The following is a 72,089-nucleotide window of genomic DNA, read 5'->3' as shown; positions in this document are numbered from 1 at the left end:
AGCTGAAGTCTCAAATAGAGAACTTAAAAGAATCCTGGAACGGACTGTAATTAACCGTAGAAGGGATTGGGCAAGAAGCTTGGATGATGCTCTATGGGCATATAGAACAGCATTCAAGACCCCCATAGGGACCTCTCCATACCAGCTTGTGTATGGAAAGGCGTGTCACTTGCCAGTGGAACTGGAACACAAGGCCTACTGGGCAACCAGATTCCTGAACCTTGATGCCAAGTTAGCTGGAGAAAGACGATTGCTCCAGCTAAATGAGCTAGAGGAATTTAGACTCAATGCTTTCGAGAATGCAAAAATATACAAAGAGAAAGCGAAAAGATGGCATGATAAGAAATTGTCATCCAGAGTCTTTGAGCCAAGGCAGAAAGTTCTGCTATTTAATTCTAGGCTCAAATTATTCCCTGGGAAATTAAAATCCCGGTGGAGTGGTCCATATGTAATTACAAGTATATCACCATATGGATATGTAGAGCTTCAAGATAATGAATCTAACAAAAAGTTCATTGTTAATGGACAGAGAGTTAAGCATTATCTTGAAGGCAATTTTGAGCAAGAATGCTCAAAACTGAGACTTGATTAAAAGCTCAGTAATAGTCCAGCTAATGACATTAAAGAAGCGCTTGCTGGGAGGCAACCCAGCCAATCACAAAATTTAATTTTATTCGTTTTGATTAGTTAATTGATTTTTACAGGTATATGTCAAAGTATCTTCAAGGTAAAATAGCAGTTGATTGGATTCACAGAGTTCCACGGGAATTTGGAAGCTCACTGGCATGAAAAAGCCAGTAAGAAACATTTTGGGCGTTGAACGCCCAAAAGAAGCACCCACTGGGCGTTCAACGCCAGTAAGGGTAGCCATCTGGGCATTAAACGCCAGAAAGAAGCACCTTCTGGGCGTTTAACGCCAGATTGTTAGCATCCTGGGCGTTCAGAAAAACGCCCAGTGACAAAGGACTTCCTGGCGTTCAACGCCAGAAAGAAGCATCAGCTGGGCGTTGAACGCCCAGGAGAAGCAACAATTGGGCGTTAAACGCCCACAACATGCACCAGTTGGGCGTTTAACGCCAGGATGGTGGGGAGAAGGTAAAATTCGTTTTTCTTCACAAATTTTCTAATTTTTATGTTTCAATTCATGATTTCTTGCATAAACATGTTTCAAAATATCATCCTTCAATTCCAAAAATTTTAATCCTAATTTTTAAAAACCCTAATTTCTAAAATCCTTTTTTCAAAAATATCAAATGTATCTTAATTCATAAACCCAAATCTTTTTCAAATCTTTTTCAACTCATCATATCTTTTGGATTTCGAAATTGCCTCTCCCTCTATTCCTCTCCTGTCCTTTCTTTTGCTTGAGGACAAGCAAACCTCTAAGTTTGGTGTGATTTGCCATGATAATTGAGCTAAAACTCATCAAGATCATGGCACCTAAGGGAACAGGAAGAGCAAGGATGTGAACTTAAGGGAGCTGAAGCGTCAGAAATTAATTCTTGAAGGCACCCCACAGACTAGAGGAACATCCACTTCCCAAAATACAGGTTGTTAAGTTCTAATTCTAGCTTTAACTCTGTGATAGTATTATTATAGGATTTTACCTTAGAAGTTATATAGGAGTAGTAGTAATTAGCATATCTATTTTGATTTTATTTTCAATTAAGTTATAAATTATTTTTCTCATCATCATCAAACATGAATAAAATAGTAGATTTTTAGAATAAAGAGGCAATAATTTTTTTCGAGTTCTTAATAAGAAAAATTCTAATTATTTATATGTGGTGGCAATACTTTTTGTCTTCTGAATGAATGCTTGAACAGTGCATATTTTTTATATTGAATTTTATGAATGTTAAAATTGTTGGCTCCTGAAAGAATGATGAACAAGAGAAATGTTATTGATGATCTGAAAAATCATGAAATTGATTCTTGAAGCAAGAAAAAGCAGTGAAAAAAAAAATTTTGCGAAAAAAAAAAAGAAAGAAAGAAAAAAGCAAGAAGAAAAAGCCAATAGCCCTTAAAATCAAAAGGCAAGGGTAAAAAGGATCCAAGGCTTTGAGCATCAATGGATAGGAGGGCCCAAGGAAGTAATTCCAGGCCTAAGCGGCTAAATCAAGCTGTCCCTAACCATGTGCTTGTGGCATGCAGGTCCAAGTGAAAAGCTTGAGACTGAGTGGTTAAAGTCGTGATCCAAAACAAAAAGAGTGTGCTTAAGAGCTCTGGACACCTCTAACTGGGGACTTTAGCAAAGCTGAGTCACAATCTGAAAAGGTTCACCCAGTCATGTGTCTGTGGCATTTATGTATCCGGTGGTAATACTGGAAAACAAAGTGCTTAGGGCCACGGCCAAGACTCATATAGTAGCTGTGTTCAAGAATCAACATACTAAACTAGGAGAATCAATAATACTATCTGAATTTTGAGTTCCTATGGATGCCAACCATTCTGAATTTCAAAGGATAAAGTGAGATGCCAAAACTGTTCATAAGCAAAAAGCTACTAGTCCGGCTCATCTAATTAGAATCTGAGCTTCACTTGAAACTCTGAGATATTATTGTTTCTTAATTTCTTTTCATCCTATTTTATTTATCTAGTTGCTTGAGGACAAGCAACAGTTTAAGTTTGGTGTTGTGATGAGCGGATATTTTATACGCTTTTTGGGGGTAATTTCATGTAGATTTTAGCATGTTTTAATTGGTTTTTAGTTAAATATTATTAGTTTTTAGGCAAAAATCATATTTATGGACTTTACTATGAGTTGTGTGATTTTTTCTGTGATTTCAGGTAATTTCTGGCTGAAATTGAGGGAGCTGAGCAAAAATCTGAGTTAGGCTGAAAAAGGACTGCTGATGCTGTTGGATCCTGACCTCCCTGCACTCGGAATGAATTTTTTGGAGCTACAGGAGTCCAATTGGCGCGCTCTCAACGGCGTTGGAAAGTAGACATCCAGGGCTTTCCAGCAATATATAACAGTCCATACTTTGCGCGAAGATAGACGACGTAACATGGCGTTGAACGCCAAGTACATGCTGCTATCTGGAGTTAAACGCCAGAAAAACGTCATGATCCGGAGTTGAACGCCCAAAACACGTCATAACTTGGAGTTCAACTCCAAGAAAGGCCTCTACTCGTGGATAGCTTTAGTCTCAGCCCCAGCACACACCAAGTGGGCCCCAGAAGTGGATTTCTGCACCAATTATCTTAGTTTACTCATTTTCTGTAAACCTAGGCTACTAGTTTACTATTTAAAACAACTTTTAGAGACTTATCTTGTACCTCATGACATTTTCAGATCTGAATTACATACTTTTTGACGGCATGAGTCTCTAAACTCCATTGTTGGGGGTAAGGAGCTCTGCAGCGTCTCGATGAATTAATACAATTCCGTTATTTTCCATTCAAACACGTTTGTTCTTATCTAAGATGTTCATTCGCGCTTAATTATGGAGAAGGTGATGATCCGTGACACTCATCACCTTCCCCAACCATGAACGTGTGCCTGACAATCACCTCCGTTCTACATCAGACTGAATGAGTATCTCTTAGATTCATTACGCAGAATCTTCGTGGTATAAGCCGGATTGATGGCGGCATTTATGAGAATCCGGAAGGTCTAAGCCTTGTCTGTGGTATTCCGAGTAGGATTCTGGGATTGAATGACCATGACGAGCTTCAAACTCCTGAAGGCTGGGCGTTAGTGACAGACGCAAAAGAATCAATGGATTCTATTCCAACCCGATTGAGAACCGACAGATGATTAGCCGTGCTGTGACAGAGCATAGGAACGTTTTCACTGAGAGGATGGGAGGTAGCCATTGACAACGGTGACACCCTACATAGAGCTTGCCATGGAAGGGACTTTTCGTGTGTTGAAGGATTTTAAGGAAGAGTTGAAGTTCGAGGGACAAAGCATCTCCAAAACTCCAACATATTTCTCATTACTGCACAACAAGTAACGCTGTTATTCTCTTTTATTTTTATAATCAAATCTGGTAATTTCACTTTTAATCCTATTGGCCTCCTGACTAAGAGTAATAAAATAAACATTGATTGCTTCAAGCCAATAATCTCCGTGGGATCGACCCTTACTCACGTAAGGTATTACTTGGACGACCCAGTGCACTTGCTGGTTAGTTGTGCGAATCACAAATTCGTGCACCAGTGAATATCCGGAGATCCGACAAGAGATTATAAGGAGAGGATGGGAAGTTCTCTCCAATCCCATTTAACAAGTCGAAATCTTAACGGTTCAAGAGTTCTATGAAAACGCATGGATCACTAGGAACCATGATCAAAGCATGAACCCAAACCCAAAGAATTGGCTTACAATGGTTCGGGGGAAATGCTTAGATTTCAGTCCGGAGAACGTAAGGTTGGCGTTCAACTTGCCTATGATGCAAGAAGACGCACGCCCCTACACTAGAAGGGTCAACTTTGATCAAAGGTTGGACCAAGTCCTCATGGACATATGTGTGGAAGGAGCTCAATAGAAAAGAGACTCAAAAGACAAGCCGGTTCAATTGAGAAGGCTGAACCTTAAGCCTGTGGCTAGAGGATGGTTGGAGTTCATCCAACGCTCTATCGTCCCTACTAGCAACCGATATGAAGTGACTGTGGATCGGGCCATCATGATCCATAGTATCATGATTGGGGAAGAAGTGGAAGTTCATGAGATCATACCTCTAGAACTCTACAAGGTGGCTAACAAGCCCTCCACCTTGGTAAGGCTAGCTTTTCCTCATCTCAGTTGCCATCTATGCAACTTAGCTGGAGTTGTCATAGAAAGAGACATCCTCATTGAAGAGGACAAGCCCATCACTAAGAAGAGGATGGAGCAAACAAGAGAGCCCATTCATGGATCTCAAGAGACGCATGAGGATGCTCATCATCAAAAAATCCCTGAGATGCCTCAAGGGATGCATTTTCCTCCAAATAACTATTGGGAACAACTCAACACTTCTCTAGAAGGATTGAGTCATAACATGAACCAATTAAGGGTGGAACACCAAGAGCACTCCATCATTCTCAATGAGATTAGAGAAGATCAAAGAGCTATGAGGGAGGAGCAACAAAGGCAAAGAAGAGACATAGAGGAGCTCAAGAACACCATTGGTCCTTCAAGAAGAAGGCACCACCCTCACTAAGGTGGACTCATTCCTTAACTTCCATGTTCTTATCTCTCTGTTTTTCAGTTTTATGCTATATGTTTGTCTATGTTTTGAGTCTCTACTACATGATCATTAGTATTTAGTAACTATGTCTTAAGGCTATGAATAATTCCATGAATCCTTCACCTTTCTTAAATGAAAAATTTTTATAATACAAAAGAACAAGAAGTACATGAGTTTCGAATTCATCCTTGAAATTCGTTTAATTATATTGATGTGGTGACAATACCTGTTGTTTTCTGAATGAATGCTTAAACAGTGCATATTTTTTATCTTGTTGTTTATGAATGTTAAAATTGTTGGCTCTTGAAAGAATGATGAACAAAGAGAAATGTTATTGATAATCTGAAAAATCATGAAATTGATTCTTGAAGCAAGAAAAAGCAATGAAGAACAAAGCTTGCGAAAAAAAATTTAAAGAAAGAAAAAGAAAAAGCAAGCAGAAAAAGCCAATAGCCCTTAAAACCAAAAGGAAAAGGTAAAAAGGATCCAAGGCTTTGAGCATCAATGGATATGAGGGCCCAAGGAAATAAAATCCAGGCCTAAGTGGCTAAATCAAGCTGTCCCTAACCATGTGCTTGTGTCATGAAGGTCCAAGTGAAAAACTTGAGACTGAGTGGTTAAAGTCGTGATCCAAAGCAAAAAGACTGTGCTTAAGAGCTCTGGACACCTCTAACTAGGGACTTTAGCAAAGCTGAGTCACAATCTGAAAAGGTTCACCCAGTCATGTGTCTGTGGCATTTATGTATCCGGTGGTAATACTAGAAAACAAAGTGCTTAGGGCCACGACCAAGACTCATAAAAGTAGCTGTGTTCAAGAATCAACATACTTAACTAGGAGAATCAATAACACTATCTGAACTCTAAGTTCCTATAGATGCCAATCATTCTAAACTTCTAAGGATAAAGTGAGATGCCAAAACTGTTCAGAAGCAAAAAGCTACAAGTCCCGCTCATCTAATTAGAACTAATATTCATTGATATTTTGGGATTTATAGCATATTATCTTCTTTTTATCCTATTTGATTTTCAGTTACTTGGGGACAAGCAACAATTTAAGTTTGGTGTTGTGATGAGTGGATAATTTATACGCTTTTCGGCATTGTTTTTAGGTAGTTTTTAGTAGGATCTAGCTACTTTTAGGGATGTTTTTATTAGTTTTTATGAAAAATTCACATTTCTGGACTTTACTATGAGTTTGTGTGTTTTTCTGTGATTTTAGGTATTTTCTGGCTAAAATTGAGGGACTTGAGCAAAAATCTGATAGGAGGCTGAAAAAGGACTACAGATGCTATTGGATTCTGACCTCCCTTCACTCGAAATGGATTTTCTGGAGCTACAAAACTCCAAATGGTGCTCTCTCAATTGCGTTGTTAAGTAGACATCCAAGGCTTTCCAGAAATATATAATAGTTTATACTTTATTTGAGTTTAGAAGACGCAAACTGGCGTTCAACGCCAGCTCCATGCTGCATTCTGGAGTAAAACACCAGAAACACGTCACAAACTAGAGTTAAACGCCAAAAATACATTACAACTTGGCGTTTAACCCCAAGAGAAGCCTCTACACGTGTAAAGCTCAAGCTCAGCCCAAGCACACACCAAAGTGGGCCCCGGAAGTGGATTTCTACACTTAGACTTATTTTTGTAAACCCTAGTAACTAGTTTAGTATAAATAGAACTTTTTACTATTGTGTTTTCATCGGGGAATTATCTTCTAATTAATCTCTTGATCACGTTTGGGGGCTGGCCATTCGGCCATGCCTGGACCTTTATCACTTATGTATTTTCAACGGTGGAAGTTTCTACACACCATAGATTAAGGGTGTGGAGCTCTGCTGTTCCTTAATTATTAATGCAATTACTACTGTTCTTCTATTCAATTCATGCTTATTCTTATTCTAAGATATCCATTCGTACCCAAGAACCTGATGAATGTGATGATTATGTGACGCTCATCACCATTCTCACTTATGAACGTGTGCCTGACAACCACTTTCGTTCTACATGCAACAAATCTTGAATGAATATCTCTTGGATTTCTTAATTAGAATCTTCGTGGTATAAGCTAGAATCCATTGGCAGCATTCTTGAGAATCCGGAAAGTCTAAACCTTGTCTGTGGTATTCCGAGTAGGATTCAGGGATTGAAAGACTGTGACGAGCTTCAAACTCGTGACTGTAAGGCATGGTGACAACACAAAAGGATAGTAAATCCTATTCCTGCATGATTGGTGCACGAAATTGTGATCAATACTTTTCACAACTCAAATAATCCCCGGTAATGAATCCAAAAACTTGGTGTTCAATACCATGGCATAAACACAACTTCGCACAACTAACCAGCAAGTGCACTGGGTCGTCCAAGTAATAAACCTTACGCGAGTAAGGGTCGATCCCACGGAGATTGTTGGTATGAAGCAAGCTATGGTCACCTTGTAAATCTTAGTCAGGCAGACTCAAATGGGTATAGTGATATACGAATAAAACATAAGGATAAAGATAGAGATACTTATGTAATTCATTGGTAGGAATTTCAGATAAGCGTATGAAGATGCTTGGTCCCTTCCGTCTCTCTGCTTTCCTACTGTCTTCATCCAATCCTTCTTACTCCTTTCCATGGCAAGCTTATGCAAGGGTTTCACCGTTGTCAGTGGCTACCTCCCATCCTCTCAGTGGAAATGTTCAACGCACCCTGTCACGGCACGGCTATCCATCTGTCGGTTCTCGATCAGGCCGGAATAGAATCCAGTGATTCTTTTGCGTCTGTCACTAACGCCCCGCCTTCAGGAGTTTGAAGCACATCACAGTCATTCAATCATTGAATCCTACTCAGAATAGCACAGACAAGGTTAGACCTTCCGGATTCTCTTGAATGCCGCCATCAGTTCTTGCCTATACCACGAAGACTCTGATCTCACGGAATGGCTGGCTCGTTTGTCAGGCGAGCACTAGGTTGTCAGGCGATCAACCATGCATCGTGTATCAGGAATCCAAGAGATATTCACCCAATCTAAGGTAGAACGGAGGTGGTTGTCAGTCACACATTCATAGGTGAGAATGATGATGAGTGTCACGGATCATCACATTCATCAAGTTGAAGAACAAGTGATATCTTGGACAAAGAACAAGCGGAATTGAATAGAAGAACAATAGTAATTGCATTAATACTCGAGGTACAGCAGAGCTCCACACCTTAATCTATGGTGTGTAGAAACTCCACCGTTGAAAATACATAAGAACAAGAGTGATCATTGATGGTGTTTTTGTGGAAAAATGAATTTCCAACACACAAATCCAACCGGCAAGTGTACCGGGTCGCATCAAGTAGTAATATCTCACTTAGAGTGAGGTCGATCCCACAGGGATTGATGGATCAAGCAACTTTAGTGGGTGATTAGTTTAGTCAAGCTAACATTGAAGTGAATTTGGATGAAGTGTAGCCAACAGAAAGTAAATGACAGGGAATTAAAAGTGCAGAATAATTAAATTGCTGAAACTTAAAGAACAAGAAAGTAAAATAGCTGAAACTTAAATTGCAAGAAATATAAATTGCATGAAATATAAAGGGGAGTGGGTGCTGGAAATTAAAATTCAACAGGAAAGTGTAAATAGCAATCAAACAGAGAAGTAAAAGGTGCAAAATCATGCAACAGATCTAAACAGAAAATGGAAATTGCTTGAAGAATTCTAAACAGAAAAGCAGTGCTTAATTTGCAGCAATTTAAAAGAATGTTGAAGATCTCAGGGAATCAATGAGACTAGAGAACAAGTCTAGATCTCACTCCCTTCCTTGATCCAACAAGAGAGAAGTTGCAGAAAATTTAAAAGAACAGATTGCAGAAGAAGAAGATTTAAAACAGCAAATGAAAATTGAGTTATGCAGTAAGAGAACAAGATGAATCTCAAATCAGGAATGAAACAGAATTCCTTCCTTCCCAATCCAAAATTCCAAAACAGCAATAAAAACTAAGAGAGAGCTCTCAAATCCTAATATTCCCTAGTGGGTCTCGCCTCCTTTCTATCTCCAATCAAGCTCTAATTGATGCCTTTATATAGGCTTTACAAAGTGAAAATGAAAATGAAATTAAAACAAAATAAAAATCCTAATATAATTGATCCATGTGCCTTTGAGTCATGTTGAGTGGGCTTTGCTTGCTTTGGATTTGAGGGAAATGGGTCTTGGATGGCCTTGGTTCAATTGGTGAAGATTTGAGTTCAAAGGGAATTTGAATTGAATTTTGATTGAATTTGGCCCATGACACTCCCAGGAGGCTGCCCTGCCCATGTGGAGGGCAGGGCAGGATTTGGTGCATGTTGGTGTGGCTTGGTGCGCAAAACGCTGCCCTGCCCGCGCCGAGGGCAGGGCAGGAAAAATTTGGTGCGCCAGAATGTGCCACGGTGCGTGCTTGGTGATGTGCGGAAAACGATCCGACACAAAACTCACCGGCAAGTGTACCGGGTCGCATCAAGTAATAATAACTCACATGAGTGAGGTCGATCCCACAGGGATTGAAGGATTGAGCAATTTTAGTTTAGTGGTTGATTTAGTCAAGCGAATCAAGTTTTGGTTGAGTGGGTTGTATTTAACAGAAGCTAAATGACAGTAAATGTAAAGGGGGAAGGGAAAATTGCAGTAAATTAAAGAGCAGGAAAGTAAACTTGCAGAATCTTAAAGAACAAGAAAGTAAATGACTGAAACTTAAAGTGCAAGAAATGTAAATTGCAGTAACTTAAATGGCAAGAAATATAAATTGCTTGAATGTAAAAGGGATTTGAGGACTGGGATTGCAGAATCTAAACAAAGAGAAAGTAAATTGCAACAATTGATAGAGCAGAAATTGAATTGGAAGCAATGAGAATTCAAACAGAAAATGAAATTAAAATGCAGCAGGGTTCACAGAAGAACCAAAAGTAAAATTGGGTCTCAGGTCTCAAGAGACTAGGTAGCAGAGCCTAGATCTCTATTTGCCTTCCCAGATCCAAGTTCACAAAGCAATTGACAAGGAATTGAAGAAGAAGCAGTAAAGAGAATGTAAATTGATTTAATTATGCAGAAAAGTTACTAAAGAGTTCTTGAGTGGAGATTGAGACAGAATTTCCTCAATTCTTAACACCCAAGAATCAAAACAAGGAAATTAAAAAGACCCAAGCAAGAATGAGGAAGAAGAGAGATCAATTCTCCTCCCCAATTCTCTGAAATCTTGGTGTAGTCTCTCAAGGAAAGTTACAAAAGCTCAAAGAAAGTGCAAAATTCAAGGCAAAGCAAAAGGTAAGTCAAAAGGTGAAGTAAAAGTTCAAAAGTCCTAATTACATCAAACTAGCTCCTATTTATACACTTTCTCTTTTTGGATTTTGGGATTTGAATGGGCTTTTGATTTGGTGAAGAAATGAATTAAAATGGGGTTTTAATTTGAATTTTCGGCCCATGAGAGGTTGCTCCCAGGAGGCTGTCCTGCCCTTGTGGAGGGCAGGGCAGGATTTGGTGCATGTTGGCGCGGCTTTGGTGCGGCTTTGGTGCGGCCTGGTGCATGTTGGTGCGCAAAACGCTGCCCTGCCCGCGCCAAGGGCAGGGCAGGAAAAGTTGGTGCGCCAGAATTTGCTTTGGTGCGCTGTTGGTGCTGCCAGAATCAAGAATTGGTGCGCCAGAATTTGCCTTGGTGCATAGGATGCTGCCCTGCCCTCGCGGAGGGCAGGGCAGAAAAAATTGGTGCTGCCAGGATTGAGTGTGGTGCGCGCTGGTGCTGCCAGGAGAGTGATTTGGTGCGCCAGAAGTGTCTCTTGGTGCGCCAAATCCATGCACCAACAAAATGCTGCCCTGCCCTCGCGGAGGGCAGGGCAGTGTTTCCACTTTGATGTCCCGTGTTCGAAACACGGCTGGAACACACGCTCAATTAATTTCCTTGGTTTCTTGGCGCGGCACTCAACCTTAGTTCCTTGCTTCTTCCTTGTTCCGTGTTCGATTCTTGTGGCATGCATGGGTGACATTTTTCCTTTGATTTTCTTCCTTGGTGAGCCCGATACTGCCCTTGTGGAGGGCAGGGCAAGGTTCTCTTCTTCTTGGTTCCAAGGCACAATTTTGTGCTCTGCCCTTGTAGTGGGCAGGGCAGAGTTGCCTTCCTTGCTTGGTTCCCTTATGTTGCCCTCCTAGAGGGCAGTGTGCCCTTGTGGAGGGCAATGTTTGCCTCCCCCTTTGCATGCGGCACACTTCCTCTTGCTTTGACCACACTTTCCTTTCCTTGGGCTACACTTCTTAGGCCACGCTTTTCCTTTTCTTTTCTTTTCTTCACCTATAATAAACCAAAACAACCACTCCAAGTATCACTAAATTCAAGAGGCTTATAAATCAATTAAAATTCAATTAAAATTAGCTTAAACCTCATGATTTAACATTAATTTCATGGTGGTTGCTTGATTTAGAGAAGTTATGCATTTTCACTCCAAATCACTTACTTAGGATGCAAGAAAGTGCATAAATGCTAACAAAACAAGTGAAATTAGCTTGAAAAATGGGTATATGATGACTTGTCATCACAACACCAAACTTAAATCTTGCTTGTCCCCAAGCAAGCATCAAAACTAAGAGAAATTGAAATGAATAAGAAAAGAACACATATCCTTATTAGGCATATAGCAGAACTTCAATCTGTGGGGTCTTTATGCAGACAATGATAACTCAAGTTATTGTTTGCTGTTACATAATACACATTTTTCATCAAAGGTTTGCTAAACTTGCTGTTATAAGACTTACTTTTTACTCACTCCCTTGCTAACTTTTCTTTCTTATAATGCTTAACAAGCTTATTCTTTTGGAGGTTTGGTGTCAAATGTTGCATGGCTTTATTTGTTTCTTTCTTTTACTCAACATCTGTCCACCACAGACACTTGGCTCACTAATTCTTCCTAGGATCATTGATGCCCAGCAACTCTTTGGATAACTAAATGTTTTGTATCTAAGTTGCTCTTTATTGTGGACTTTCAATTGGCCATCCCAAATCAGTTGATCTAAGTGACCGGGTTTTAAAATACCCCTTAGAATTTACTCATCCAAGCAGATCTTAGTACAAGAACACCACAGGCATATGTCCTAGGGTCCAAGCTATTGGTGTCCAACCTTTATTCTTTGTTTTTCTTGCCATTTTGGCTTTTTCTTCTTCCTTTTCTTTCTGTTTTTGTTACCAAGGGCTGTTTCATTATTGATAAGAGTCTTTACAACAGCAAGCTAACTCTCACTTGAATGAAAATGATATTATGCAACAATTATTTCATGAGTTATGCATTTAATCAAACACATATACCACCACCAACTTCCATTCATACTTATGCAACATTGGATATTTCACTTTCAATTCAGACCAAACTCTTTTATTTAAGCATATGGGAAACAAGACAATTTTTAAATCTAAGTGATGGATAACAAGCATTATGCAGATTTAGCATTTTTAACAAACAATTTCACTTGCAGCTAGATAAACACTTTAGCAAGACATACAATGGTTTCCAGATTCAAAACATTTCACAGCAGCAAGGATTAAGTTTTAGATACAACCTTTGAAGTTGCAGCCCTTTGATTTTTCCTTCTGTTGTGTTCTCTTTAAGTTAAAATGCATAATGTCTTCAATTGTTGACTCATGTCCTGCATAATCCTCAAAGTTGCTTGCTTCTCAAGCCCTTAATTGTATGGTTAGTATGCATAAACTGAGTGTGGTTCCAGGATTGATTTTTGGTGTAGGGACACCAAACTTAATTGTTTGCCACTACCTCAGATGCAACAAGTCAACCATATTTGAAACCATGTATCCTTGCTAAAGGTTAATGAAATTAAAGCTAGAAAACAATTCAACAGTTGAATAATGTGTTTGATTGCTTGGAGCTAGAATCATGCAAGAGGTGAGAATGTGTTTTTAAATGATATTTTTGGTGGAACACCAAACTTAGAAGTTTTCATTCTCCCTCAAATTGTTTTGGTGTGCAACACCAAACTTAGCTCCTTGCAATGCATACCAATTATTCAACATTTTTATTGAAAAAGCTATGAAAAAGAAAACTACCTCAGGTTGGGTTGCCTCCCAACAAGCGCTCTTTTATTGTCATTAGCTTGACATTGAACTCCCTTTAGGGTGGTTGATGTTGGTGATGTCTCAACTTGTCACCTCTCACTGTCAGCTTTCTCTGTGTGCCTTGATGCTCAATTTCCATATGCTCAAGAGAAAGTATTTGGTTGACAGTGTAATAATCTTCTGCTCCCTGCTGTTGATATACTAGTTGCACCTTATCACCTTTAGAAAATCCTTCAGTTGGGATTTTCTTGTTCTTCCACCCTTTGTGAGCCTTTTTCTTGCTCTTCATCTTTTTCTTTCTTGTTGATCTTTCTTTCTTGACAGTGACTTGAGTTGTGATACCTTCCTTCTTGTTTATCACCCCTGCTTCCTTTTGAATCCCTTTTTCTTCTTGCATCTGTTTGTTTTTCTGTTCTACTTCCTTGTCAGTTGATTGCTTTGGAAGGAGATCATCACTCATTTTGCTTGTTTCTTCATCCCTTTGTAATTCTGGAAAGACTTTCAGGATGATGCTCTCCTCATGCATCCTGAGGGTTAACTCTCCTTGCTCTATATCCACAATGGCTCTAGCAATGGCCAGAAATGGTCGACCAAGTATTATGGAGTCACTTCCATTTTCTGAAGAATCCAGGATCACAAAATCTGCCGGATAGATGAACTTGCCAACCTTAACTAAAAGGTTCTCAATCAGCCCTTTAGGATATACTACTGATTGGTCCACCAATTCCAAGGACATCTGTGTTGGTTTCACCTCCTCTATGCCAAGCCTTTTCACTAGAGAATATGGGATTAGATTTATGCTTGCTCCTAGATCGCACATTCCCTTGTTAATGAATAGGTTTCCAATAGTGCATGGTAAGAAGAAACCTCCAGGGTCTTCAAGCTTGGGAGGGAGTCCCTTTTTAATGAGTGCACTGCATTCTTCACTGAGCATTACAGTCTCCTTTTCATTCCACTGTCTCTTCTTGTTAATGAGCTCCTTTAAGAACTTGGCATATAAAGGCATTTGCTCCAATGCTTCAGCTAAAGGTATGTTGATCTCCAACTTCTTGAAAGTCTCAAGAAATTTGTGGAAATGCTGCTCCTTTGTTTCCTTGTGAAATCTCTGTGGATAAGGCAGTGGTGGTGTTGAGCTCTTCTCCACTTGATGCTGTTTTGGAATTGGTTCTTCCCTGATTTGCTCTCCTTTCTTCAAATTCTGTGGCTTGTTGTCTTCCTCTGTGAGTTTTTCTGGGACATTCTTGGTCATCATGTCCTTGTTGATGGCTTCATCATTCTTTGTTGGCTTAGTGTCATTATGCTTGGTTGCCCCTTGGTTACCATCTGTTAACACTTTTCCACTTCTTAGTTGCACAACCTTGCATTCTTCCTTTGGGCTGGGAATGGTGTCACTAGGTAGTGAACTTGATGGCTTCTCAACAGAAATCTGTTTGGAGATTTGTCCAATCTGCCTCTCTAGGTTCTTCATGGAGGCTTCTTGGTTCTTTGTTGTCAATTCTTGGTTCTTCATCAGTTTCTCCATGAGCAACTCTAGATTAGTGATCCTCTGTGAGTCTTGTGAGATGGGTTGATTTTGGGGTGTTGATGGATGATGATAAGTGTTTTGGTTAGTTGGGTGGTTATTGGTTAGGTGATGGTTAGAATTGGGGTAGTTGTTTTGTGGTTTTCTGTATGAGTTTTGGTTAGTGTTTGGCTGGGAGTTGTGGTTTGTGTTTTTCCAATTGTTCTGACTTGTGTTTCTTTGCCATGGTTGTTGGTTTTGATTATGGTTATCTCCCCATCTGAGGTTGGGATGGTTCTTCCAAGATGGATTGTAAGTGTCCCCATAGACTTCATTTGTTCCAGGATTTTGGTTGTGCATGTATTGGACTTGCTCTTGCTGTTGCTCCTCTTGAGTTTCTTCACCTTGCACCCATGTGGTTGGAGGTTGGCTTGTGGTGCTCACTGCTGCCACTTGCAAGCCATCAATTCTTTTAGCCATTTGCTCAAACTGTTGTTGAATCTGCTGCTGCATCATCTTATTCTGAGCTAGGATAGAATCCACTCCTTCTAACTCCATTACTCCTCTTCTCTGTGATGGTTGGTGTTGTCTTTGATGAGCAAAGAAATATTGGTTATTGGCTACCATATCAATGAGGTTTTGAGCTTCCTCTGTGGTTTTCATGAGTTGTAATGAGCCTCCTGCTGAGTGATCAAGTGCTTCTTGAGCTTTAAGAGTGAGTCCTTCATAGAAGTTCTGCAACTTGTCCCACTCAGTGAACATCTCTGGTGGACATTTCCTCAATAGAGCCTTATATCTTTCCCATGCTTCATATAAGTTCTCAGCCTCCAATTGAGTGAACGTTTGAACCTCAGTCTTCAACCTTAGAATTCTTTGAGGGGGATAAAATTTGGCAAGAAACTTGCTCACCAAGTCATCCCAAGTGTTGATGCTTTCTTTTGGAAAGGTCTCTAGCCATTGAGTGGCTTTATCTCTGAGAGAGAATGGAAAGAGCAGCAACTTGTAGCTATCAGGAGGTACACCATTGGTTTTCACTGTGTCACAAATTCTCAAGAAGGTAGACAAATGTTGATTTGGATCCTCCAAAGGCCCTCCTCCAAAAGAACAATTGTTTTGAACCAGAGTGATGAGTTGTGGCTTTAGTTCAAAATTGTTTGCATTGACATTAGGAGGAAGAATACTACTTCCACAGTGTCTAGCATTTGCAAATGTGTATGAAGCCAAGACTCTTCGTTGCTGTTGGTTATTGTTGGCTCCTTCTCCTGGTTGATTGGGATCTCCTTCCATTTCTTGGAATTCCTCCTCAGATTCTTCTTCTCCAATAACGTTCTTCCCTCTTTCAGCTCTTCTTATTCTCCGAAGAGTTCTTTGATCAATTTCAGAGAGGATAGGGGAAGATCTTCCTGTACCTGACATACAAACACACAACAATAAACACACAAACCCAGAAAATTAATAAAACTTCAATCTATTGCTAGAATGAGGTTTTAGTTAGTTTAAGCAAAAATTCAAACAGTTAGTGTGTTAGTAGGAATTAGAATGACAGAAAAGAAAAAGTGCTTAATCTAGACCTCCACTTCACTTAATCATTATCAATCTATTTCAATCCCCGGCAACGGCGCCAAAAACTTGATGTGCGGAAAACGATCCGACACAAAACTCACCGGCAAGTGTACCGGGTCGCATCAAGTAATAATAACTCACATGAGTGAGGTCGATCCCACAGGGATTGAAGGATTGAGCAATTTTAGTTTAGTGGTTGATTTAGTCAAGCGAATCAAGTTTTGGTTGAGTGGGTTGTATTTAACAGAAGCTAAATGACAGTAAATGTAAAGGGGGAAGGGAAAATTGCAGTAAATTAAAGAGCAGGAAAGTAAACTTGCAGAATCTTAAAGAACAAGAAAGTAAATGACTGAAACTTAAAGTGCAAGAAATGTAAATTGCAGTAACTTAAATGGCAAGAAATATAAATTGCTTGAATGTAAAAGGGATTTGAGGACTGGGATTGCAGAATCTAAACAAAGAGAAAGTAAATTGCAACAATTGATAGAGCAGAAATTGAATTGGAAGCAATGAGAATTCAAACAGAAAATGAAATTAAAATACAGCAGGGTTCACAGAAGAACAAAAAGTAAAATTGGGTCTCAGGTCCCAAGAGACTAGGTAGCAGAGCCTAGATCTCTATTTGCCTTCCCAGATCCAAGTTCACAAAGCAATTGACAAGGAATTGAAGAAGAAGCAGTAAAGAGAATGTAAATTGATTTAATTATGCAGAAAAGTTACTAAAGAGTTCTTGAGTGGAGATTGAGACAGAATTTCCTCAATTCTTAACACCCAAGAATCAAAACAAGGAAATTAAAAAGACCCAAGCAAGAATGAGGAAGAAGAGAGATCAATTCTCCTCCCCAATTCTCTGAAATCTTGGTGTAGTCTCTCAAGGAAAGTTACAAAAGCTCAAAGAAAGTGCAAAATTCAAGGCAAAGCAAAAGGTAAGTCAAAAGGTGAAGTAAAAGTTCAAAAGTCCTAATTACATCAAACTAGCTCCTATTTATACACTTTCTCTTTTGGATTTTGGGATTTGGATGGGCTTTTGATTTGGTGAAGAAATGAATTAAAATGGGGTTTTAATTTGAATTTTCGGCCCATGAGAGGTTGCTCCCAGGAGGCTGCCCTGCCCTTGTGGAGGGCAGGGCAGGATTTGGTGCATGTTGGCGCGGCTTTGGTGCGGCTTTGGTGCGGCCTGGTGCATGTTGGTGCGCAAAACGCTGCCCTGCCCGCGCCAAGGGCAGGGCAGGAAAAGTTGGTGCGCCAGAATTTGCTTTGGTGCGCTGTTGGTGCTGCCAGAATCAAGAATTGGTGCGCCAGAATTTGCCTTGGTGCATAGGATGCTGCCCTGCCCTCGCGGAGGGCAGGACAGAAAAAATTGGTGCTGCCAGGATTGAGTGTGGTGCGCGCTGGTGCTGCCAGGAGAGTGATTTGGTGCGCCAGAAGTGTCTCTTGGTGCGCCAAATCCATGCACCAACAAAATGCTGCCCTGCCCTCGCGGAGGGCAGGGCAGTGTTTCCACTTTGATGTCCCGTGTTCGAAACACGGCTGGAACACACGCTCAATTAATTTCCTTGGTTTCTTGGCGCGGCACTCAACCTTAGTTCCTTGCTTCTTCCTTGTTCCGTGTTCGATTCTTGTGGCATGCATGGGTGACATTTTTCCTTTGATTTTCTTCCTTGGTGAGCCCGATACTGCCCTTGTGGAGGGCAGGGCAAGGTTCTCTTCTTCTTGGTTCCAAGGCACAATTTTGTGCTCTGTCCTTGTAGTGGGCAGGGCAGAGTTGCCTTCCTTGCTTGGTTCCCTTATGTTGCCCTCCTAGAGGGCAGTGTGCCCTTGTGGAGGGCAATGTTTGCCTCCCCCTTTGCATGCGGCACACTTCCTCTTGCTTTGACCACACTTTCCTTTCCTTGGGCTACACTTCTTAGGCCACGCTTTTCCTTTTCTTTTCTTTTCTTCACCTATAATAAACCAAAACAACCACTCCAAGTATCACTAAATTCAAGAGGCTTATAAATCAATTAAAATTCAATTAAAATTAGCTTAAACCTCATGATTTAACATTAATTTCATGGTGGTTGCTTGATTTAGAGAAGTTATGCATTTTCACTCCAAATCACTTACTTAGGATGCAAGAAAGTGCATAAATGCTAACAAAACAAGTGAAATTAGCTTGAAAAATGGGTATATGATGACTTGTCATCACATGGTGCTGCCAGGATTGTGTGTGGTGCGCCAGATTCACTTTTTGGTGCGCCAGAGTTGTGCACCAACCAAATGCTGCCCTGCCCTTGCGGAGGGCAGGGCAATGTTTCCAAAAAATGAAGCTCCGCGTTCGATACTTGGTGGATGCACACGCTACTTCTTTTCCTTGGTTTATTTTTGCTTATTTTTGGCCCTTAAAGATGCCTCTCGTTCCTGCCGCAATTGTTCGCCAAATATGGATTGCTATATATCGTTGGAAAGCTCTGAATGTCAGCTTTCCAACGCAACTGGAAGCACATCAATTGGACGTCTGTAGCTCAAGTTATAGCCCTTTGAAGGAGGCATGGTCATGCTGTGAGCGCCCAGATTTTACCTTAGCGAAATTCTTGCTTCCAATCCTCAATGTGCATCACGATTCTGCCCTGCCCTTGGCAAGGGCAGGGCAGTGTGCGTGCTGGCTGCTTCCTTCCTTGATTTGGTCATGGGCCACGCTTTTAAAAGCGTGGCCTAAGGCTCCAAAGTGTACCCCAACTTCAAAGTGTACCCCAAAGCTCTTTTTTTCTCCTTTTTTTGTGCTTCTTTGCTTCTTTTTCTTCTTATTTCCTACAAGATTTATAAAATTAAAATATCAAGAAAATATATCATTTAAGTACAAAAAGCATTCAATATTTAAGCACAAATCATCAATTTCTTGTATGAAAAAGCATAGAAAATGGGTATATAATGACATGTCATCACAACACCAAACTTAAATCTTGCTTGTCCCCAAGCAAGAAAAGAATCATGCAATAAAGATTGACAATCCAAGGTAAGAAGAATAGCAACTCAATGTTCATCGCAAGCTAGTTTTCTATGCATGCTACAATTACAAAAGAGATGTAAATGATTGATGCTTCTATCTAGCTTATTTTATGAAATCTTTTTCTTATAATTCTTCCTTGAAACAAGCTTTTGATTTTTTTTTCTCCTTTTGGGTGCTGTACAGAATGCTTCTGATACGGGTTGAGAGGAGGATCGGGAACCTGCGGGTCGGATCGGATGTTGGACGGCCCTGATGGAGCGGGGGGGGGGGGGTACCTGCAAAGACACTCCGACGCTCAAGTCAGAATAGATCTAAGAGGTATAAGGTGTGTGGAATGAATGAATACCTGGAGGGACCTGGGTCCTCTATTTATAGGTGATGGTGATAATCTTATCTTATCTTATTTGCTTAAGATAAGGGAGATGTTTGAATTCGAAAGTTAGTTAGAGGATCTAGAGGGCCGATTCGGTGCCTTCTAGAAAGTCGAGATGGGTTGACCCGGTAAGCCGGGTTCGGGTTTTGGTCATGGGTCCGGGGTCCGTGGGCCGGATCCGTAACAGTTGCCCCCGCAGCGGGAGAGCGAGTGAGGTCGGTTTCTCGCTGAGAGTTTGAGATGTTCTCTCATCGTGTCTTCGAGTGTTCGTTTGGTGACGAGGTCGGTTTCTCGATTTCGTTTGGTAAAGGATCTGTCCTGACCGCATTTTGGTCTTTGACGTGACCTTTCCGTGCCTGCTGCGCCTGTTGCGTTTTTTGAGGCGTAATTGATTAGTTTGCTTTTCCGAGGGGGGCATTTATTGAGGAGGTGTTTTCTCCTTTTTGCCCCTATTATTTTCATTATGTCCAGGGTCAGTTGTGTCCTTTCGTCTTTTTGAAACCGTTTCGTTTTGGCTTCTATTTCCCTCGTCCGTTTTTTCTTTTGAAAGAGAACTTCTCGCTTTCCTGAGAAAAAACTGCTTTGGTGGATTTTGCTTTCTGGTGCTGTTTCTGCTTCTCCTCATTTCCCAGTGTTTCTTTCAAGTTTCCTTCTGTTTTTACCAGGTTTGGTTTTTTCTTTTTCTGCTATTTCTTCCATACGTTTGTTTGTGTGCCTGTTCCTATTTTTGTCTTGCTGTGTTTGGCGTTTTGAGTTTGGGGAAGGGGCTGAGCACTGCCATTTTCTGCTTTGCTTTGTAGTGGTGTTTAGGTTTTTGTTTTTTGATATTGTGCAGAGTTGGTAGGCTGATGGTGGTGCTCCTCCCTTGTTTTAGGTATGCAGCGTCGGCGAAATGAGAGTGTGGGTGCCCCGGTAGCCCCTTCCAGGGGCGTCCCCAATCGCTACGGTTGGGTGACCAGTGATGTATGGGGCGTTCCGTCGCGGATGACGGAGGATGATCTCCAACGGCTCCGCGATCGGGGGGCGATTTGTGGCGGTGGTGAAGAGGAGGGGCGATACGAGCTCGTCCTTCCTGATGCCGACGAGCGCGTTTGCTACTTGAACCTCCGTTCACCCACCGTGCCGGACTGGATGTGGGTTTATGAGTCCATGTTTACTCGGCTCGGTGTGCGGTTCCCGTTCTTGCCTTTTGTTCAGGGTTTGCTTAGCCGGTGTTCCGTGGCACCGTCTCAGCTTCATCCGAACAGCTGGGCGGCTGTTCGGTGTTTTGAGTTGGTGTGCCAGTACCTTGAGCTCCCGGCCTCGGTTCCCGTTTTCCTCTTTCTTTTCTTGTGCACTCTTCCGACTAAGGAGGGGAAGCACAAGAAAGGATATATGTCGTTTCGTGCTCAGCCCCATCGCCGGATCTTCGGGTTGTTTGAAGATTCGTTTCATGGGTTTAAATGGGAGTACTTTAAGGTGCGCCCCGTTCGGGGGCACCACCCGTTTTGGCTTACTTTGGAGGGCGAGCGCCGATTTCCGACCTATTGGAATTTTGGTGCCGGGCCGTCGGTTTTAACTAAGATCTCCTACGATGATTTGTCTCGGGAGGATAAGGATATTGCCAAAGTTTTGTGGCATTTGTTTGGTGAACGCCCGTTAAGTCCTCGAGACGTTATGGGGGATCCTGAGGCGTGTCGGACATATATTGGTGTGTTTTGCTTCCTTCTTCTTCTTTTTTTTTTTTTTTTTTTTAGTAATAACTCCTTTCTTGTTTCTTTTTTAGTTGAGATGGCTGGAGGGCTGACTACTTTGGCGAGGTTGAGGGCAGCGTTGGGTCGGGGGGAGGGGTCGTCGTCTCCTTCTCCGGCTCCGACTCCAGCCGCAGATTCTCAGGCTGTTCCTCAAGAGGTGGTTTCCTCGGGGGTGCACACTGGCGTTGAAGCTCCTCCCGGATCGCCGGAAGTCGTTGTACTGGCTTCTACCGAGGCTTCTCGGAAGAGAAGTAGGCCGGAGGAGCCGGGTAGTGAAACTTTTGAAGAGGAGGGCTTGGTCCCTAGTGTGATGGATCGGCGTTTTGATGCCACGGGTTTCATTGATCAGCACTTAATGCCTGGAACGGAGTCATTTTTTGATGGTTGTGACGTCTCGTTTCAGGCTGAGTCGGTTTATCGTGCTCTTCTTCGTTCTGCCGCGGTTGTTCGGAAGGCCGAGCCTGTGATGGCTCAAGTGGGTTTGTTGGAAAAGAAGCTTCGGCAGGCCCAAACCGATGTGAGCAAGTTGAAGGAAGAGCTTGAGGCTGCGAGGACTGCGAAGGAGAAGGCGGAGAAGTCGTCGGAGGATTCCGGGGCGGAGATACTCCGCCTTGCCGGTGTTGAGACTTCGCTTCTTTCTCAACTGGCTGAAGAGCGGAAACGTTCCTCGGATGCGAGTTCTCAAGCTGCCTTGCTTCTCGCCGAGTTAGAAACTCTGAAGGCTGAGGTCGAAGCCCTGAAGAAGGAGAAAGCGGCTTTGTTGGCTGATGCTGGGGAGGCCGTTGCTGCAACCGAGGAGACGATGAGGGCGCAATTTCAGGTGTTGGCCCCTGGTGTGGATGTGTCTATGACGGGAGCATTCAAGACCGTCCGTGATAGGCGGATTGTTGATATTTGAATAGTTTGTTTTGTATTTAGTTTTGAACTATGTGTAGATTTGTTTCTAGTGGCTTTGAGAGCCGTAACTTTGTTTTGTGTGAAATTTATGACCGTTTTTTGGGTCTTCGTATGATCCGTTTTTTGGATGTTTTGTTTAGCCGTTCGGGCCTTAGGTGTTTCGTTTATCATAACCGTTTGTTTGGTCGGTTTTTTGGGTACCCGTTTGTTCGGCCTGGAGGGTGATCAGTCCTCCAGCGATGGCCGTGTCTTCGTTTGGTGTTTTAAGAAACAGTAGTGACTTGTAATGGGGATGAAGTGAAAATAACTTTGTAAAGAATTTTTTCTGAATAGTTGGGCCTCGTTAAAACCCTTCGTGAGGGAAAGAGTACCCGAGGTTCTAAAAGACAATGAACAATAAAAAATAAAGGGAAATAAAGGGTGATTAAAAGAAAAAATAAAGAGTGACTTATTTAAGTATAGTATCTTCGTAGGTTGGCCGCGTTCCAAGTTCTTGGTATTTCGCTGCCGTCTAGTCGTTCGAGTTTATACGCTCCTTTTCCTATTACGGCCTTGACTCTGTATGGTCCTTCCCAGTTGGGTGCGAGCTTTCCTTCTCCTGGGGTCGGGAGGCCGATGTCGTTTCGTCGTAGGACGAGGTCGTTGTCCGCGAATTCTCGTCGGATGACGCCGTGATTATACCTTAGGCTGATCCTTTGTTTGAGTGCTAATTCTTTGACGTGGGCTATGCTTCTTGCCTCGTCTATGAGGTCTCGTTCTGCTTCTTCGTCGTTACCTCCAACCGTTTTTCTGGGGCTGGGGTCTCCGATTTCTACTGGGATGACAGCTTCTACGCCGTATATGAGTCGGAAGGGCGTTTCTCCCGTGCTTGTTTGGGGTGTTGTTCGGTATGACCATAGGACTGATCCCAACTCGTCTGCCCACAATCCCTTGGCTTCGTCAAGTCGTTTCTTAAGTCCTTTGACGATAATTTTGTTGGCGGATTCCACCTGTCCGTTTGTTTGGGGATGTTCTACCGAGCTGAAGCGATGGGATACGTGCAATCCTTCTAAGAGTTCTCTGAATTTTTTGTCTGTGAATTGGGTTCCGTTGTCGGAGATGATGACTTCGGGAATTCCGAACCGAGTAATGATCTGTTGCCAGACGAATTTCCGGCATTGGGTTGCCGTGATGGAGGCCAGGGGTTCGGCTTCAATCCATTTGGTGTAGTAGTCTATGGCGACGATGAGATATCTAAGTTGGCCGGGTGCCGTGGGGAAGGGCCCGACGAGGTCGATTCCCCAACTGCCGAATGGCCGTTCAGCCGATATAACGCTGAGTTGGTGTGGGGCGGCTTGGTGGATATTGGCATGCTTTTGGCATTTGTCGCAGCTTTTTGTGAGTTGTATGGAGTCTCGAATGATTGTGGGCCAGAAGTAGCCGGCCCTGATGATTTTTTGGGCTAGCGTTTTTCCTCCGATGTGGTGACCGCAGCAGCCTTCGTGGATTTCGCGGAGTATGTATTCCGTGTCCTCGGGTTCTACACATTTGAGTAGGGGTTGCGAGAATCCGCGTTTGTATAGCTGTCCTGCTATGATGGTGTAGTTAGCGGCTTCTCTTTTTATCTTCCTCTCTTCTTTCGGGTCTGGTGGTAGGATTCCGTCGCAGAGATATTGCATGATCGGGTATGTCCAAGATTCCCGATTTGAGGATGTTAGGTGTGCGTTGATTTCCGTTGATACGGAAGGCGATTTAACGACCTCCTGGATTAGCGATCTGTTGCCGTGTCCTGACTTCGTGCTGGCTAGTCTGGAAAGTAGATCCGCCCTGGCATTTCGTTCCCTGGGGACGTGATGTATGGAGACGTTTTCGAATCCTTCTTTTGTTTCACTTACTTTTTTGAGGTATTGTTGGAGCAGGGGGTCCCGGGTTTGGTAGCTCCCGTTGATTTGGGAGCATACCACCTGGGAATCGGTGTTAACCTCGAGTATCTTGGCGCCGACTTCCCGAGCTAGGTTTAGGCCTGCCAAAAGGGCTTCGTATTCTGCTTGGTTGTTTGATACTGGAAAGTCGTATCTTATTGATTGTTCAATTGTGATCCCATTTTGGTTTTCGAGTATGATTCCGGCGCCTCCGTGAGTGGAGTTTGATGAGCCATCGACGTGCAGTTTCCATGGTTCGGGTGTCAGCTTCGTCGGAGTCATTTCGGCGATGAAGTCGGTCAAGGCTTGTGCTTTGATGGCGTTTCGGGGCTCGAACCTGATCTGGAATTGGGATAGCTCGATGGACCATGCTAGCATTCTTCCTGCTAGGTCGGGTTTTTGTAATACTTGTTTGACCGTTTGGTCAGTTCGGACCGTTATGGGGTGGGCCTGGAAGTACTGTCGTAGTCGTCGGGATGCCGAGAGGAGTGCGAAAGCCAGTTTTTCTAGTCGTGAATAACGGGCTTCCGTGTCTTGTAGCACCTTGCTTATGAAGTATATGGGTTTTTGTTCCTTTTTCTCGTTTTCCCGGACGAGTACTGCTGCGATTGTTTCTTCCGTTATGGAGAGGTACAAGTATAGTGTTTCCCCTGTTTGAGGTTTTGCAAGGATTGGAGGTTCTGTTAGGACCTTTTTGAAGTGTTGGAAAGCTTCTTCGCATTCTTTCTCCCATTTGAACGGAATCCCTTTTTTCATAAGTTTGAAAAAAGGAATTGCCTTTTGTGCCGAGGCTCCGAGGAACCGGGATAGTGCGGTTAGTCGGCCGGTGAGCTTTTGGATATCTTTGAGGTTCTTGGGACTTGTCATCTCCAGGACGGCACGGCATTTTTCCGGGTTTGCCTCAACTCCGCGTTGTGTGATCATGAATCCGAGGAATTTTCCTGCTTCCATTCCGAAAGCGCACTTTGTTGGGTTGAGTCGCATTTGGTGCTTTCGCAAGGTGTTCATTATGACCTTTAGATCGTCGGTTAGTTGCTCCCCGGATTCCGTTTTGGCGAGCATATCATCGATGTAGACTTCTATTTTGTTTCCGGTTAAGTTGCGAAATATCTTGTTAACGAGTCGCTGATAGGTGGCTCCGGCGTTTTTCAGGCCGAAGGGCATTACTTTATAGCAGTAGGTTCCGTCTGGGGTGATGAATGCTGCCTTTTCTTCATCTGGTCGGTGCATCGGGATCTGGTTGTAGCCGGAGTATGCGTCCATGAAGCTGAGGTACCGGTGTCCGGATGCTGCATCTACTAGTCCGTCGATGTTTGGTAGGGGGAAGGCGTCTTTCGGGCATGCTTTGTTGAGATCTGTGTAATCAACGCACATTCGCCACTTCCCGTTAGACTTTTTAACTAGTACGACGTTGGCTAGCCAGGTCGTGTAAGGGAGTTCTCGGATGAAGTTGGCTTCGAGCAGGGCTTTTACTTGTTTTTGGACCTCGGCGGCTCGGTCTGGTGACATTTTCCGTCTTCTTTGCGCCACGGGTTTGGCTAGGGGGTCTACTGCCAGATGGTGAGACATCAGATCGGGACTTATTCCCGGCATGTCGGCTGGTGTGAATGCGAATAGGTCTCTGTTTTGTTTCAAAAGTTGAGAGAGTTCTTCTTTGAGTTCGTGTGGGAGGTTTCTGTTGATGAACGTGTATTCATCTTTGGTTGGCCCTATTTGTAGTTTTTCCATGTCCCCTTCTGGTTCCGGTCTAGGTTGGCCGTCAAGCCGTGCGTCTAGGTCGGCAAGGAATATTCCGGCCGCGTCCCGGGATTTTTTCCTTGGAGCTAAGCTATTGTTGTCGCATTCGGCTGCAACTTCTCGGTCTCCGTGAATGGTTCCGATGGTGCCGTCATCGGCTTTGAATTTCATGAGAAGGTATTTGGTGAAGATGACTGCCGAGAAGTCGTTAATTGTTTTTCTCCCGAGAATGACGTTATAGGCTGTGGAGTCTTTTAGGACGACGAATTCGGATAGGATCGTCTTTCTCTGATTGCTTGTTCCTATGGTGATGGGGAGGGTGATCGAGCCGTCTGGTTTGAGGAAGTTATCTCCGAGGCCCGTGACGCCGTGGCGATGCGTTTGGAGGTTGTCGTTACGGAGCCCGAGTTTGTCGAAGGCTCCTCGGAAGAGGATATTGGAGTCGGCACCCGTGTCCACGAGTATTCTTCTTACTAGTCCTGTTCCGATTCGGGCTGATATGACGAAGGGGGCATCTCCTGCCGAGGTGCCGTGCTGGCAGTCCTCGGGTAAGAAGGTTATCGGGCTGTCGGCAATGGTTACTGGGTCGTGGTTTTTGACGGCCATTATCTTGAGGTCTTTTTTCATTGTTAGTTTTGATTTATTTGGTACGTCTTTGCCCGTGATGACGTTCACTATGATGGTCGGATCTTCTTCGGTGTTTTCCCTGGGTGGTTTTTGAGTTCTTGGGTTGCGTCCTTCTCTTTCTGGTGATTTGTCTCTGTCGGCGCGCCTTGGTTCTCTGATGATTTTGATGAACTCGGGGAGTTTGCCATCTCGTATAGCTTGCTCAAGAGCGTCTTTGAGATCGTAACAATCTTGTGTTTTGTGGCCGTATCCGCGGTGATAGTCGCAGTAGAGGGTTTTGTTTCCTCCTGTCCTTTCCTTGAGTGGTCGGGCTCTGGGGATGATGCCTCGGTCTGCTATTTGGTGGTATACCTCAGTAATTGATGCTGTTAGGGGAGTGTAGTTGGAAAATTTTCCTATTCTTGGTGGTCTGTGGGTCGGTTTAAGGTGGTCTCGTTGGTTCTCTTTGGGTGGTGCGTTATGACGGGGAGTCGGGTTGCCGTGTTGGGTGGCGGCGTGCTGCCGTTTGTTGGCGGCGACGACCTGGCTGACTTCCTCGTCGTTGATGTAATCTTTGGCGACGTTCTGGATTTTGTGCATGGTCCACACTGGTTTGGTGGTGAGATGTTTGCGAAAGTCTTCATTCATGAGTCCGTTAGTTAGGCAGAGGCTGGCAACGGAGTCCGTGAGTCCGTCGACCGTTAGGCATTCGTCGTTGAAGCGGTCGAGGTATTTTCTTGTGGATTCTTCTTGCCTTTGTGTGACCCCTAACAGGCTGATGGGGTGTTTGGCTTTGGTGATTCGGGTTGTGAACTGGGCCATGAATTTTCTTGTGATGTCGTGGAAGCTAGTTATGGATCCGTTTGGGAGGGCGTTGAACCATTTGATCGCTGGCCCGGCAAGGGTTACTGGGAAGGCTCTGCATCGGACTGCGTCGGATGCTCCTTCTAAGTTCATTCTGGCCTCAAAGGCCGTTAGGTGCTCTTGAGGGTCTTTAGTTCCGTCGTACTTCATGTCGGTGGGTTTGTCGAAACCTTTGGGGAGTTTTGCTCTTAAGATTCCTTCCGTGAAGGGCGTAGCTCCCATTATGGTATGGTCGCTTCTCGTGCGTTTGGTGCTTCGGTATCTCCGGTCTTCGTCTGAATCATGCTGACGGTTTACATCCCGAGAATCGCTGCGATGGTGTTTCTTGTCGTATCGTCGTTCAGGCGACTTCTCGCGTCGGCGGTTGCGTGAGGTGCTGCGACCATCTCTCCTATTGTGCTGCCGGATTGGCGACCTTCCGTGGTGGGATCTTGACCTGGAAGTTGCCTGGCTTCCATGCTCGTTATTGTGTTTTTCTCGGTCGCTTAGCTTGCCTTCAAGTTCTTGGACTCGGAGACAGAGATCCTGGATGATTTGTGTCGCTTTGTCCCTGGCTTTCTCGGGATGTCGTGGGTCCGTCGTGACGTCCTCGTTTGCGTGGTGGATGGTGCTTGCTATTTTTGCTTGGTTTGTGGCTTCATGGTGTTCTGAGATCGGACGACGCGGTTGGGAGTCGTCCTGGCTTGATGGGTTATCCTCCAGGATGCCCTCCATCCGGTCTGATTGTTGCAGGTTTCCCACAGACGGCGCCAATGTACAGAATGCTTCTGATACGGGTTGAGAGGAGGATCGGGAACCTGCGGGTCGGATCGGATGTTGGACGGCCCTGATGGAGCGGGGGGGGGGGTACCTGCAAAGACACTCCGACGCTCAAGTCAGAATAGATCTAAGAGGTATAAGGTGTGTGGAATGAATGAATACCTGGAGGGACCTGGGTCCTCTATTTATAGGTGATGGTGATAATCTTATCTTATCTTATTTGCTTAAGATAAGGGAGATGTTTGAATTCGAAAGTTAGTTAGAGGATCTAGAGGGCCGATTCGGTGCCTTCTAGAAAGTCGAGATGGGTTGACCCGGTAAGCCGGGTTCGGGTTTTGGTCATGGGTCCGGGGTCCGTGGGCCGGATCCGTAACAGGTGCTTTGCCCCATGAGTTAATAACAAAGCTACGACTTCTAAATGCTTTGTTTTCAAGTATTACCACTTGATACATAAGCACCACAAGCATTTAATTAGAGGACTTCATTAAGCTCATTTTTTCTTTTCTTTTCTTGACTCTCTAATCATTGATGCTCAGAGCCTTGAGCTTTGAGGGAGTGCTTTTGCACTTGAGCCTAGCCTTGACTTCTAAGTGTTTTGTTTTCAAGCATTTGGCTTGATACATAAACACCACAAGCACTTAGCAAATAAATTGCCATTGGTACTCAGAGCCTTCAGCTTTCTCATTCTTTCCCTTTTTCTTTTCTTGCTTTAATTGTATTTGCTTCTTCAAGGTTTTCATGATTTCAAAAGATTTCACAAAATGTACTAGATGAAAAACTTCAATTAAATAAAATCCAATGCAATTGAGCAACAATCAATCATACTAGCTTTCCAATACTTGTATGCACATGCTAAATTCTTCTTTAATTCCTTGTTTGTTTATGATCATGATGCTTTTTTGCTTTTGGATTCACAAAACTCAAGTTGGTAGTCATAATGTCACAACAACATGTTTCAAATCAAATTCAAGCTATGCTTAGTCATACCACACATGCCTAAAGAGAATATAAAGACAATCATGCAATTTAGAGTGCTGGAAATAAATTAGAAGAAAAGGAACTCTACAACCTTGTAGTTCATCTTCATTATTGTTGTCCTTTTTCCTCTATTCTTCCTCTTTCCCTTGCCAAACTCAAAATGCTTGCTCATCCTCAAGCAACAATTAGAACAATGGCTATGGGGCTGATGAGCGGATAATTTATATACTTTTTGGCATTGTTTTTAGTATGTTTTTGGTATGATCTAGTTAGTTTTTAGTATATTTTTATTAGTTTTTAGTTAAAATTCACTTTTCTGGACTTTACTATGAGTTTGTGTGTTTTTCTGTGATTTCAGGTATTTTCTGGCTGAAATTGAGGGACCTGAGCAAAAATCTGATTCAGAGACCAAAAAGGACTGCAGATGCTGTTGGATTCTGACCTCCCTGCACTCGAAGTGGATTTTCCGGAGCTACAGAAGCCCAATTGGCGCGCTCTCAACGGCGTTGGAAAGTAGACATCCTGGGCTTTCCAGCAATATATGATAGTCCATACTTTGCCCAAGATTTGATGGCCCAAACCGGCGTTCAAATTCACCTCAAGAAATTCCAACGTTAAACGCCGGAACTGGCACCCAAATGGGAGTTAAACGCCCAAACTGGCACCAAAGCTGGCGTTTAACTCCAAGAAGAGTCTCTACACGAAAAATGCTTCATTGCTCAGCCCAAGCACACACCAAGTGGGCCCGGAAGTGGATTTTTATGTCATTTACTCATTTCTGTACACCTTAGGCTACTAGTTTTCTATAAGTAGAACCTTTTACTATTGTATTAGAAATCTTGGGATCTTTGGAACCTTTTTCTTTAGATCTTTTGATCACTTTGGGAGGCTGGCCATTCGGCCATGCCTAGACCTTGTTCTTATGTATTTTCAACGGTGGAGTTTCTACACACCATAGATTAAGGTGTGGAGCTCTGCTGTACCTCGAGTATTAATGCAATTACTATTGTTCTTCCATTCAATTCCGCTTGTTCTTGTTCTAAGATATCACTTGTTCTTCAACTTGATGAATGTGATGATCCGTGACACTCATCATCATTCTCACCTATGAACAAGGTGACTGACAACCATTCTTGTTCTACAAGCAACCAAGGCTTAGTGAATATCTCTTGGATTCTTTAACCAGAATCTTCGTGGTATAGGCAAGACCTGATGGCGGCATTCAAGAGAATCCGGAAGGTCTAAACCTTGTCTGTGGTATTCTGAGTAGGATTCAATGATTGAATGACTGTGACGTGCTTCAAACTCCTAGCAGGCGGGGCGTTAGTGACAGACGCAAAAGTATCGATGGATATTATTCCGGCCTGACCGAGAACCGACAGCTGAATTCCGCTATGCCGTGATAGGACATATGCAATCGCTTTCACTGAGAGGATGGGAGGTAGCCATTGACAACGGTGAAACCCTACACGAGCTTGCCATGGAAAGGAGTAAGAAGGATTGGATGAAGGCAGTAGGAAAGCAGAGAGACGGAAGGGAAGGCATCTTCATGCGCTTATCTGAGGTTCCTACCAATGAATTACATAAGTATCACTATCTTTATCTTTTATGTTATTTTCGTTCATCATCATATACATTTGAGTTTGCCTGACTAAGATTTACAAGATGACCATAGCTTGCTTCAATGCTAACAATCTCCGTGGGATCGACCCTTACTCACGTAAGGTATTACTTGGACGACCCAGTGCACTTGCTGGTTAGTTGTGCGAAGTTGTGTAATGCCATGGAATTGAACCACCAAGTTTTTGGAGTTCATGACCAGGGATTATGAGAGTTGTGAAAAGTATTGTTTACAATTTCGCGCACCAAGTTTTTGGCGCCGTTGCCGGGGACTGTTCAAGTTTTGAGCAAGCTTTTGGTAACATCAGTGCCAAGATCCGGCAACAACACCAAGTTTTGGGCACCGTTGCCGGGGATTGTTCAAGTTTTGAGCAAGCTTTTGGTAACAATGCCGGGGATTGTTCAGTTTGGACAACTGACGGTTCATCTTGTTGCTTAGATTAGGTATTTATTTTTTTCGAAATTCTTGAAGATGAATTCTAGAGTTTCATGATGATTTGTTGAAATCTGGCTGGCTGAGAAGCCATGTCTAATCTGATTGGACCGAGGTTTCAACTTATCACCACAAAAGCTTGTTGATTTTCATCAATTTTGCTTTTGGAGCAGTGATCTGCTAAGGCTTGGCTGACCTTTGGTCATGTCTAGTGTTTTGGACCGAAGCTTTCTTTGAAAGCTTGGCTGGCTGTGAAGCCATGTCTAATTCCTGGACCGGAGTCTTAGACTAGCATTGCACTGATTCCTGGAATTCTCATTAAGAATTTTGATACCTTTTTCCACTTAATTTTCGAAAAACACAAAAAAAAATTACAAAATCATAAAAACCAAAAATATTTGATGTTTCTTGCTTAAGTCTAGTGTCTCATCTTAAGTTTGGTGTCAATTGCATGCATTCATTCATGTGTCTTAAGGATATTCAAGAAATTCTTGATGATTTCTTACTCTGATCTTTGAATTCTTTTGGCTTGAGTGTTTATGCGTCTCATATAGTGTCAGTAGTATACAAACTGCTAAGTTTGGTGTCTTGCATGCATTGTTATTTGATTCTTGTTGCATTTTGATTATTAAAAATCCAAAACTATTTTTAATTTGTGTCTTTTCAAGTCAATGATACAAAGAATTGAAGATTCAGAACATACTGCAGAGGAATTATACAGAAAAAGCTGAGCATTCAAAAATTCCCAGTGAAGAAGACAGACTGGCGTTTAAACGCCAGCCAGGGTACCTGGTTGGGCGTTTAACGCCCAAAGAGGTAGCATTTTGGGCGTTAAACGCCAGAATGTATACCATTCTGGGCGTTTAACGCCAGGATGGTGCTAGGGGGAAGATTTTGTTTTCAAAATCAATTTTTTTTCAAGTTTTCAAAGTTTTTCAAAATCAAATCTTTTTCAAATCATATCTTTTCAATCAAATGTTTTCAAAATCAATTTCTTTCCTTTTTCAAAGATACTTCCTAACAATTAATGATTTGATTGAACATCTCAAATATTTTACCTTTTCTGTTGAGAAAGGTTTAATGTTTGAATCATATCTTTTCTTGTTAGGCAAGTCACTAATTTCCAAAATCAAATCTTTTAAAATAATTTTCAAAACATATCTTTTAAAAATTGTTTTCAAATCATATCTTCTCAATCACATTTTTTTTTAAAACCAATCATATCTTCTCAACCACATCTTTTTCAAAATAGTTTTCAATCAAATCTTTTTAACTTCTAATCTCAAAATCTTTTTCAAAAATCACTTTATTTCTTTTTCACTTTCAATTTTCGAAAATTATCAATCAATTTTTAAAATGTTTTTGACATCTTTTTAATTAATTTTCAAAAATCCCCTTCCCTCCTTCTCACATCCTTCTATTTATGGAGTACTGCTCCTTCTTAATGCACAATTCGAACTCTATCTCATCAAGTTCGAATTCTTCTACCTTCTTTCTTCTATTTTTCTTTTCCTCTGACACTTCAAGGAATCTCTATACTGTGACATAGAGGATTCCACATTTCTCTTGTTCTCTTCTCTTTCATATGAGCAGGAGCAGAGACAAAGGCATTCTTGTTGAAGCTGACCCTGAACCTGAAAGGACCTTGAAGAGAAAGCTAAGAGAAGCTAAAGCACAACTCTCTGTTGAGGACCTGACCGAATTCTTCAAGGAAGAAGAACCCATGGCAGCCGAAAATAACAACAATGCCAACAATGCAAGGAAGGTGCTGGGTGACTTCACTGCACCTACTCCTGATTTCTATGGGAGAAGCATCTCTATCCCTGCCATTGGAGCAAACAACTTTGAGCTTAAGCCTCAATTAGTTTCTCTAATGCAACAGAATTGCAAGTTCCATGGACTTCCAATGGAAGATCCTCATCAGTTCTTAGCTGAATTCTTGCAAATCTGTGACACAGTCAAGACTAATGGGGTTAACCCTGAGGTCTACAGACTGATGCTATTCCCTTTTGCTGTAAGAGACAGAGCTAGAATATGGTTGGATTCTCAACCTAAAGAAAGCCTGGACTCTTGGGAAAAGCTAGTCAATGCCTTCTTGGCAAAGTTCTTTCCACCTCAAAGATGGAGTAAGCTTAGAGTGGAAGTCCAAACCTTCAGACAGAAGGATGGAGAATCCCTCTATGAAGCTTGGGAAAGATACAAACAATTAATCAGAAGATGTCCCTCAGACATGCTTTCTGAATGGAGCATCATAGGTATTTTCTATGATGGTCTCTCTGAACTATCCAAGATGTCTTTGGATAGCTCTGCTGGAGGATCTCTTCATCTGAAGAAGACGCCTACAGAGGCTCAAGAGCTAATTGAAATGGTTGCAAATAACCAATTCAAGTACACTTCTGAAAGGAATCCTGTGAACAATGGGACTAGTCAGAAGAAAGGAGTCCTTGAGATTGATACTCTGAATGCCATACTGGCTCAGAACAAGATATTGACTCAACAAGTCAATATGATTTCTCAAAGTCTGTCTGGAATGCAAAATACACCCGGCAGTACTAAGGAAGCTTCATCTGAAGAAGAAGCTTATGATCCTGAGAATCCTTCAATGGAGGAGGTGAATTACCTAGGAGAACCCTATGGAAACACCTACAACTCTTCATGGAGAAATCACCCAAATTTCTCATGGAAGAATCAAGAGAAACCTCAACATGGTTTCAACAACAATAATGGTGGAAGAAACAGGTTTAGCAATGGCAAGCCTTTTCCATCATCTTCTCAGCAACAGACAGAGAGTTCTAAGCAGAGTACTTCTGACTTAGCAACAATGGTCTCTGATCTAATAAAGACCACTCAAAGTTTCATGACTGAAACAAGGTCCTCCATTAGGAATTTGGAAGGACAAGTGGGTCAGCTGAGTAAGAAAGTTACTGAACTCCCTCCTAGTACTCTCCCAAGTAATACAGAAGAAAATCCAAAGGGAGAGTGCAAGGCCATCAACATGGCCGAACCCTGGAAGGAAGAGGAGGCAGAGGACGCCACTGAGGAAGACCTCACTGGACGTCCACTGGCCTCTAATAAGTTCCCCAATGAGGAACCATGGGAATCTGAGGCTCAAAATGAGACCATAGAGATTCCATTGGACTTACTTCTGCCTTTCATGAGCTCTGATGAGTATTCTTCCTCTGAAGAGGATGAGTATGTCATTGAAGAGCAAGTTGCTAAATACCTTGGAGCAATCATGAAGCTAAATGACAAGTTATTTGGAAATGAGACTTGGGAAGATGAACTTCCCTTGCTCACCAAAGAACTGGATGACTTGTCTAGGCAGAAACTGCCTCAAAAGAGGCAGGATCCTGGGAAGTTTTCTATACCTTGCACCATAGGCACCATGACCTTCAAGAAGGCCTTGTGTGACTTAGGGTCAAGTGTAAACCTCATGCCCCTCTCTGTAATGGAGAAATTAGGGATCTTTGAGGTGCAAGCTGCAAAAATCTCACTAGAGATGGCAAACAACTCAAGAAAACAAGCCTATGGACTTGTAGAGGATGTTCTGGTAAAAGTTGAAGACCATTACATCCCTACTGATTTCGTAGTCCTAGAGACTGGGGAGTGCATGGATGAATCCATCATCCTTGGCAGACCCTTTCTAGCCACAGCAAAGGCTGTGATTGATGTTGATGGAGGAGAGTTAATCATTCAAGTGAATGAAGAATCCTTTGTGTTTAAGGCCCAAGGACATCCCTCTATCATCATGGAGAGGAAGCATGAAGAGCTTCTCTCAAAACAGAGCCAAGCAGAGCCCCCACAGTCAAACTCTAAGTTTGGTGTTGGGAGGCCACAACCAAACTCTAAGTTTGGTGTTGAACCCCCACATTCAAACTCTAAGTTTGGTGTTGGGAGGTTCCAACACGGTTCTGAGTATTTCTGAGGCTCCATGAGAGTCCTCTGTCAAGCTAATGACATTAAAGAAGCGCTTGTTGGGAGGCAACCCAATGTTTTATAGTTAACTATTTTCTTTTGTTATTTTATCTTTTTTGTAGGTTGATGATCATAAGAAGTCACAAAAACAATGAAAAAAGCAAAAACAGAATGAAAAACAGGAAGAAAAACAGCACACCCTGGAGGAAGATGCTGCTGGCGTTTAAACGCCAGTAAGCCTAGCAGTTGGGCGTTTAACGCCCAGTCTGGCACCATTTTGGGCGTTTAACGCCAGAAAGGGGCACCAGACTGGCGTTAAACGCCAGAAAAGGGCTAGAACCTGGCATTAAACGCCAGGAATGGGCACCAGCCCGGCGTTTAACGCCAGAAATGGCTCAAAACGTGAATTTTGATGCCACTTGGTGCAGGGATGACTTTTCCTTGACACCACAGGATCTGTGGACCCCACAGGACCCACCACCACTCTCTCTCTTCTTCCCCCATTCACCAGTCACCTCACACCTCTTCCCCAAAAACCCTTCACCTATCAAATCCCATCTTTCTCTTCACCACTCACATCCATCCTTCATAAATCCCCACCAACCTCACCCTTCAAATTCAAACCACTTTCCCTCCCAAACCCACCCATAATGGCCGAACCATTACCCCCCCTCTCTCCTATATATACCCTTCTTCAACCCTTCATTTTCACACAACCTAAACACCACTTTCCCCCCTCTTTGGCCGAACACACCACCATCTCCCTCTTCTTCATTTCTTCTTCTTCTACTATCTTCTTTCTTCTTTTGCTCGAGGACGAGCAAACATTTTAAGTTTGGTGTGGTAAAAGCGTTGCTTTTTCATTTTTCCATAACCATTATGGCATCCAAGGCCGGAGAAACCTCTACAAAGAGGAAAGGGAAGGCAAAAGCTTCCACCTCCAAGTCATGGGAGATGGATAGATTCCTCTCAAGGGTGCATCAAGTCCACTTCTATGAAGTTGTGGCCTTGAAGAAGGTGATCCCCGAGGTCCCCTTTTCACTCAAAAAGGGTGAATATCCGGAGATCCGCCATGAGATCCGAAGAAGAGGTTGGGAAGTACTCACCAACCCCATTCAACAAGTCGGAATCTTGATGGTTCAAGAGTTCTATGCCAATGCATGGATCACAAAGAACCATGACCAAAGTGTGAACCCGAATCCAAAGAATTATCTCACTATGGTTCGGGGGAAATACTTGGATTTTAGTCCGGAGAGTGTAAGGGTGGCGTTTAACTTGCCTATGATGCAAGGAGATGAGCATCCTTATACAAGAAGGGTCAACTTTGATCAAAGGTTGGACCAAGCCCTCACAATCATATGTGAAGAGGGCGCACAATGGAAGCAAGATTCAAGAGGAAAGCCGGTTCAATTGAGAAGGCATGACCTCAAGCCCGTGGCTAGAGGATGGTTAGAGTTCATACAACGCTCAATCATTCCCACTAGCAACCGGTCCGAAGTTACTCTAGACCGAGCCATCATGATTCATAGCATCATGATTAGAGAAGAAGTGGAAGTTCATGAGGTTATAGCCCAAGAACTCTATAAAGTGGCGGACAAGTCTTCCACCTTGGCAAGGCTAGCCTTCCCTCATCTCATTTGTCACCTCTGTTATTCAGTAGGAGTTGACATAGAAGGAGATACCCCCATTGATGAGGACAAGCCCATCACCAAGAAAAGGATGGAGCACACAAGAGACCCCTCTCATCATGAGATCCCTGAGATGCCTCAAGGGATGCACTTTCCTCCACAAAATTATTGGGAGCAACTAAACACCTCCCTAGGAGAGTTGAGTTCCAACATGGGACAACTAAGGGTGGAGCATCAAGAACACTCCATCATCCTTCATGAAATTAGAGAAGACCAAAGAATCATGAGGGACGAGCAACAAAGACAAGGAAGAGATATTGAGGAGCTCAAGCACTCCATAGGATCTTCAAGAGGAAGAAAGAGCCGCCATCACTAAGGTGGACCCGTTCTTTGATTTCCTTGTTCTTTATTCTTCTGTTTTTCGAATTTTATGCTTATGTTTATCCATGTTTGTGTCTTGTGATCATTAGTGTCTTAGTGTCTATGCCTTAAAGTTATGAATGTCCTATGAATCCATCACCTTCCTTGAATAAAAACGTGCTTAATTGAAAAGGAAAGAATTGCATGAATTCTGAATTTTATAATAGTTTAATTAATTTGATGTGGTGGCAACACTTTTGTTCTCTGAATGTATGCTTGAACAGTGCATATGTCTTTTGAATTTGTGGTTCATGAATGTTGGCTCTTGAAAGAACGATGAAAAAGGAGACATGTTACTGAGGATCTGAAAAATCATAAAAATGATTCTTGAAGTAAGAAAAAGCAGTGAATACAAAAAAAAAAGAGAAAGGAGACGAAAAAAAAAAGAAGAAAAACCGAAAAAAAAAGAAAAAAAAAAAGAAGAGAAAAGAGAAAAGAAAAAGAAAGAATAAAGTTGTGATCCAAGGCAAAAAAAGTGTGCTTAAGAAACCTGGACACCTCTAATTGGGGACTTTAGCAAAGCTGAGTCACAATCTGAAAAGGTTCACCCAATTATGTGTCTGTGGCATGTATGTATCCGGTGGTAATACTGGAAGACAAAGTGCTTTGGGCCACGGCCAAGACTCAATAAGTAGCTGTGTTCAAGAATCATCATACTTAACTAGGAGAATCAATAACACTATCTGGATTCTGAGTTCCTAAAGAAGCCATTCATTCTGAATTCCAAAGGATAGAGTGAGATGCCAAAACTATTCAGAGGCAAAAAGTTAAAAGCCCCGCTCATCTGATTAATACTGATCTTCATAGATGTTTTTGGAATTCATTGCATATTCTCTTCTTTTTATCTTATTTGATCTTCAGTTGCTTGGGGACAAGCAACAATTTAAGTTTGGTGTTGTGATGAGCGGATAATTTATATACTTTTTGGCATTGTTTTTAGTATGTTTTTGGTATGATCTAGTTAGTTTTTAGTATATTTTTATTAGTTTTTAGTTAAAATTCACTTTTCTGGACTTTACTATGAGTTTGTGTATTTTTCTGTGATTTCAGGTATTTTCTGGCTGAAATTGAGGGACCTGAGCAAAAATCTGATTCAGAGACCAAAAAGGACTGCAGATGCTGTTGGATTCTGACCTCCCTGCACTCGAAGTGGATTTTCTGGAGCTACAGAAGCCCAATTGGCGCGCTCTCAACGGCGTTGGAAATTAGACATCCTGGGCTTTCCAGCAATATATGATAGTCCATACTTTGCCCAAGATTTGATGGCCCAAACCGGCGTTCAAAGTTACCTCAAGAAATTCCAGCGTTAAACGCCGGAACTGGCACCCAAATGGGAGTTAAACGCCCAAACTGGCACCAAAGCTGGCGTTTAACTCCAAGAAGAGTCTCTACACGAAAAATGCTTCATTGCTCAGCCCATGCACACACCAAGTGGGCCCGGAAGTGGATTTTTATGTCATTTACTCATTTCTGTACACCTTAGGCTACTAGTTTTCTATAAGTAGAACCTTTTACTATTGTATTAGAAATCTTGGGATCTTTGGAACCTTTTTCTTTAGATCTTTTGATCACTTTGGGAGGCTGGCCATTCGGCCATGCCTAGACCTTGTTCTTATGTATTTTCAACGGTGGAGTTTCTACACACCATAGATTAAGGTGTGGAGCTCTGCTGTACCTCGAGTATTAATGCAATTACTATTGTTCTTCCATTCAATTCCGCTTGTTCTTGTTCTAAGATATCACTTGTTCTTCAACTTGATGAATGTGATGATCCGTGACACTCATCATCATTCTCACCTATGAACAAGGTGACTGACAACCATTCTTGTTCTACAAGCAACCAAGGCTTAGTGAATATCTCTTGGATTCTTTAACCAGAATCTTCGTGGTATAGGCAGGACCTGATGGCGGCATTCAAGAGAATCCGGAAGGTCTAAACCTTGTCTGTGGTATTCTGAGTAGGATTCAATGATTGAATGACTGTGACGTGCTTCAAACTCCTAGCAGGCGGGGCGTTAGTGACAGACGCAAAAGTATCGATGGATATTATTCCGGCCCGACCGAGAACCGACAGCTGAATTCCGCTATGCCGTGACAGGACATATGCAATCGCTTTCACTGAGAGGATGGGAGGTAGCCATTGACAACGGTGAAACCCTACACGAGCTTGCCATGGAAAGGAGTAAGAAGGATTGGATGAAGGCAGTAGGAAAGCAGAGAGACGGAAGGGAAGGCATCTTCATGCGCTTATCTGAAGTTCCTACCAATGAATTACATAAGTATCACTATCTTTATCTTTTATGTTATTTTCGTTCATCATCATATACATTTGAGTTTGCCTGACTAAGATTTACAAGATGACCATAGCTTGCTTCAATGCTAACAATCTCCGTGGGATCGACCCTTACTCACGTAAGGTATTACTTGGACGACCCAGTGCACTTGCTGGTTAGTTGTGCGAAGTTGTGTAATGCCATGGAATTGAACCACCAAGTTTTTGGAGTTCATGACCAGGGATTATGAGAGTTGTGAAAAGTATTGTTCACAATTTCGCGCACCAGGGGCTAAGATAGATCATGAATGTCTTACATAATGAAATGTTAGCGTTACATGTGTTGCAAGCAAGCAAAAATGAAAAATAACAATCAAGACACAAGAGACAGCGACATTTTGATTGCAAGCATAAGAAGGTGAGCACAATACATTGCATAAAAGATAAGTGGCACACCAAACTTAGTGTGACACTTTCACTTGGAATTAATGCAAGTATCTAGTAAAGATTGGAAGCAAATTTTTATTGCATAGCAACACCAAACTTAGAATGCAATCATATGTCAATTTTATTTAAAACAAAACTAAATAAAACTGTTGTCTGTTAAAGACAATCACCAAGCCAATAATCTGTCATGAATAAAGCTCTCTTGGTAAAGTATTAACAAACACAGTAAATAAGCAAACTAAAATGAAACCAAACAGAAAAATGACTAAAGAAAGTAGAATGAAAAAGTGTCAAATTAAAAGAAAAAAATAAAACTGCAGAGGCATTATGATTATGCAGACAAGTAGTGTTGCTTGAATGAATTGCATAGAAAAATAAGTGGCACACCAAACTTAGAATCTTGGTGTGTCACTTTCATTTTTGATTTGATGCAATCATCCAAAAAGATTGAAAACAATTTTGTTGCAAGGCAACACCAAACTTAGAATGTAACCATATGCCCATTTATTGAATTTAAACAAAGTAAAGAACAAAAACAAAGCAGAGAAGAAATTATACCTACGGTTGGGTTACCTCCCAACAAGTGCTCTTTTAGTGTCATTAGCTTGACATGTTGTTCTTCACTTTCTTCCTCTTCTTCCAATTAGTTAAGAGGAATGACTTCATGGGGGGAGAAGTTTCAGCTTTTGTCCCCTTTCTTGGTTTCCTCTCAGCAAGCTTTCTTTTGAAATTGGCTTGGTTGAGCTTGCTTGCTGACTTAGGGACAGAATTGGTGCTCTTGTTAGTTGCCTTCACTTCTTTGTTGTTAAGACATGGTTGCTGTGTGATTTTGGAGTTTGATCTTCATCCAGAGCCTTTTGAATTGGTGGTTCCATGACCACTTCCTTCATGTGATTTTCTGCTTTACTTGAGTTTGACTTCTCTTGAGTGTCTTCCTCCCTTTCTCCTTCATGATTTTCCATTAATGCCTCTGGGAGGGAATCTTTATGTTTCATTGTCACCTCAAGTGGCTCTTGTGAATGTAAAAGTTCAGGATCCAATGCCTCCTCCACCTCATTTTTCATTAAAATTTTGCTTGACACATAGGCTTCTCCATCTTGCCTTTCCACTTTCTTCGTTGCACTCAACAATTGAGCTACGTGCACTTCCATGTTTGTGAAAAAGTTCTCTTTCCTTTTCCAGAATATCTGTGCCTCCCTCTCATATTTTTCAAACATGGTCTCAAGCTTTGAGAGGCTTTGGTTCAAGGAAGTTTGTGTGGGTGGTGAATTTTGATAGAGGCTTTCTGTTGAAGCATGGTCAAGTGATGATATCTTTGGATGAATATATATGGAGCATTAGAATTTCCTTCCCAGCCACCAGTAGAATCATGACTAGCATCATTTCGTGTGGAAGAATATCCTTGCTCATCTTGTGGTTCTGAAGCAAATCTCCATGAATTGGAGTGCTCAGGATGTGTATTCTCTTGGTGATAGTCCCAGCCACCATTAGAGATTGGTGATGGTGGGTAATATCCCATAAAATTTGTTTGATCATAAGATGAGTTGAACTCCATTTGAATTTTGTAAAACACAACACCAAGGGAGATTGAAATTCATATCTCAAAGATGAATTTCTTAGTGAGGCAATAACTCAAACACCTTGGTTTCAACTTAGAACAGAGAACAAAAATAAAGAAAATGCTTGATCTAGACTTCTCACCCACTTAATCATTGTTGATCTAATCAATCCCCAGCAACGGCGCCAAAAACTTGATGTGCGGAAAACGATCCGACACAAAACTCACCGGCAAGTGTACCGGGTCGCATCAAGTAGTAATAACTCACTTAGAGTGAGGTCGATCCCACAGGGATTGATGGATCAAGCAACTTTAGTGGGTGATTAGTTTAGTCAAGCTAACATTGAAGTGAATTTGGATGAAGTGTAGCCAACAGAAAGTAAATGACAGGGAATTAAAAGTGCAGAATAATTAAATTGCTGAAACTTAAAGAACAAGAAAGTAAAATAGCTGAAACTTAAATTGCAAGAAATATAAATTGCATGAAATATAAAGGGGAGTGGGTGCTGGAAATTAAAATTCAACAGGAAAGTGTAAATAGCAATCAAACAGAGAAGTAAAAGGTGCAAAATCATGCAACAGATCTAAACAGAAAATGGAAATTGCTTGAAGAATTCTAAACAGAAAAGCAGTGCTTAATTTGCAGCAATTTAAAAGAATGTTGAAGATCTCAGGGAATCAATGAGACTAGAGAACAAGTCTAGATCTCACTCCCTTCCTTGATCCAACAAGAGAGAAGTTGCAGAAAATTTAAAAGAACAGATTGCAGAAGAAGAAGATTTAAAACAGCAAATGAAAATTGAGTTATGCAGTAAGAGAACAAGATGAATCTCAAATCAGGAATGAAACAGAATTCCTTCCTTCCCAATCCAAAATTCCAAAACAGCAATAAAAACTAAGAGAGAGCTCTCAAATCCTAATATTCCCTAGTGGGTCTCGCCTCCTTTCTATCTCCAATCGAGCTCTAATTGATGCCTTTATATAGGCTTTACAAAGTGAAAATGAAAATGAAATTAAAACAAAATAAAAATCCTAATCTAATTGATCCATGTGCCTTTGAGTCATGTTGAGTGGGCTTTGCTTGCTTTGGATTTGAGGGAAATGGGTCTTGGATGGCCTTGGTTCAATTGGTGAAGATTTGAGTTCAAAGGGAATTTGAATTGAATTTTGATTGAATTTGGCCCATGACACTCCCAGGAGGCTGCCCTGCCCATGTGGAGGGCAGGGCAGGATTTGGTGGATGTTGGTGTGGCTTGGTGCGCAAAACGCTGCCCTGCCCGCGCCGAGGGCAGGGCAGGAAAAATTTGGTGCGCCAGAATGTGCCACGGTGCGTGCTTGGTGATGTGCGGAAAACGATCCGACACAAAACTCACCGGCAAGTGTACCGGGTCGCATCAAGTAATAATAACTCACATGAGTGAGGTCGATCCCACAGGGATTGAAGGATTGAGCAATTTTAGTTTAGTGGTTGATTTAGTCAAGCGAATCAAGTTTTGGTGAGTGGGTTGTATTTAACAGAAGCTAAATGACAGTAAATGTAAAGGGGAGGGAAAATTGCAGTAAATTAAAGAGCAGGAAAGTAAACTTGCAGAATCTTAAAGAACAAGAAAGTAAATGACTAAAACTTAAAGTGCAAGAAATGTAAATTGCAGTAACTTAAATGGCAAGAAATATAAATTGCTTGAATGTAAAAGGGATTTGAGGACTGGGATTGCAGAATCTAAACAAAGAGAAAGTAAATTGCAACAATTGATAGAGCAGAAATTGAATTGGAAGCAATGAGAATTCAAACAGAAATGAAATTAAAATGCAGCAGGGTTCACAGAAGAACCAAAAGTAAAATTGGGTCTCAGGTCTCAAGAGACTAGGTAGCAGAGCCTAGATCTCTATTTGCCTTCCCAGATCCAAGTTCACAAAGCAATTGACAAGGAATTGAAGAAGAAGCAGTAAAGAGAATGTAAATTGATTTAATTATGCAGAAAAGTTACTAAAGAGTTCTTGAGTGGAGATTGAGACAGAATTTCCTCAATTCTTAACACCCAAGAATCAAAACAAGGAAATTAAAAAGACCAAGCAAGAATGAGAAGAAGAGAGATCAATTCTCCTCCCCAATTCTCTGAAATCTTGGTGTAGTCTCTCAAGGAAAGTTACAAAAGCTCAAAGAAAGTGCAAAATTCAAGGCAAAGCAAAAGGTAAGTCAAAAGGTGAAGTAAAAGTTCAAAAGTCCTAATTACATCAAACTAGCTCCTATTTATACACTTTCTCTTTTTGGATTTTGGGATTTGGATGGGCTTTTGATTTGGTGAAGAAATGAATTAAAATGGGGTTTTAATTTGAATTTTCGGCCCATGAGAGGTTGCTCCCAGGAGGCTGCCCTGCCCTTGTGGAGGGCAGGGCAGGATTTGGTGCATGTTGGCGCGGCTTTGGTGCGGCTTTGGTGCGGCCTGGTGCATGTTGGTGCGCAAAACGCTGCCCTGCCCGCGCCAAGGGCAGGGCAGGAAAAGTTGGTGCGCCAGAATTTGCTTTGGTTCGCTGTTGGTGCTGCCAGAATCAAGAATTGGTGCGCCAGAATTTGCCTTGGTGCATAGGATGCTGCCCTGCCCTCGCGGAGGGCAGGGCAGAAAAAATTGGTGCTGCCAGGATTGAGTGTGGTGCGCGCTGGTGCTGCCAGGAGAGTGATTTGGTGCGCCAGAAGTGTCTCTTGGTGCGCCAAATCCATGCACCAACAAAATGCTGCCCTGCCCTTGTGGAGGGCAGGGCAGTGTTTCCACTTTGATGTCCCGTGTTCGAAACACGGCTGGAACACACGCTCAATTAATTTCCTTGGTTTCTTGGCGCGGCACTCAACCTTAGTTCCTTGCTTCTTCCTTGTTCCGTGTTCGATTCTTGTGGCATGCATGGGTGACATTTTTCCTTTGATTTTCTTCCTTGGTGAGCCCGATACTGCCCTTGTGGAGGGCAGGGCAAGGTTCTCTTCTTCTTGGTTCCAAGGCACAATTTTGTGCTCTGCCCTTGTAGTGGGCAGGGCAGAGTTGCCTTCCTTGCTTGGTTCCCTTATGTTGCCCTCCTAGAGGGCAGTGTGCCCTTGTGGAGGGCAATGTTTGCCTCCCCTTTGCATGCGGCACACTTCCTCTTGCTTTGACCACACTTTCCTTTCCTTGGGCTACACTTCTTAGGCCACGCTTTTCCTTTTCTTTTCTTTTCTTCACCTATAATAAACCAAAACAACCACTCCAAGTATCACTAAATTCAAGAGCTTATAAATCAATTAAATTCAATTAAAATTAGCTTAAACCTCATGATTTAACATTAATTTCATGGTGGTTGCTTGATTTAGAGAAGTTATGCATTTTCACTCCAAATCACTTACTTAGGATGCAAGAAAGTGCATAAATGCTAACAAAACAAGTGAAATTAGCTTGAAAATGGGTATATGATGACTTGTCATCACAACACCAAACTTAAATCTTGCTTGTCCCCAAGCAAGCATCAAAACTAAGAGAAATTGAAATGAATAAGAAAAGAACACATATCCTTATTAGGCATAGCAGAACTTCAATCTGTGGGGTCTTTATGCAGACAATGATAACTCAAGTTATTGTTTGCTGTTACATAATACACATTTTTCATCAAAGGTTTGCTAAACTTGCTGTTATAAGACTTACTTTTACTCACTCCCTTGCTAACTTTTCTTTCTTATAATGCTTAACAAGCTTATTCTTTTGGAGGTTTGGTGTCAAATGTTGCATGGCTTTATTTGTTTCTTTCTTTTACTCAACATCTCTCCACCACAGACACTTGGCTCACTAATTCTTCCTAGGATCATTGATGCCCAGCATCTCTTTGGATAACTAAATGTTTTGTATCTAAGTTGCTCTTTATTGTGGACTTTCAATTGGCCATCCCAAATCAGTTGATCTAAGTGACCGGGTTTTAAAATACCCCTTAGAATTTACTCATCCAAGCAGATCTTAGTACAAGAACACCACAGGCATATGTCCTAGGGTCCAAGCTATTGGTGTCCAACCTTTATTCTTGTTTTCTTGCCATTCTTTTCTGTTTTTGTTACCAAGGGCTGTTTCATTATTGATAAGAGTCTTTACAACAGCAAGCTAACTCTCACTTGAATGAAAATGATATTATGCAACAATTATTTCATGAGTTATGCATTTAATCAAACACATATACCACCACCAACTTCCATTCATACTTATGCAACATTGGATATTTCACTTTTCAATTCAGACCAAACTCTTTTATTTAAGCATATGGGAAACAAGACAATTTTTAAATCTAAGTGATGGATAACAAGCATTATGCAGATTTAGCATTTTTAACAAACAATTTCACTTGCAGCTAGATAAACACTTTAGCAAGACATACAATGGTTTCCAGATTCAAAACATTTCACAGCAGCAAGGATTAAGTTTTAGATACAACCTTTGAAGTTGTAGCCCTTTGATTTTTCCTTCTGTTGTGTTCTCTTTGAGTTAAAATGCATAATGTCTTCAATTGTTGACTCATGTCCTGCATAATCCTCAAAGTTGCTTGCTTCTCAAGCCCTTAATTGTATGGTTAGTATGCATAAACTGAGTGTGGTTCCAGGATTGATTTTTGGTGTAGGGACACCAAACTTAATTGTTTGCCACTACCTCAGATGCAACAAGTCAACCATATTTGAAACCATGTATCCTTGCTAAAGGTTAATGAAATTAAAGCTAGAAAACAATTCAACAGTTGAATAATGTGTTTGATTGCTTGGAGCTAGAATCATGCAAGAGGTGAGAATGTGTTTTTAAATGATATTTTTGGTGGAACACCAAAACTTAGAAGTTTTCATTCTCCCTCAAATTGTTTTGGTGTGCAACACCAAACTTAGCTCCTTGCAATGCATACCAATTATTCAACATTTTTATTGAAAAAGCTATGAAAAAGAAAACTACCTCAGGTTGGGTTGCCTCCCAACAAGCGCTCTTTTATTGTCATTAGCTTGACATTGAACTCCCTTTAGGGTGGTTGATGTTGGTGATGTCTCAACTTGTCACCTCTCACTGTCAGCTTTCTCTGTGTGCCTTGATGCTCAATTTCCATATGCTCAAGAGAAAGTATTTGGTTGACAGTGTAATAATCTTCTGCTCCCTGCTGTTGATATACTAGTTGCACCTTATCACCTTTAGAAAATCCTTCAGTTGGGATTTTCTTGTTCTTCCACCCTTTGTGAGCCTTTTTCTTGCTCTTCATCTTTTTTCTTTCTTGTTGATCTTTCTTTCTTGACAGTGACTTGAGTTGTGATACCTTCCTTCTTGTTTATCACCCCTGCTTCCTTTTGAATCCCTTTTTCTTCTTGCATCTGTTGTTTTTCTGTTCTACTTCCTTGTCAGTTGATTGCTTTGGAAGGAGATCATCACTCATTTTGCTTGTTTCTTCATCCCTTTGTAATTCTGGAAAGACTTTCAGGATGATGCTCTCCTCATGCATCCTGAGGGTTAACTCTCCTTGCTCTATATCCACAATGGCTCTAGCAGTGGCCAGAAATGGTCGACCAAGTATTATGGAGTCACTTCCATTTTCTGAAGAATCCAGGATCACAAAATCTGCCGGATAGATGAACTTGCCAACCTTAACTAAAAGGTTCTCAATCAGCCCTTTAGGATATACTACTGATTGGTCCACCAATTCCAAGGACATCTGTGTTGGTTTCACCTCCTCTATGCCAAGCCTTTTCACTAGAGAATATGGGATTAGATTTATGCTTGCTCCTAGATCGCACATTCCCTTGTTAATGAATAGGTTTCCAATAGTGCATGGTAAGAAGAAACCTCCAGGGTCTTCAAGCTTGGAAGGGAGTCCCTTTTTAATGAGTGCACTGCATTCTTCACTGAGCATTACAGTCTCCTTTTCATTCTACTGTCTCTTCTTGTTAATGAGCTCCTTTAAGAACTTGGCATATAAAGGCATTTGCTCCAATGCTTCAGCTAAAGGTATGTTGATCTCCAACTTCTTGAAAGTCTCAAGAAATTTATGGAAATGCTGCTCCTTTGTTTCCTTGTGAAATCTCTGTGGATAAGGCAGTGGTGGTGTTAAGCTCTTCTCCACTTGATGCTGTTTTGGAATTGGTTCTTCCCTGATTTGCTCTCCTTTCTTCAAATTCTGTGGCTTGTTGTCTTCCTCTGTGAGTTTTTCTGGGACATTCTTGGTCATCATGTCCTTGTTGATGGCTTCATCATTCTTTGTTGGCTTAGTGTCATTATGCTTGGTTGCCCCTTGGTTACCATCTGTTAACACTTTTCCACTTCTTAGTTGCACAACCTTGCATTCTTCCTTTGGGCTGGGAATGGTGTCACTAGGTAGTGAACTTGATGGCTTCTCAACAGAAATCTGTTTGGAGATTTGTCCAATCTGCCTCTCTAGGTTCTTCATAGAGGCTTCTTGGTTCTTCATCAGTTTCTCCATGAGCAACTCTAGATTAGTGATCCTCTGTGAGTCTTGTGAGATGGGTTGATTTTTTGGTGTTGATGGATGATGATAAGTGTTTTGGTTAGTTGGGTGGTTATTGGTTAGGTGATGGTTAGAATTGGGGTAGTTGTTTTGTGGTTTTCTGTATGAGTTTTGGTTAGTGTTTGGCTGGGAGTTGTGGTTTGTGTTTTTCCAATTGTTCTGACTTGTGTTTCTTTGCCATGGTTGTTGGTTTTGATTATGGTTATCTCCCCATCTGAGGTTGGGATGGTTCTTCCAAGATGGATTGTAAGTGTCCCCATAGACTTCATTTGTTCCAGGATTTTGGTTGTGCATGTATTGGACTTGCTCTTGCTGTTGCTCCTCTTGAGTTTCTTCACCTTGCACCCATGTGGTTGGAGGTTGGCTTGTGGTGCTCACTGCTGCCACTTGCAAGCCATCAATTCTTTTAGCCATTTGCTCAAACTATTGTTGAATCTGCTGCTGCATCATCTTGTTCTGAGCTAGGATAGAATCCACTCCTTCTAACTCCATTACTCCTCATCTCTGTGATGGTTGGCGTTGTCTTTGATGAGCAAAGAAATATTGGTTATTGGCCACCATATCAATGAGGTTTTGAGCTTCCTCTGTGGTTTTCATGAGTTGTAATGAGCCTCCTGCTGAGTGATCAAGTGCTTCTTGAGCTTTAAGAGTGAGTCCTTCATAGAAGTTCTGCAACTTGTCCCACTCAGTGAACATCTCTGGTGGACATTTCCTCAATAGAGCCTTATATCTTTCCCATGCTTCATATAAGTTCTCAGCCTCCAATTGAGTGAACGTTTGAACCTCAGTCTTCAACCTTAGAATTCTTTGAGGGGGATAAAATTTGGCAAGAAACTTGCTCACCAAGTCATCCCAAGTGTTGATGCTTTCTTTTGGAAAGGTCTCTAGCCATTGAGTGGCTTTATCTCTGAGAGAGAATGGAAAGAGCAGCAACTTGTAGCTATCAGGAGGTACACCATTGGTTTTCACTGTGTCACAAATTCTCAAGAAGGTAGACAAATGTTGATTTGGATCCTCCAAAGGCCCTCCTCCAAAAGAACAATTGTTTTGAACCAGAGTGATGAGTTGTGGCTTTAGTTCAAAATTGTTGCATTGACATTAGGAGGAAGAATACTACTTCCACAGTGTCTAGCATTTGCAAATGTGTATGAAGCCAAGACTCTTCGTTGCTGTTGGTTATTGTTGGCTCCTTCTCCTGGTTGATTGGGATCTCCTTCCATTTCTTGGAATTCCTCCTCAGATTCTTCTTCTCCAATAACGTTCTTCCCTCTTTCAGCTCTTCTATTCTCCGAAGAGTTCTTTGATCAATTTCAGAGAGGATAGGGGAAGATCTTCCTGTACCTGACATACAAACACACAACAATAAACACAAACCCAGAAAATTAATAAAACTTCAATCTATTGCTAGAATGAGGTTTTAGTTAGTTTAAGCAAAAATTCAAACAGTTAGTGTGTTAGTAGGAATTAGAATAACAGAAAAGAAAAAGTGCTTAATCTAGACCTCCACTTCACTTAATCATTATCAATCTATTTCAATCCCCGGCAACGGCGCCAAAAAACTTGATGTGCGGAAAACGATCCGACACAAAACTCACCGGCAAGTGTACCGGGTCGCATCAAGTAATAATAACTCACATGAGTGAGGTCGATCCCACAGGGATTGAAGGATTGAGCAATTTTAGTTTAGTGGTTGATTTAGTCAAGCGAATCAAGTTTTGGTTGAGTGGGTTGTATTTAACAGAAGCTAAATGACAGTAAATGTAAAGGGGGAAGGGAAAATTGCAGTAAATTAAAGAGCAGGAAAGTAAACTTGCAGAATCTTAAAGAACAAGAAAGTAAATGACTGAAACTTAAAGTGCAAGAAATGTAAATTGCAGTAACTTAAATGGCAAGAAATATAAATTGCTTGAATGTAAAAGGGATTTGAGGACTGGGATTGCAGAATCTAAACAAAGAGAAAGTAAATTGCCACAATTGATAGAGCAGAAATTGAATTGGAAGCAATGAGAATTCAAACAGAAAATGAAATTAAAATGCAGCAGGGTTCACAGAAGAACTAAAAGTAAAATTGGGTCTCAGGTCTCAAGAGACTAGGTAGCAGAGCCTAGATCTCTATTTGCCTTCCCAGATCCAAGTTCACAAAGCAATTGACAAGGAATTGAAGAAGAAGCAGTAAAGAGAATGTAAATTGATTTAATTATGCAGAAAAGTTACTAAAGAGTTCTTGAGTGGAGATTGAGACAGAATTTCCTCAATTCTTAACACCCAAGAATCAAAACAAGGAAATTAAAAAGACCCAAGCAAGAATGAGGAAGAAGAGAGATCAATTCTCCTCCCCAATTCTCTGAAATCTTGGTGTAGTCTCTCAAGGAAAGTTACAAAAGCTCAAAGAAAGTGCAAAATTCAAGGCAAAGCAAAAGGTAAGTCAAAAGGTGAAGTAAAAGTTCAAAAGTCCTAATTACATCAAACTAGCTCCTATTTATACACTTTCTCTTTTTGGATTTTGGGATTTGGATGGGCTTTTGATTTGGTGAAGAAATGAATTAAAATGGGGTTTTAATTTGAATTTTCGGCCCATGAGAGGTTGCTCCCAGGAGGCTGCCCTGCCCTTGTGGAGGGCAGGGCAGGATTTGGTGCATGTTGGCGCGGCTTTGGTGCGGCTTTGGTGCGGCCTGGTGCATGTTGGTGCGCAAAACGCTGCCCTGCCCGCGCCAAGGGCAGGGCAGGAAAAGTTGGTGCGCCAGAATTTGCTTTGGTGCGCTGTTGGTGCTGCCAGAATCAAGAATTGGTGCGCCAGAATTTGCCTTGGTGCATAGGATGCTGCCCTGCCCTCGCGGAGGGCAGGGCAGAAAAAATTGGTGCTGCCAGGATTGAGTGTGGTGCGCGTTGGTGCTGCCAGGAGAGTGATTTGGTGCGCCAGAAGTGTCTCTTGGTGCGCCAGATCCATGCACCAACAAAATGCTGCCCTGCCCTCGCGGAGGGCAGGGTAGTGTTTCCACTTTGATGTCCCGTGTTCGAAACACGGCTGGAACACACGCTCAATTAATTTCCTTGGTTTCTTGGCGCGGCACTCAACCTTAGTTCCTTGCTTCTTCCTTGTTCCGTGTTCGATTCTTGTGGCATGCATGGGTGACATTTTTCCTTTGATTTTCTTCCTTGGTGAGCCCGATATGCCCTTGTGGAGGGCAGGGCAAGGTTCTCTTCTTCTTGGTTCCAAGGCACAATTTTGTGCTCTGCCCTTGTAGTGGGCAGGGCAGAGTTGCCTTCCTTGCTTGGTTCCCTTATGTTGCCCTCCTAGAGGGCAGTGTGCCCTTGTGGAGGGCAATGTTTGCCTCCCCTTTGCATGCGGCACACTTCCTCTTGCTTTGACCACACTTCCTTTCCTTGGGCTACACTTCTTAGGCCACGCTTTTCCTTTTCTTTTCTTTTCTTCACCTATAATAAACCAAAACAACCACTCCAAGTATCACTAAATTCAAGAGGCTTATAAATCAATTAAAATTCAATTAAAATTAGTTTAAACCTCATGATTTAACATTAATTTCATGGTGGTTGCTTGATTTAGAGAAGTTATGCATTTTCACTCCAAATCACTTACTTAGGATGCAAGAAAGTGCATAAATGCTAACAAAACAAGTGAAATTAGCTAGAAAAATGGGTATATGATGACTTGTCATCACATGGTGCTGCCAGGATTGTGTGTGGTGCGCCAGATTCACTTTTTGGTGCGCCAGAGTTGTGCACCAACCAAATGCTACCCTGCCCTTGCGGAGGGCAGGGCAATGTTTCCAAAAAATGAAGCTCCGCGTTCGATACTTGGTGGATGCACACGCTACTTCTTTTCCTTGGTTTATTTTTGCTTATTTTTGGCCCTTAAATATGCCTCTCGTTCCTGCCGCAATTGTTCGCCAAATATGGATTGCTATATATCGTTGGAAAGCTCTGAATGTCAGCTTTCCAACGCAACTGGAAGCACATCAATTGGACGTCTGTAGCTCAAGTTATAGCCCTTTGAAGGAGGCATGGTCATGCTGTGAGCGCCCAGATTTTACCTTAGCGAAATTCTTGCTTCCAATCCTCAATGTGCATCACGATTCTGCCCTGCCCTTGGCAAGGGCAGGGCAGTGTGCGTGCTGGCTGCTTCCTTCCTTGATTTGGTCATGGGCCACGCTTTTAAAAGCGTGGCCTAAGGCTCCAAAGTGTACCCCAACTTCAAAGTGTACCCCAAAGCTCTTTTTTTCTCCTTTTTTTGTGCTTCTTTGCTTCTTTTTCTTCTTATTTCCTACAAGATTTATAAAATTAAAATATCAAGAAAATATATCATTTAAGTACAAAAAGCATTCAATATTTAAGCACAAATCATCAATTTCTTGTATGAAAAAGCATAGAAAATGGGTATATGATGACATGTCATCAATCATTGGCTTCGGCCCCAGAGAGGGAACCAGAAGAACCAAGATGAAAATACAATAGTAAAAGGTCCTACTTATAGAAAACTAGTAGCCTAAGGGTTACAAAGATGAGTAAATGACATAAAAATCCACTTCCGGGCCCACTTGGTGTGTGCTTGGGCTGAGCAATGAAGCATTTTCGTGTAGAGACTCTTCTTGGAGTTAAACGCCAGCTTTTATGCCAGTTTGGGCGTTTAACTCCCATTTTGGTGCCAGTTCCGGCGTTTAACGCTGGGAATTCTGAGGGTGACTTTGAACACCAGTTTGGGCCATTAAATCTTGGGCAAAGTATGGACTAGCATATATTGCTGGAAAGCCCAGGATGTCTACTTTCCAACGCCGTTGAGAGCGCGCCAATTGGGCTTTTGTAGCTCCAGAAAATCCTTTTTTAGTGCAGGGAGGTCAGAATCCAACAGCATCTGCAGTCCTTTTCAGTCTCTGAATCAGATTTTTGCTCAGGTCCCTCAATTTCAGCCAGAAAATACATGAAATCACAGAAAAACACACAAACTCATAGTAAAGTCCAAAAAAGTGAATTTTAACTAAAAACTAACAAAACTATACTAAAAACTAACTAGATCATACTAAAAACATACTAAAAACAATGCCAAAAAGCGTACAAATTATCCGCTCATCACAACACCAAACTTAAATTGTTGCTTGTCCCCAAGCAACTGAAAATCAAATAAGATAAAAAGAAGAGAATATGCAATGAACTCCAAAAACATCTATGAAGATCAGTATTAATTAGATGAGCGGGACTTTTAGCTTTTTGCCTCTGAACAGTTTTGGCATCTCACTCTATCCTTTGAAACTCAGAATGATTGGCTTCTTTAGGAACTCAGAATCCAGATAGTGTTATTGATTTTCCTAGTTAAGTATGATGATTCTTGAACACAGCTACTTATTGAGTCTTGGCTGTGGCCCAAAGCACTCTGTCTTCCAGTATTACCACCGGATACATACATGCCACAGACACATAATTGGGTGAACCTTTTCAGATTGTGACTTAGCTTTGCTAGAGTCCCCAACTAGAGGTGTCCAGGGTTCTTAAGCACACTCTTTTTGCCTTGGATCACAACTTTATTTCTCTCTTTTTTTTTCGTTTTTTTTTTCTCTTTTTTTTTGTTTTTTTTTTGTATTCACTGCTTTTTCTTGCTTCAATAATCATTTTTTTATGATTTTTCAGATCCTCAGTAACATGTCTCCTTTTTCATCATTCTTTCAAGAGCCAACATTCATGAACCACAAATTCAAAAGACATATACACTGTTTAAGCATACATTCAGAAAACAAAAATATTGCCACCACATCAAAATAATCAAACTGTTATAAAATTCAAAATTCATGCAATTCTTTTTCTTTTTTTCTTTTTTTCAAGAGAGGTGATGGATTCATAGGACATTCATAACTTTAAGGCATAGACACTAAGACACTAATGATCACAAGACACAAACATGGGCAAACATAAAGCATAAATTTTCAAAAAACAAGAAAATAAAGAACAAGGAGATTAAAGAACGGGTCCACCTTAGTGATGGTGGCTTGTTCTTCCTCTTGAAGGTCTTATGGAGTGCTTGAGCTCCTCAATGTCTCTTCCTTGTCTTTGTTGCTCCTCTCTCATGATTCTTTGATCTTCTCTAATTTCATGGAGGAGGATGGAATGTTCTTGGTGCTCCACCCTTAGTTGTCCCATGTTGGAACTCAATTCTCCTAGGGAGGTGTTCAGTTGCTCCCAATAGTTTTGTGGAGGAAAGTGCATCCCTTGAGGCATCTCAGGGATCTCATGATGAGAGGGGTCTCTTGTTTGCTCCATCCTTTTCTTAGTGATGGGCTTATCCTCATCAATGGGGATGTCTCCCTCTATGTCAACTCCTACTGAATAACAGATGTGACAAATGAGATGAGGAAAGGCTAACCTTGCCAAGGTAGAGGACTTGTCCGCCACCTTATAGATTTCTTGAGCTATAACCTCATGAACTTCTATTTCTTCTCCAATCATGATGCTATGGATCATGATGGCTCTGTCTAGAGTAACTTCGGACCGGTTGCTAGTGGGAATGATTGAGCGTTGGATAAACTCCAACCATCCTCTAGCCACGGGTTTGAGGTCATGCCTTCTCAATTGAACCGGCTTTCCTCTTGAATCTCTCTTCCATTGGGCGCCCTCTTCACAAATGTCAGTGAGGACTTGGTCCAACCTTTGATCAAAGTTGACCCTTCTAGTGTAAGGATGTTCATCTCCTTGCATCATAGGCAAGTTGAATGCCAACCTTACATTTTCCGGACTAAAATCCAAGTATTTTCCCCGAACCATAGTAAGCCAATTCTTTGGATCCGGGTTCACACTTTGATCATGGTTCTTGGTGATCCATGCATTGGCATAGAACTCTTGAACCATTAAGATTCCGACTTGTTGAATGGGGTTGGTAAGAACTTCCCAACCTCTTCTTCGGATCTCATGTCGGATCTCCGGATATTCACCCTTTTTGAGTGAAAAAGGGACCTCGGGGATCACCTTCTTCAAGGCCACAACTTCATAGAAGTGGTCTTGATGCACCCTTTGAGATGAATCTCTCCATCTCCCATGACTCAGAGGTGGAAGCTTTTGCCTTCCCTTTCCTCTTTCTAGAGGTTTCTCCGGCCTTGGATGCCATAAATGGTTATGGAAAAACGAAAAAGCAACGCTTTTACCACACCAAACGTAAAAGGTTTGCTCGTCCTCGAGCAAAAGAAGAAAGAAAAGAGTAGAAGAAGAAGAAATGAGGAAGAAGGGAATGGTTTTTGTGTTCGGCCAAAGAGGGTGAGAAGTGGTGTTTAGGTTGTGTGAAAATGAAGGGGTGAAGAAGGGTTTATATAGGAGAGGGGGGTCATGGTTCGGTCATGTATGGGTGGGTTTGGGAGGGAAAGTGGTTTGAATTTGAAGGGTGAGGTAGGTGGGGTTTTGTGAAGGATGGATGTGAGTGGTGAAGAGAAGATGGGATTTGATAGGTGAAGGGTTTTTGGGGAAGAGGTATTGAGGTGATTGGTGAATGGGGAAGAAGAGAGAGAGTGGTGGGGTTGTTGGGGATCCTGTGGGGTCCACAGATCCTGAGGTGTAAAGGAAAAGTCATCCCTGCACCAAATGGCATGCAAATCACGTTTTGAGCCAATTCTGGCGTTAAACGCCGGGCTGGTGCCCATTTCTGGCGTTTAACGCCAGGTTCTTGCCCTTTCCTGGCATTTAACGCCAGTCTGGTGCCCCTTTCTAGCGTTAAACGCCCAGAATGGTGCCAGACTGGGCGTTTAACGCCCATCTGCTAGCCTTACTGGCGTTTAAACGCCAGTAGGTTCTTCCTCCAGGGTGTGCTGTTTTTCTTCCTGTTTTTCATTCTGTTTTTGCTTTTTCAATTGATTTTGTGACTTCTCATGATCATCAACCTACAAAATAAAATAAAATAACAAAGAAAAAAATATATAAAATATAACATTGGGTTGCCTCCCAACAAGCGCTTCTTTAATGTCATTAGCTTGACAGATGGCTCTCATGGAGCCTCACATTTTCTCAGAGCAATGTTGGAACCTCCTAACACCAAACTTAGAGTTTGAATGTGGGGGTTCAACACCAAACTTAGAATTTGGTTGTGGCCTCCCAACACCAAACTTAGAGTTTGACTGTGGGGGCTCTGCTTGACTGTGATTTGAGAGAAGCTCTTCATGCTTCCTCTCCATGGTGACAGAGGGATATCCTTGAGCCTTAAACACAAAGGATTCTTCATTCACTTGAATGATCAGTTCACCTCTATCAACATCAATCACAGCCTTTGCTGTGGCTAGGAAGGGTCTGCCAAGGATGATGGATTCATCCATGCACTTCCCAGTCTCTAGGACTATGAAATCAGCAGGGATGTAGTGGTCTTCAATCTTCACCAAAACATCCTCTACAAGTCCATGAGCTTGTTTTCTTGAGTTGTCTGCCATCTCTAATGAGATTCTTGCAGCTTGCACCTCAAAGATCCCTAGTTTCTCCATTACAGAGAGAGGCATGAGGTTTACACTTGACCCTAAGTCACATAGAGCCTTGTTGAAGGTCATGGTGCCTATGGTACAAGGTATGGAGAACTTCCCAGGGTCCTGCCTCTTTTGAGGTAATTTCTGCCTAGACAAGTCATCCAATTCTTTGGTGAGCAAAGGGGGTTCATCCTCCCAATTCTCATTTCCAAATAACTTGTCATTTAGCTTCATGATTGCTCCAAGGTATTTAGCAACATGCTCTTCAGTGACATACTCATCCTCTTCAGAGGAAGAATACTCATCAGAGCTCATGAAAGGCAGAAGTAAGTCCAATGGAATCTCTATGGTCTCATTTTGAGCCTCAGATTCCCATGGTTCCTCATTGGGGAACTCAGTGGAAGCTAGTGCACGCCCATTGAGGTCTTCCTCAGTGGCGTTCACTTCCTCTCCTTCCTCTCCAAATTCGGCCATGTTGATGGCCTTGCACTCTCCTTTTGGATTTTCTTCTGTATTGCTTGGGAGAGTACTAGGAGGGAGTTCAGTAATTTTCTTGCTCAGCTGTCCCACTTGTGCCTCCAAATTCCTAATGGAGGACCTTGTTTCAGTCATGAAACTTTGAGAGGTTTTGATTAGATCAGAGACCATAGTTGCTAAGTCAGAGGGGTTCTGCTTAGAATTCTCTGTCTGTTGCTGAGAAGATGATGGAAAAGGCTTGCCATTGCTAAACCTGTTTCTTCCACCATTATTGTTGTTGAAACCTTGTTGAGGTCTGTTGATCCTTCCATGAGAAATTTGGATGATTTCTCCATGAAGAATTATAGGTGTTTCCATAGGGTTCTCCTAGGTAATTCACCTCTTCCATTGAAGGGTTCTCAGGATCATAAGCTTCTTCTTCAGATGAAGCATCCTTAGTACTGCTTGGTGCATTTGCATTCCAGACAGACTTTGAGAAATCAAATTGACTTGTTGAGTCAATATCTTGTTCTGAGCCAGAATGGCATTCAGAGTATCAATCTCAAGAACTCCTTTCTTCTGATTTGTCCCATTGTTCACAGGATTCCTTTCAGAAGTGTACATGAATTGGTTATTTGCAACCATTTCAATTAGCTCTTGAGCTTCTGTAGGCATCTTCTTCAGATGAAGAGATCCTCCAGCAGAGCTATCCAAAGACATCTTGGATAGTTCAGAGAGACCATCATAGAAAATACCTATGATGCTCCATTCAGAAAGCATGTCAGAAGGACATTTTCTGATCAATTGTTTGTATCTTTCCCAAGCTTCATAGAGGGATTCTCCATCCTTCTGTCTGAAGGTTTGGACTTCCACTCTAAGCTTACTCAATTTTTGAGGTGGAAAGAACTTTGCCAAGAAGGCATTGACTAGCTTTTCCCATGAGTCCAGGCTTTCTTTAGGTTGTGAGTCCAACCATGTCCTAGCTCTGTCTCTTACAGCAAAAGGGAATAGCATAAGTCTGTAGACTTCAGGGTCAACCCCATTAGTCTTGACAGTGTCACAGATTTGCAAGAATTCAGCTAAGAACTGATGAGGATCTTCCAATGGAAGTCCATGGAACTTGCAATTCTGTTGCATTAGAGAAACTAATTGAGGCTTAAGCTCAAAGTTGTTTGCTCCAATGGCAGGGATAGAGATGCTTCTCCCATAGAAGTCGGGAGTAGGTGCAGTAAAGTCACCCAGCACCTTCCTTGCATTGTTTGCATTGTTGTTGTTTTCGGCTGCCATGTCTTCTTCTTTGAAGATTTCTGTTAGGTCCTCTACAGAGAGTTGTGCCTTAGCTTCTCTTAGCTTTCGCTTCAAGGTCCTTTCAGGTTCAGGATCAGCTTCAACAAGAATGCCTTTGTCTTTGTTCCTGCTCATATGAAAGAGAAGAGAACAAGGAAATATGGAATCCTCTATGTCACAGTATAGAGATTCCTTGAGGTATCAGAGGAAAAGAAAAATAGAAGACAGAGGTAGAAAATTCGAACTTATCAAGAAAGATGGAGTTCGAATTGTGCATTGAGGAATAGTGTTAGCCCATAAATAGAAGGATGTGAGAGGAGGGAAGGTAATTTTCGAAAATTAATTAAAAAGATTTTAAAAACATTTTGAAAAACACTAATTTATTTTCGAAAATAAGAGTGGAAAAGAAATCAAGTGATTTTTGAAAAGGATTTTGAAATTAGAAGTCAAAAAGATTTGATTGAAAACTATTTTGAAAAAGATGAGGTTAAGAAGATATGATTGGTTTAAAAAAAAATAAGTGATTGAGAAGATATGATTTGAAAACAATTTTAAAAAGATTTGATTTTAAAAAAATAATGACTTGCCTAACAAGAAAAGATATGATTCAAACATTAAACCTTTCTCAACAGAAAAGGCAACATACTTGAAATGTTCAATCAAATCATTAATTGTTAGCAAGTATCTTTGAGAAAGGATAGAAATTGATTTTGAAAACATTTGATTGAAAAGATATGATTTGAAAAAGATTTGATTTTGAAAAACTTTGAAAACTTGAAAAAAATTGATTTGAAAACAAAATCCTCCCCCTTGTGCCATCCTGGCGTTAAACGCCCAGAATGGTGCACATTCTGGCGTTTAACGACCAATGCACTACCTTTTTGGGCGTTAAACGCCCAACCAGGCACCCTGGCTGGCGTTTAAACGCCAGTCTGTCCTTCTTCACAAAACGCCCAGCTTTTTCTGTATAATTCCTCTGTTGCATGTTCTGAATCTTCAGTTCCCTGTACTATTGACTTGAAAATAGAACCAAGATCAAATAAACAATGCATGCAAGACACCAAACTTAAAATTAGACACTAGACTCAAACAAGAAACATAAAATATTTTTGGTTTTTATGATTTTGAAAATTTTTTTTTTGTGTTTTTTTCGAAAATTATATGGAAATAGAAAATAAAAGTTTCAGAATTCTTAATTTGGATTCCAGGAATCATTGCAATGCTAGTCTAAGACTCCGGTCCAGGAATTAGACATGGCTTCACAGCCAGCCAAGCTTTCAAAGAAAGCTTCGGTCCAAAACACTAGACATGGCCAATGGCCAGCCAAGGCTTAGCAGATCATTGCTCCAATAGCAAGATTGATAGAGATCAATAAGCTCTTGTGATGATCAGTTGAAACCTCGGTCCAATAAGATTAGACATGGCTTCACAGCCAGCCAGACTTCAACAGATCATCATGAAACACTAGAATTCATTCTTAAGAACTCTGAAGAAAAATACCTAATCTAAGCAACAAGATGAACCGTCAGTTGTCCATACACGAAACAATCCCCGGCAACGGCGCCAAAAACTTGGTGCACGAAATTGTGATCAATACTTTTCACAACTCAAATAATCCCCGGTAATGAATCCAAAAACTTGGTGTTCAATACCATGGCATAAACACAACTTCGCACAACTAACCAGCAAGTGCACTGGGTCGTCCAAGTAATAAACCTTACGCGAGTAAGGGTCGATCCCACGGAGATTATTGGTATGAAGCAAGCTATGGTCACCTTGTAAATCTTAGTCAGGCAGACTCAAATGGGTATAGTGATATACGAATAAAACATAAGGATAAAGATAGAGATACTTATGTAATTCATTGGTAGGAATTTCAGATAAGCGTATGAAGATGCTTGGTCCCTTCCGTCTCTCTGCTTTCCTACTGTCTTCATCCAATCCTTCTTACTCCTTTCCATGGCAAGCTTATGCAAGGGTTTCACCGTTGTCAGTGGCTACCTCCCATCCTCTCAGTGGAAATGTTCAACGCACCCTATCACAGCACGGCTATCCATCTGTCGGTTCTCGATCAGGCCGGAATAGAATCCAGTGATTCTTTTGCGTTTGTCACTAACGCCCCGCCTTCAGGAGTTTGAAGCACGTCACAGTCATTCAATCATTGAATCCTACTCAGAATACCACAGACAAGGTTAGACCTTCCGGATTCTCTTGAATGCCGCCATCAGTTCTTGCCTATACCACGAAGACTCTGATCTCACGGAATGGCTGGCTCATTTGTCAGGCGAGCACTCGGTTGTCAGGCGATCAACCATGCATCGTGTATCAGGAATCCAAGAGATATTCACCCAATCTAAGGTAGAACGGAGGTGGGTGTCAGTCACACGTTCATAGGTGAGAATGATGATGAGTGTCACGGATCATCACATTCATCAAGTTGAAGAACAAGTGATATCTTGGACAAAGAACAAGCGGAATTGAATAGAAGAACAATAGTAATTGCATTAATACTCGAGGTACAGCAGAGCTCCACACCTTAATCTATGGTGTGTAGAAACTCCACCGTTGAAAATACATAAGAACAAGAGTGATCATTGGCTTCGGCCCCAGAGAGGGAACCAGAAGAACCAAGATGAAAATACAATAGTAAAAGGTCCTACTTATAGAAAACTAGTAGCCTAAGGGTTACAAAGATGAGTAAATGACATAAAAATCCACTTCCGGTCCCACTTGGTGTGTGCTTGGGCTGAGCAATGAAGCATTTTCGTGTAGAGACTCTTCTTGGAGTTAAACGCCAGCTTTTATGCCAGTTTGGGCGTTTAACTCCCATTTTGGTGCCAGTTCCGGCGTTTAACGCTGGGAATTCTGAGGGTGACTTTGAACGCCGGTTTGGGCCATCAAAGCTTGAGCAAAGTATGGACTATCATATATTTCTGGAAAGCCCAGGATGTCTACTTTCCAACGCCGTTGAGAGCGCGCCAATTGGGCTTCTGTAGCTCCAGAAAATCCATTTTGAGTGCAGGGAGGTCAGAATCCAACAGCATCTGCAGTCCTTTTCAGTCTCTGAATCAGATTTTTGCTCAGGTCCCTCAATTTCAGCCAGAAAATACCTGAAATCACAGAAAAACACACAAACTCATAGTAAAGTCCAGAAAAGTGAATTTTAACTAAAAACTAACAAAAATATACTAAAAACTAACTAGATCATACTAAAAACATACTAAAAACAATGCCAAAAAGCGTACAAATTATCCGCTCATCAATGATCGAGAACCGACAGATGATTAGCCATGCAGTGACAGCGCACCTGGACCATTTTTACTGAGAGGATGGACGGTAGCCATTGACAACGGTGATCTCCAACATACAGCTTGCCATGGAAAGGAGTAAGAATGATTGAATGAAAGTAGTAGGAAAGCAGAGATTCAGAAGGAACACAGTATCTTCATGCGCTTATCTGAAATTCCCACCAATGAATTACATAAGTATCTCTATCTTTATTTTATGCTTTATTTATCTTTATATTCGAAAACCATTATAACCATTAGAATCCGCCTGACTGAGATTTACAAGATGACCATAGCTTGCTTCATACCAACAATCTCCGTGGGATCGACCCTTACTCACGTAAGGTTTATTACTTGGACGACCTAGTGCACTTGCTGGTTAGTTGTACGAATTTGTGAAGAATGTGTGTGAACCATAGTATTGTGCACCAAGTTTTTGGAGCCATTGATAGGAATTGTTCGAGTTGTGAAAAGTATGAGTCACCATTTTGCCTATCATGGACATTGACTGAGATAGAGACAGCGGTACAAAATGCTTATCTCAGGACCAATGTCGAGAATCGAGCAACAAACCGACACATGAGCTCATGACCTGTATAGGACTAGACATGTATCACATTTGTTTGTGCATATTTGTTTGTGATTGTGTTTTCTATGATTGTGTATGCTTGTGATTAGATTCTATGTTCTGTAATTGCTGAGTTGGATTATACTTTGTTGACTGTTGTTATTCACTGAGAATATAATGAAACGAACTTAACTTCTAATCCCGACCCTACTAAGAACTCCCCAGTTCTTACCCCCTATCTTCACCCCTTTCAGCTACAGGTGTAAAGGTTTAGCGCGAAGCTACAAGAACATAGAATATTATGTTTACAAATTGAGTTGTTAGATTTTATTTTTCCCTCATCATTTATTGTCTTAGTTTTTAGAGGAGTATGAGTTGTAGTCGAGGATCTTTGATTAAGTCTTTGTATATAATGCTATGTGGATATATATATCCTTGTGATTAAGTAATAAAAAGAAAAAACTCTTTCATTTTCTTAATTAAAGTTTCAGTTCATAAGGCTCAATATTAAATAAATATAGTACAAAATAAAATGATTTAGAGGTAAGTAACATCTAAGCATTAGGTACGATCATGAGGTGCTAAAAGTTAGGGTGTTACAGGTAATGTTATTATCTGAGAAAGAAAATTTTACGATTTTTGCACCCTTCTTCCCTTTAAGTAGGAAACACTTGATGAAATAATTTGAAACAATTAGTATATTGAGAAGAATGAAAGGATTATGATAGTTGCTCAACTCTACTTTTATATAGGCAGATTACTGATCCATGCTTTGCTATTGATTTGTGATATGATATTGTTGATTATTATCCCTTCTGAATGTAATGGTATTTTTGCCCCGCTATATTCGCTGCATCACATCCTCTATTTTAACCATCAGTCGCCTTCTTCAACTGTATCACATCAAAATATAACTCATTTTATAGTCAAATACAATTCACTTACAATTACTTGTTTGTGGTTCAATTTATTAACTCGTAGGAGTTGTACAATGCTTTTAGGTAGAAATATTAAAGAAAAATCCTTGTTCAAAGTTAATTTCCAATTATTAACACCATCTATTCTTTTATGTGCATTATAGGAGACCTTCACCCCATATTTTCTTTTTTTCTTTAATACAACTTAGATTATCTTTCAACCACATTCCATTTGCTTATGCATATCGTTGCATGATTGTGTACCTAGGTATCCTCCAAGGTTCTTGAGGAAAAATCTCTGCCCCTAACCGCTATTAATCTCCTATTCATAAACCTTGGATCTTTTGTTTTAACTTAAATTTTTTTGACGTGATAATATTTATGCTTTTATCTTTTTTTTTTTGAAATGTTCATCTAATAATTTTCCTTTGAGCATGTGAAATGATTCATAGTTTTATCCATTGTTGATGAATGTCCTATTTGATTTTGTTCCAAATCATTCTCTTAAATCTTCATGAACATTACCATTTACTTTAGTGGCCATCTCTTGTGAGTTTTATACTTCTTTTATTCAATTTGAACTTGTTTCGACTTAATACTCCATCTTTCTTTTGTTGTTGTTTCTATCGAAGTTCATTGATTCAGATTTCCTTGTTAAGATGCGAATTGACTTTCTTTCTAGAACATTTCATTGTTTCTGTACATCGTTGCTTAGTTGTGATCCTACGCATCCTTCTGAATTCTTGCGAACACCATCTATGATGTTTTTTCTTGTCTTCCTAAGTTTTGTATCCCATTGAGTAAACTCAAGCTTGTTTTGTTGTAACGTGCATTTCCTAGATATAGCAAGCGATACATTAGTTCTTTAGGACACAACTTGCGGACACAGAAGGTGAACTTGTAAATATTCAACATCACGAGTTGTCAAGTTTTGATTATGGCGAAAAAGTTTTAATGTCATATTTATGGTTGTTGGTGATAGTATTGGGAGCTGATTGTGGGTTGAGAAAGTGTTAAACAAGATGATCATGTTTCATTAAAAATATGTGGATAACGTCGCAGTCATTTTGGTGATCAGATTTCCCATTGGTAATTAGTGAGAACTTAAAAATTCTCGAATAACTTATTTGGTAAAGCACGGTCGGGAATAGTAGAGGTAAATTATGCTGAATTTGCATGTATTGTTGGAGAATTTTGTCAAAGCAAAGTAGATAGATAATGCCAAAGTTTGGAAAGTTTAAATTCCAAGTCTTGATATAAAACCGGTTGCTACCATTGATATACTGCATATGTGCAACAAATAAGGAGATTATGAAGTGAGAGTGTTATGAGGAGGAAGTTAAGGAGATTTTAGTGCAAGTTGAAGACCGCTATATGTGTTTATCTTATCAAAGAAACAAAAGTGTGTGTAAATGTTAACTACGTCTTTTTAACATAAACCTATTTTGTATCTTTGCACTACGTTATACTTCTTTCTCATGTTTAGTAAATGGCCAAAAAAAAATGTGTAACCTTTTTGCAAATTAAATCAATTTTCGAGGACAAAAATTTTTGTAAGGAGGGAAGAATGCAACACCCAAGTTTTTGCAAACCAAATGATTTATTTATGATTTATTATCTTTGTTTAGGATTTTTTTTCCAAATTTTTTTATTAATAGTAATTAAATCAAATTTTATGATATTTTGAGTTTAAAAATTTATTAGGACTCTTATATATAATTTTCATAATTATTAGATATTTTCTTATTTGAAATTTAAAGTTTTTTTAGCAATTAAGATATAATGGGGATTTGGAAATTTAATTTGAATAATTGAGATTTGGAATTTAATGCTTTAATTTTATGAACGAAAAGAAAATTAATTAAATTATCTCTAATTTTAAATTAGAGTACTTATTTAAAACTAGTTAGTAAATTGATAAATAAATAATATTCTTAAAATAATTATATTATAATACATTTAGTTTTCAATTACTACTCTACCTTTTAATTTTTATAAAATTCCTAAACTACCTTTACCTCTCTTTTCCCAAACCTAATATTAATCCTAAAATCTCTAGTTTTGCCATAATCTCATTAGAACACATACACCTACAGGCAGGAGAAAGAAAAAGAGAAAGGGAAGAAAGCCAGAAATCAGAGAGCGAGCGAGTGGAGAAGAAAGGAAGAAGAGAGTGAGAAGAGAGAAGAGATGACGTCAGTGGGGCTGGGCACCGTCATCACTATCGTAGAGAAAAAGGAAGAGACGCGTGAGAGAGATGAGAGAGAGTGAGGTCGCAGAGCTTTCATGGAGAAAGAGGAAAGTGCGCGACGGAGAAATGGAAGGATCGAATCCCGTCGCCGCCGATGCCGTTGATCGAGACCGTCGCCATCCTGGATGAGGCCATCGTCGTCACCAAACAAGGTAGAGAAGGGAGTGCAAACGGGAGAGAGAATGGGGAGCTTTGCTGGAGCTCGTCGCCGAGATGCTGCTGCCTTCTACCACACCACGAGGCAAAACCAACCTTCTATTCTTCCACTATCATTGTTGTTGCCTCTGCTGCAGGTGGAGGAGATCACTGGAGAAATGATTATTTTGTTCTGCTTCTGCTTTTGGCTTTCCATTGTTTGCTGGAGTCTCTGGGGCCATGAATGTTACTGCCAGAGTTGTTGGAATTGTTGCCGTCAAGAGCCACCACTACTCTACCTTTACCTTGAAGTGGTAGTGATGCTGCTGTTGTTGTTGAGATTACATCCGTCATGTTGTCATTAGAGTTTTTGCGTCTGTGAGAATTGAAGTTGTTACCACTGGCTCGGTCCAAATTCTCTGCTCTTTCATTCCCTTATATTCCAACCTTCCTCACCATTTAATTTGGCACTCCGGTTCAATCTCTTCGGTCCCTCGGGACCAAGTTGTGAGTAGGCTTTACATTTATAACCATTAACCCTTTGGTTTATGCTATTTTGAGTTTTTAATTTTATTTATAAAACAATTGTTGAAGTACTTTGATTTGATTAGAATAATTGATTTATTATAGTTGAATAATTATTTCATTGAAGCTTGTACCTTAGAAATTTTACATGAGACTATATATATGTTTGATAAAGTTTTATATTATTTTAGACTATTTAATTTTACTCGAATATATACTTTTGAAGCATTGAAGTATTTGTTAGTACTCACTTAATTTGAAATTGTGAAATATATATGAAATTTCTTATGACTTAAAAGGTATGATTTGAAAAGATTTCTAATGAGAAAGTATTATCTGATTTGATTTGATTCGATGCCATATATATTTGAAAGATCAAAGATTTGTTGTATTTGAAATTATATGTTTTGAATTGGTTTGGAAGGCTTGTATTAAAAAATCGTAGTTAATGGAGGTTATGACGTTAACTTAGATGCATCTAACTCAGACTCCAGCTAGTAGGAGTGTTGCTAGCCTAACGTGTAGGCCACACGTTAGACCTGTTGTTCTATTAGGACACATAAGAGGAAAGAACTACCCATAGAGGTGGAGCCACCCAAGTGTGGACATTTGATTTAATTTCTGTATGAGAACTCCCTTATTGGTTCACTTATTCATATAAATTATTATTTTCTAACTGAAATTATTTTTATAATAATGTTTATATGGTCTCGTGTGAATTATAAACGTATTGTCTAGTCACTGGGTTGCAAAACTCACTCCATTTTTCTAAAAATATTTTACAGGAATAAATATTTGATTATGTGAGCATTTCTATTCAAGAGTAATGATCTGTAATAGGTATCTATTCTTTATTGAGTTCTTAGACGTCATCTACTCCATATGTCACAGGCAGGATCCATCCATATTTATTTATTTATTTATTTTTGTTAAAATATGTAATTATTCATTATAGAAACTATAAATTTATCAAAAATATTTATAACCTTCTTATTTATCTTATATTTGAATATGTAAGGCTTGCTAGGGGTCTATTTCTCTGAGCACTAGTCATGGCTCATTTTGGGCTATGACAACCCCACCGTTCTGATCTTTTTTTTCCTTCTACCGCTGACGCTACTCAATACCAGACTCTTCAGCTCCCACAAAAAACTTACTCGCCAAGTACGCAACAGAATGGGATTCTTACACTCAAATATCACCTTAGAATTACTATTTATCATATGGAAATTGGGATACACACTTACAACCAAATATCCACTACTAGACATTTCATCTTTTGTTTCGGAAGAAAATTGGTAGAGAAGAAGAAGAGAAATGTTTGTGGAGAATACAAAGGGTTGCACATCCTTTTATAGCGGCTGAAAATTTGTCGTAATGTATCTTGTTTACATTGTAGGCATCATAAATATCCACATATCTTGTTTACAGTATAAACAAAATAAGATTACACATATTTCGTTTACATTATAAATGAAATATACGCATCTACCATTTCATGCCTTATCTTGTTTATAGAGTAAACATGATATGTGCAATCTTATTTTGTTTACACTGTAAATGACATAAAACATACGATAAATTTTGGTAAAAACACTATAAAATATATATTTTATTAAATAAAATATTTATTTTATTTATTAAAAAAAATTCCACAAAAATTATAGAGGAGTTTCATAAAATTTAAGAGTGTGCATGGAAATTCATAAAATTCACAACAATTAAACAGACATATGAAATCATATTTTATATCTTTTTATAGCACTATAAAATTCCCTATTCAGAACCCTTGATTCTCACCCTAATATATTTTCATTTTTTTTGTAGGTCGAGCAAGATAGCATAGACTGCGTTTGGAAGGGAGATTGAGACTGGGAAACAAAGATTGAGAGATTGAGACTGAATTAAGTCTCTGTATTGTGTTTGGTGTAAAATATGTTGAACTGAGTTATGTCTCAGTATTATGTTTAATTTAAAATAAATTTGGAGATTGAAAGGTAGATTTAGAATTTGAAAAGTTAAATGAAGATATTTTTTATAAAAAAATATTATTAAAGTTTTAGTCTCTATCTTCAAAATTTCAGTCTCCTGTGTCCCTACTTTTTGGATGTACTGAAGGAACTGAAATTTTGGAAACGAAAACTGAAATTTTAGTTTCAGTCTCTAACTACCAAACACAATACTGAATTTGAATCTCCCAGTCTCAATGTTAGTCCTCCTAACCAAATGCTACCTTAGTGAGGGACTTTCTTATTCCTAGACAAGCAAAAAGAGAGGTACGAGGTGTGATATAATTTAGAAGTTCCTCCCCTCCCCCCTCCCCCTCCCCCCTCCGCCTCCCCTTCCTGGTGCTATTGTTAAGGTTTTGATCTTTTATCAGGGGCAAAAAATGTATGTATATTATTTAGCCTGATGTCTAATTTAAGTGGTCTTTTTATATGGATCCAAACTTAGAGTGTCATATGACTTAGACGTATTATATGTTTTATATCGAAATATGTGTATAAATAGTAAGTTTTGCATTTTGAATTGATTTACTAAATATAACTTCAATTTATGTTTATATGTGTTAGTTTAGAAAATTTTAAGATAGTTATTTAAATAGGTTATCAATAACCAAATAAAGGCACATATTTCATGTAAATATACTAGTGAGTATAAGTAATATATTTTCTATTAGTCTTATCATGACTTAAACATGGTATTTCAGTAATAAAGGTGTTACATGATTCAATAGCGATGAAAAACTAAGTCTAAGAAGATTTGAAAAGAGAAAATAAAAATTTTTTATATCATTTTGATTTAAATCAATGTTTAGCTTAAAAAGATTTGAGTAGAGAATATGTAAATATTTTGGATCTGAGTTGAGAGAGTTTGATAAGGCAAATCTAAAACTATCTTGTGTCAATGTTTGATATAGTGAAAATCTTAACAATTGTTGGGATTGGATGTAAGTAACTTATGGACAAAGTGGTATATATCGTAATTACTTCTAAATAATTTGTATACAATTTGTTTATTCATACCTCAGAAAATATTTTTAAGAATTTAAACATTTTTTTCTTCATTAAATCAGAACTAACAAATATTTTCTATTGCTCACAAGTCTAAGAAGCTTAATAATCCTTTCTAAGTTTCTATTTGTTTTCAACAAAAGTTTTTGAAACATGATTCAAATACTACCCCAGGGAGTGGCATTTCTAATGAATTTTTATCCATTTTAAATAAGATATCAAGTTCATATATAGAATTATATAATGTTTTATCATAGTCCTGAAATTGTGGAATTAGTAAATTACCTTCAAATTGTATCCAGTAAAAATCAAGACAATAACACAAAGGCACACAATTAGAATATTATAAAGACATCTCCAAAAACCATTCTCAATGAAATAGGAATCAATCTTTTTATACCTTCTTCTAAAGTATCTTACTCTGATAGAAAATGTATGTTTTAAACCGACAAATAATTAGTCAAAAAAGCATTGTGGCATATGTTACAATGAACTAGTGATGACATATCATTTTAAACTATTTTTAGGGTATTTTTTATTTGTTTTCTTAAGCATTTTTAGATTTTTAATCAAATTTTTTATGTTTTCTAGTGAATTTTCATAATTAAACAAATGTTTGGAGTTCTGTTAGTATTCATGTTTTTGGCCTAAAATAATCAAGAATTACGGCCTTTTTAGCAACAAAAATACAAAATCGGCTTAAGAACGGTCCAACTGGGCTAAAAAAACTACAAGCCTGGCGTCCATGTCCTCAATCATGACTTCTTCATACTCAAGTGATCATAACTTAGGCTATAGAGGTCCAAATGAGTCAATTTCAGTGACGTTAGAAAGCTAACATTGAGAGCATCAGAATGATACCCATATGTCTACAGTGGACATTTAGTTTGAGCAATGCACCACCATCATCTTTTGGACACAAAAATCAGCACCCAGCATTCCACGCCTGACTTCTTCTCATGCATGCTTGGCTTCTCATGCACGTCAGGCATTCCCACTTGCTTCCAGAGACACGCCTAGCTTCCCTCCATATAATCTCGTCATCCAGGCTCTCCTTGGAAGGTGCAATTAGGCCACGCCCAAAGTTAAAGACTCCAAGCCCAGCATACAACACTTCCAACTCCCAGGATACAACATTTAAGGCCTAATTTTAAATATACAAATCATAAGAAGCCTTAATCTCATCCAAAGATTCAAGAGATTAGTTATCATTAATTTCTTTTAGAAAGATAAAGATTTGGTTTTTAGGATTTGTTTCTAGATTAGATTTGAATTAAGATTTTACTTGAATTTAAGTAGTGTTCATACCCTGGGTCGACTTATGCGACCCGGGCTGACTGAAGACAAGAGCGACCGACCTCTTAAGGTTGGATCGCCACCGACCTCTCCTAAAAGAGTTCGGCCAAATCGCCATAGAGGCCCAAGCAAGCCCAAACGAAGGAACGCAGCCCACTCTAAAACAGCTAAGCCTAAAAAGATAAGGCGGTTCCCCTAAAAGATAAGATAAGATAACTAACTTATCTTAAAGGACCCCTCGCACTACTATAAATACACTAGAGCACCCAGTTATAACTCATACTCTGATTCTACACAAAAAACCTGCCTAAAGCACATGCTAACTTAAGCATCGGAGTCTCTTGCAGGTACCACCACCCTCCAGTGATCAAGGATCTGCAACATCCCCAACTCTTGCAGGTCTGACACGGCAACACCGACCAACACCAAAGATCTTGTCCGAGATTGACCTTCAGTTTCAGGTAACCCTTGAAATATTGGCGCCGTTACCGGGGAACTTGGAAGTCATTCCATCATCATGGCGGACAACCTCGACAACGATCATAACTCTGACTTAGAAAATAAAACACTGCTTAAAAACACGGATACTTGATGACAAGTCATCTTATGCTAGCTTTTCAAGCATTTTTCACTTGTTTCATTAGGTTTTATGAACTTTCTTGCATTGTAAGTAAGTAATTTGGAGTGGATTTGCATGGTTTTGTTGAATCAATCAACCATCCTTTATTTGACACAAATCATGAGGATTAAGCTAGAATTAGTTGGTTTTTAAATGATTTATAAATCTTATGAAATTGGTGATACTTTGATTGGTTGTTTTGATTACTTGTAGGTGAAGAAAAGAAAGAAACAAGGAAAGCGTGCCTCTTAAAGCGTGGCCAAAGGAAGGAAAAAGCGTTGCACCTCAAGAGTCAAGGCATAGCACTCACTAATTGAGCGTAGCGCTCTCTATTTGAGTGCTAGAGCAAAGGCCAAGGGAGCAAAAGGCATGGCGCTAAGTTAACTCTCCTACCCGAGTGCTACAAGGAACAAATGAAATAAGGCAAAAGCATAGCGTTCGGTTAACTTAGTTAACCTTTTTGGGCTTCGACCAAAAGGAAATCAAGGCACGACATTTGCTAGTGAAGGAGCTAGGATTCGAACCCATGAACCAAGAGGAGGAAAGAGCGCTGGTATGCAAGGAAAATGTCCAAAATGAAGCTAGCAAGGCTCGAACCAGGAACATGTTAGCAAGGAAGGAGTGCCACTCTTCATGAGAAATATGCACCAAAGTGGCTTCACCATGATTCAAATTGGGAACCTCACATACAAAGCAAAGGTGCTGCGCTCACTTACCTAACTGAGCGTTACTCTTCACAAATGAAATTGGCAAAATGAATTTTCCAAGGCTCGAAGTGGGAGACTTACTCCAAGGCTTGTAACGCTGCATTACAATAAGTAACCGAGCGCTATGAACAAGCTTGGCATGAGCCTGGGCGAAGGAATTGAGCGCTGCGCTGCCCAAGTTAACCGAGCACTCCCCTGGGAGGTGCCTTGGTGCATTATCAACTTCAATTGCCATTTTGGATTCAATTCGTGACCAATTTGAAAAGCGCATTCCAAATTCTGAAGATCAAAAAAATAGAGAGTGTATAAATAGGAGCTAGTTTGAGTTAGAGAGGGCATCCTTTTGGAATTTTTAATTTTATTTTTAGCTCATTTTAGTTTTCACTTATTTTTCACTTGAATTTGGGAAATTGGGATTGAGATCTTTGTTTTCTTTTTTGTTGTTCTGGCTTCTGCAACTTTTACTTTCTGTTTCTGAATTTTAGATTGATGATTGAAGAAATTCTGTTTCAATACTTGATCTAAAATTCATCTTAGTCCTCTTCTTCATAATTCAGTGAATTGAAAAGTTAATTTGAGTTTCCTTTACTGCTTTTATCTTTCTTTCTTCAGCAAATTATTTTCTGTTTGATCAAGGAAGGAATTGAGATCTAGATCTACTT

The 72,089-nt window shown here is 40.6% G+C and overlaps 1 protein-coding gene and 2 non-coding genes across 3 annotated transcripts; 1 reads left to right on the top strand and 2 right to left on the bottom strand.

Moving 5' to 3' along the window:
* Window positions 1-22,740: 22,740 nt before the first annotated feature.
* LOC130981021 (uncharacterized) lies at window positions 22,741-28,110 on the bottom strand. Its single transcript, XM_057904660.1, has 2 exons — window positions 25,562-28,110; window positions 22,741-25,456 (listed from the first exon to the last, which is right to left on the bottom strand). The coding sequence occupies exons 1-2, from the start codon at window positions 28,108-28,110 to the stop codon at window positions 22,741-22,743; spliced, it is 5,265 nt and encodes a 1,754-aa protein (XP_057760643.1).
* A 5,204-nt stretch (window positions 28,111-33,314) lies between these two features.
* Window positions 33,315-33,422, bottom strand: LOC130984284 (small nucleolar RNA R71). Its single transcript, XR_009088227.1, has one exon. It is a non-coding gene; the product is annotated as a small nucleolar RNA R71 (small nucleolar RNA).
* Window positions 33,423-57,595: 24,173 nt separating this feature from the next.
* LOC130984890 (small nucleolar RNA R71) lies at window positions 57,596-57,703 on the top strand. The gene has a single exon (XR_009088794.1). It is a non-coding gene; the product is annotated as a small nucleolar RNA R71 (small nucleolar RNA).
* Window positions 57,704-72,089: the final 14,386 nt, after the last annotated feature.

The sequence above is a fragment of the Arachis stenosperma genome, chromosome 5, assembly GCF_014773155.1.
Source record: "Arachis stenosperma cultivar V10309 chromosome 5, arast.V10309.gnm1.PFL2, whole genome shotgun sequence".
Lineage (NCBI taxonomy): Eukaryota > Viridiplantae > Streptophyta > Magnoliopsida > Fabales > Fabaceae > Arachis > Arachis stenosperma.
The sequence above is the reverse complement of the archived record's forward strand: the minus strand, read 5'-3'. Positions and strand labels throughout refer to the sequence as shown.

Coding starts and splice junctions, on each gene's coding strand:
- LOC130981021 (XM_057904660.1), bottom strand. CDS start 28,110: ATGGAGGGCATCCTGGAGGATAACCCATCAAGCCAGGACGACTCCCAA. Junction 25,457..25,561: donor TCTAACGGGAAGTGGCGAAT/GTGCGTTGATTA, acceptor CCGGTACCTCAG/CTTCATGGACGCATACTCCG.